We start from the raw sequence: 71466 nt of genomic DNA, 5'->3' as shown, positions 1-71466 counted from the left end.
CCCCTACCACTACAACATTTCTATTTACTCCCCCCTCTTGAATGTCATGAGGGTTCTGGACAGAGTAGATAGAGAGAAACTGTTCCCATTGGCAGAAGGGTCGAGAACCAGAGGAGACAGATTTAAGGTGATTGGCAGAAGAACCAAATGCGACATGAGGGAAAACTTTTTTACACAGCAACGGAAGTGGTGGAAGCGGAGACACTCAATGTTTTCAAGGGGAGACTGGATCAGCACTTGAGGGAAATAAACTTGCAGAGCTATGGGGATAGAGTGGGGAATGGGACTGACTGGATTGCTCTACAGAGAGCTGGCGCAGACTTGATGGGTCGAATGGCCTCCTTCTGTGCCATTATGACTCTGAGTGGTTAGGATCTGGAATGCACTGCCTGAAAGGGTGGTGGAGGCAGATTCAATCGCGGCTTTCAATCAGGAATTGGATAAGTACCTGAAAGAAAAAAATTGCAGTGCTACGGGGAAAGGGCGGGGGAGTGGAACTAGCTGAGGTGTTGTTGCAGAGTGCCGGCATGGGCTCGATGGGCTGAATGGCCTCCTTCTGTGCTGTAACCATTCCATGATTCTATAAAAGTTAGCTTGCAGGTACAGCAAACAATTAGGATGGCAAATGGGATGTTGGCCATTATTGTAAGGTAGTTGGAGTACAAGAGTAAGGAAGTTTTATTACAATTGTACAGGGCTCTGGTGAGACCACACCTGGAGTACTGTGCACAGTTTTGGTTTCCTTATCTGAGAAAGGACATACATGCCTTAGAGCTGGTGCAATGAAGGTTCACTAGATTGATCTCTGGGATGAGAGGGTTGTTATATGAAGAGAGATTGAGTAGATTGGGCTTATACTCTCTGGAGTTTAGAAGAATGAGAGGTGATCACATTGAAATATATAATATTCTGAGGGGGATTGACAGGGTAGATGCTGACAGCTTGTTTCCACTGGCTGGAGAGTCTAGAACTAGGGGGCATAGTCTCAGGATAAGGGGTCGGCCATTTAAGACTGAGATGAGGAGGAATTTCTTTACTCAGAGGGTTGTGAATCTTTGTAATTCTCTATCCCAGAGGGCTGTGGAGGCTGAGTCGTTGAGTATATTCAAGGCTGAGAGAGATAGATCTTTGGACTCTAGGGGAATCAAGGGATATGGGGTTCGGATGAGAAAGTGGAGTTGAGGTTGATGATCAGCCATGATCTTAGTGAATGGTGGAGCAGGCTCGAAGGGCTATATGGCCCACTCCTGCTCCTATTTCTTACGTTTTTGTAACCTCATGGCCCAGCATACCCCTCACTCCTCTATCATCATCAAACCAGAGGACCAACCCTGATTCAAAGAGGAGTGCAGAAGTGCATGCTGGGAACAGCACCAGGTGTACCTGAAAATGAGAAGCCAACTTGGTGAAGCTGAAACACAGGACTACATGCATGCTAAACAGAGGAAGCAGCATGCTATAGACAGAGCCAAGCAATCCCACAATCAAAGCATCAGATCAAAGCTCTGCAGTCCTGCCACATCTAGTCACGAATGGTAGTGGACAATTAAGCAACTAACAGGAGGAGGAGGCTCCATGAACATCCCCATCCTCAATGATGGTGGAGACTGTAATGTATGTAATGTATATATACCTTAAGGGAGAGAACTACTTTTTACAGCTCCTGTATACTGTAGTACCGGCAGTGACCACACCTGTATATAGACCCTGAGTAGTGATCTGTACAGTTAGTTCTAGAGTAACCCTCATTCAGTAAACACCTGTTGATCGTTCCCTGCAGTCTGTTGTCTGATTATTGAAGGACACAACATTAAGATACACGGATATAACAGAGACCATCATATAAGTGCAAAAGACAAAGCCAAATCATTTGTAACTTTCTTCAGTCAGAAGTGTCGAGTGGATGATCCTTCTCTACCTGCTCCTGAGTCAACAACAACCACTTGCATTTATATAGCACCTTTACTGCCTTAAAATGTTCCCAGGCTCTTCACAAGAATGTAATCAGACAAAACGTGTGATGGGCCTTCAATAACCACAAAACTAGAAGTTATAGACTTAAACAAGTTGGCTTTTAATCACTAAGATCAGAGCTAACATCTCAACACGCCGACTGGTTCACAGGAATGAGTCATACAGATCCTGGGATCTTTATGTAAGAGAAGTCAGGGGCGGAGCCAAGAGCCAAGACCTGGAACCTCCCAGGTTAGTCAGGAAAGAGGAAGTGAAACTATACACAGTGGGGGAGGGTAATATACATGAGTGCAAAATGAATACAGGATCAAGACAAACAGATTTCATTACATTCACCCCTTCTATAGATTTAGTCCATCGGGGTGATGTTTCTTAAAAGTTGGTATAAGTGAGTCTGTCAGGAGGTTTTGCAGTTCTCAGTGATCGGCGGAAAGCCGGTTGGGGTGCCTCTAGGGGAGTGGATTCTGGTTCCTCCGCTGTCCAGGCCTCCGCAGTGTCTTTCAGGTTATCTGCAGTGTCCTCCAGGTTAAAGTTGGGTATTGATACCTCTGGGCGTCCCGTCTCTTTTTGGTGTAGGTCTTCCTCGGGTAGTCTCTCATTGTTCTCTCCGCTCCCTGAGGGAGCGAGGTCTTTTATGGAAACAGTGTCCTCTCACCCATCAGAGTATTCGATATAGGCGTACTGAGGGTATGCATGGAGGAGCTGTACCTTTTCCACAAGGGGGTCCGTTTTATGGCCTCTCACGTGCTTCCACAATAGTACTGTCCCCGGAGACGTCAGCCACGCGGGTAGAGATATGCCCGAGGTGGATTTCCGGGGGAAAACGAACATCTTTTCGTGAGGGGTAGCGTTAGTGGCAGTACATAGCAGAGACCTTATGGAATGGAGCATGTCTGGGAGGACTTCCTGCCAGCGGGAGGTCAGAAGGCCTTTTTACTTTAAGGCTAACGTGACAGCCTTCCAAACAGTAGCATTCTCCCTTTCCACTTGCCCATTACCCCGGGGGTTGTAGCTAGTGGTTCTGCTAGTGGCTATCCCCTTTGAGAACAAGAACTGGCGCAGTTCGTCACTCATAAATGACGTCCCCCTATCGCTGTGTATGTAGTTCGGCATGCCAAACATGCAGAATAGATTACAGAGACACTTGATGACCGTGGCACTGGTCATGTCTGGGCAGGGAATGGCGAAGGGGAAGCGGGAATATTCATCGATGATATTGAGGAAGTATACGTTACGGTCGGCAGAGGGAAGGGGTCCCTTGAAGTCCAGACTTAGGCGCTCGAATGGCCGTGTGGCTTTGATAAGGTGTGCACGGTCAGGCCTGTAGAAACGAGGCTTGCATTCCGCACAGATGCGGCAGGCTCTGGTCATTGCCCTGACATCCTTGATGGAGTGGGGCAGATTGCGGGACTTTATAAAATGGTATAGTCGGGTGACCCCTGGGTGACAGAGGTCGTTGTGGAGACCCTGTAATTTGTCCGTATGAATGCTGGCACACATTCCCCGCGATAGGGCGTCTGGGGGTTCATTACGGGCTCCCGGCCTGTACATAATATCATAGTCGAACGTGGATAGTTCGATCCTCCACCTGAGTATTTTGTCATTCTTGATTTTCCCCCTTTGTTATTAAACATGAAAGCCACCGACCGCTGGTCGGCGAGCAGGGTGAAACGTTTGCCGGCTAGGTAGTGTCTCCAGTGCCGCACTGCCTCCACTATAGCCTGTGCCTCCTTCTCGACAGAAGAGTGCCTGATTTCAGGTCCCTGAAGGGTTCGGGAGAAGAAGGCCACAGGTCTCCCAGCCTGATTGAGGGTTGCAGCTAAGGCAAAGTCTGACGCATCGCTTTCGACTTGAAAGGGAATGCTTTCGTCCACTGCACACCGTGCAGCCCTTTCAATGTCCTGTTTAATACTGGTGAAAGCCTCCCGAGCTTCAGCTGATAGTGGGAAGGATGTTGATTTAATGAGGGGTCGGGCCTTATCAGAGTAATTGGGCACCCATTGGGCATAATCCGAAAAAAATCCCAGGCACCTTTTTAAAGCTTTGGGATTGTGTGGCAGGGGCAGTTCCTTTAGGAGGCGTAATCGGTCAGGGTCCGGTCCAATTACCCCATCTTCCACCACACAGCCGAGGATACAGAGACGGGTTGTGTTGAAGACACATTTGTCTTCGTTGTAGGTTAGATTCAGCTTGAGGGCAGTTTTTCAAAATCTCACAAGATTTAGATCGTGGTCTTGCTGGTTGTGCCCGCAGATAGTGACATTGTCCAGATAGGGGTAGGTAGCTTGTAGTTTATTCTCGTCAACCATGCGGTCCATCTCGCGTTGGAAGACCGAGAGCCCATTTGTTACTCCGAAGGGCACTCTGAGAAAATGGTAGAGGCGCCCGTTCGCCTCGAAGGCGGTGTATGGGCGGTCCTCCATTCTAATGGGGAGCTGGTGATATGCGGATTTGAGGTCGATAGTCGAGAAGACTCGGTATTGCACAATCTGGTTGACCATTTCTGATATGCGGGGTAAAGGGTAGGCGTCCAGCTGGGTATAAATATTAACAGTCTGGCTGTAGTCAATTACCATCCGTTTCTTTTCGCTATTTTTAACTATGACTACTTGGGCACGCCACGGGCTGGTACTGCATTCAATAATGCCTTCCCGCAGGAGTCTGTCCACTTCTGCCTTGATAAAGTGTCTGTCTTCCAGACTGTACCGTCTACTTTTGGTCGCTATGGGCCTACAGTTCGGAGCGAGATTAGCGAATAAAGAGGGCGGGCTGATTTTTAAGGTTGATAGGCCACAGACTGTGAGTGGCGGCTGGGACCCGCCATATGCTAGCGTGACACTTTCGTGGTGGCACTGGAAGTCCAGGCTCAAGCTTACATTAACACAGAGTTCTGGCATCACGAGGAGTTTAAAATCCTTGTAGTCCGTGCCTTTTACAGTCAGTGTTACCACACAGTAGCCCAAAATGTCTGAAGTGTGGGGCTTAGCAGCCATAGCAATTCTGCTCCATGTCGGAGTTACCGTTAATGAGTGCCGCCGTACCAGGCTAGGGTGGATAAAACTCTCGGTACTCCCACAGTCAATTAAACATTTCGTTAAATTCCCGTTTACCTGTATGTCCATCATGGATTTTGTCAACGGGTGTGGCCTGGATTGATCCACCATGATCAAAGCCACTGTTGGGCCCTGGGCGGCCGTTGAGTCAGAAAAAGATGGCGGATCCCAAGATGGCAGCCCTCACGACACGCACGAGGCGGTGACAGAGTTGGAAATTGGATTCCCCCTGCAGACTTTGCTAAAATGCCCCTTTTTCTTACATTTGAAGCATGTAGCGTCCTTCGCTGGGCATCGTTGTCTCGGGTGCTTGGCCTGGCCGCAGAAGTAGCATTTCGGGCCTCGAGACATTGCCGCTGTAGTAGGACTCCTGGGTGAACTTCTGTGTGGGGACTCTGGCGGCGTAGAGCTGGTCTGAGACCTGGATGGGGAAGATGGCTGATTCCAAGATGGCGGCCCCCTCGGCGCGCACGAGGCTGTGAGGGCCGCATGGCCGGAAGAATAAGAGTTAGAGTTTTTCTGGGCCACGTCCAGCGATCGCGCAGTGGCCACTGCCTTTTTTAAGTCCAGGACCTCCTTCTCCAGCAGTCTCTGCCGGATATAATTCGATTTGAGGCCCGTGATGAAGGAATCGTGGACCAATTCGTCAGAGTATGCGTTGGCCGTCACGGCCTTGAAGTTACAGTCCTGGACCAGGTCCTTTAGGCCCTGTAAGAAATCGTACATTGATTCCTCAGGTCGCTGCCTGCGTGTAGCCAGCAGATGTCTGGCGTACACTTCGTTTACCGGCCTCTGGTATTGGGCCTTCAGGATAGTGATGGCCTCCGTGTAAGAGGTGGCGTCCCGGATGAACAAATAAATCCGATGACTAACGCGAGTAGTCAGTAGACTCAGTTTATCTACCTCGCTAGCGGATGAGGCCCCCGCGAAGAGTTCGAAGCATTTGAGCCAGTGTCCAAATTGATTTGATGCTTCAGCAGAATGTGGATCCAAGTCCAGACGCTCTGGTTTTAGGAGTCGATCCATCCTAGTATTCTTTAGTGATTAAAATAGATGGGCCTTCAATAACCACAAAACTAGAAGTTATTAACTTAAACAAGTTGGCTTTTAATCACTAAGATCAGAGCTAACATCTCAACACGCCGACTGGTTCACAGGAATGAGTCATACAGATCCTGGGATCTTTATGTAAGAGAAGTCAGGGGCGGAGCCATGAGCCAAGACCTGGAACCTCCCAGGTTAGTTGGGAAAGAGGAAGTGAAACTATACACAGTGGGGGAGGGTAATATACATGAGTGCAAAACGAATACAGGATCAAGACAAACAGATTTCATTACAACGTGACACCAAACCACGTAAGGAGATATTAGGACAGGCAAAAATCTTGGTCAAAGAGATAGTTTTTAAGGATCATCTTAAAGGAGAGGGGCAGGTAGGTTTTCTGAATTCCAGACCTGCGGGCCTCGGCAGCTGAAGGCACGGCCGCCAATAGTGGAGCAATACAAATCGGGGATGCTCAAGAGGTCAGAATTTGAGGAGCACAGATAATTTGGAAGGTTGTAGGGCTGGAGGAGGTTTTAGAGACTAGGGGAGGAGCAAGGCCATGGAGGGAATTGAAAACAAGGATGAATGTTTTAAATTTGAGGTGTTGCCGGACAGGGAGCCAATGTAGGTGGGTGAGCACAGGGGTGATGGGTGAACGAGACTTGGTGTGAGTCAGGAGAGGGGCAGCAGAGTTTTGGAGGAGCTGAAGCTCACGGAGGGCGATAGATGGGAGGCTGACGAGGAGAGCATTGGTATAGTCGATTCTGGAGGCAACAAAGGCAGGGATGAGGGTTTTAGCAGCAGATGGGCGGAGGCAAAGGCAGAGTTAGGTAATGTTATGGAGGTGGAAGGAGGAGGTGTTGGTAACAGAGAGAATATGTGTTCGGCAGCTCAGCTCAGGGTCAAATGGGATGTCGAGGTTGTGAACAGTCTGGTTCAGCCTCAGACAGTCGGCAGGAAAGGGATGGAGGTGGTTGCTCGGGAATGAGAGAGTGGCGGGGGCCTCGTAGGCCCGAGCATTAATCCACCCCCCCAGGGAAAGGGTTCCCTCAGCCCGAGCATTAATCCACTTCCTGGGTAAGGGCTCCCTAGGCCCGAGCATCAACCCACCCCTGGATAAGTGTCTCGGAAGCCCGAGCATATTCCACCCCCTGGGTAAAGGCTCCCTAGGCCCGAGCATTAACCCACTTCCTGGGTAAGGATCCTGTAGTCCCGAGCATTAACTCACTTCCTGGGTAAGGATCCTGTAGCCCCGAGCATTAATCCACTTCCTGGGTAAGGATCCTGTAGTCATGAGCATTAATCCACCCCTGGATAAGTGTCTCGGAGGCCCGAGCATTAATCCACCGCCCCCGGGGAAGAGCTCCCTAGGGCCGAGCATTAATCCACCGCCCCCGGGGAAGAGCTCCCTAGGGCCGAGCATTAATCCACCGCCCCCGGGGAAGAGCTCCCTAGGGCCGAGCATTAATCCACCGCCCCCGGGGAAGAGCTCCCTAGGGCCGAGCATTAATCCACCGCCCCCGGGGAAGAGCTCCCTCGGCCTGAGCATTAATCCACTTCCTGGGAAAGGATCCTGTAGTCCCGAGCATTAATCTACTTCCTGGGTAAGGATCCTGTCATCCCGAACATTAATCCATCCCTGGGGGAAGGCCCCATAGGCCCGAGCATTAACCCACACCCTTAAATCCTACCCTCTGAATTCTGTTTTGTAGCCGTCTTTCCATCCATTCTGTTACCTTACCGTTAACCCCACACAGCCTGACCTTGGTCATCTTGTAGACCGTATATACTGCAGACACAGTGCACCAGTGGTGGAGGGGATAGATATTGTGGCAGATGCGCTGATGAAGTGGATTTCTCTGTCCCGTGTGTTTTGGTGGATCGCTGGTGGTGTTTTTCACCTCTTTCCACCTTGAAAAAAATTGCTGCCAGCTTATTATTATTTTTTTTTATTCATTGATGGGATGTGGGCGTCGCTGGCTAGGCCTGCATTTAGTGCCCATAACCTAATTGCCCTTGAGAAGATGGTGGTGAGCCGCCTTCTTGAACCGCTGCAGTCCATATGGTGTAGGTACACCCACAATGCTGTTAGGAAGGGAGTTCCAGGATTTTGGCCCAGCGACAGTGAAGGAACGGCGATACAGGTCCAAGTCAGGATGGTGTGTGGCTTGGAGGGGAACTTGTAGGTGGTGATGTTCCCATGCGTCTGCTGCCCTTGTCCTTCGAAGTGGTAGAGGTCGCGGGTTTGGAAGGTGCTGTTGAAGGAGCCCTGGCGAGTTGCTGCAGTGCATCTTGTAGATGGTACACACTGCAGCCACAGTGCGCCGGTGGTGGAGGGAGTGAATGTTGAAGGTGGTGGATGGAGTGCCAATCAAGCGGGCTGCTTTATCCTGAATGGTGTTGAGCTTCTTGAGTGTTGTTGGAGCTGCACTCATCCAGGCAAGTGGAGAGTCTTCCATCAAACTCCTGACTTGTGCCTTGTAGATGGTGGAAAGGCTTTGGGGAGTCAGGAGGTGAGACACTCGCTGCAGAATTCCCAGCCTCTGGCCTGCTCTTGTAGCCACAGTATTTATATGGCTGGTCCAGTTCAGTTTCTGATCAATGGTAACCCCCAGGATGTTGATAGTGGGGGATTCAGCGATGGTAATGCCATTGAATGTCAAGGGGAGATGGTTAGAGTCTCGCTTGTTGGAGATGGTCATTGCCTGGCACTTGTGTGGTGCGAATGTTACTTGCCACTTGTCAGCCCAAGTCTGAATATTGTCCAGGTCTTGCTGCATATGGACACGGACTGAGTCAGTATCTGACGAGTCTCGAATGGTGCTGAACAGTGTGCAATCATCAGCGAACATCCCCACTTCTGACCTTATGATGGAGGGAAGGTCATTGATGAAACAGCTGAAGATGGTTGGGCCTAGGACACTGCCCTGAGGAACTCCTGCAGTGATGTCATGTGATTGAGATGAATGATCTCCAACAACCACAGCCAACTTCCTTTGTGCTAGGTATGATTCCAACCAATGGAGAGTTTTCCCCTTGATTCCCATTGACTTCAGTTTTGCTGGGGCTCCTTGATGCCACACTCGATCAAATGCTGCCTTGATGTCAAGGGCAGTCACAATGGCTTATTAAAGCCATTAACAGCTTCTTATGTAGGGCACAAAAAATGGTGCCTATAACAGGTCTGCACTGAACTTAGAAAACACAGTTAGTAAATATTTAGCAATTAAACCAGACTGGGCGGGGCCTGAGGTAGGAGTTGGTAACTGAAAAGTGGCGGCCAGCATACTTCGCACGATGGCGGAGGGCCCGGGCATGTGGGTTTCTGTATAATTTATTAATTGATTTTGTTTATTGCCTCTCCGGCCCCAATCTCGATGGAATGATTTAAAAAAGGTTCGCTCACTAATTGGGGCTTTCAATGGCAGGATGGTTCCCCAGAATCCCCCACACGGCAGAAAATGCCCTGTCAATGGCAACAGGAGCCCAGTGCGCAGGCGCAGGACCAGGCTGTGCTCTGAGCATGCGCAGTGCCAGTGATGGCACAGTTCTGAAACAGAAGATATGGCAGCAGGCGGCGGTAGGAGATTGTGGGCTTGGGGAGGAATTGGACCCACGGGTGGGCTGGGAAGCTTCATAAACACTTGGTGTAGGCCTCAGGCCCCGAATAAGAGCCCACAGGCCCCGTGTTTGTCCCGCGATGACAGGCCCGGCCGCCCGGGTCAGCGGGGTCACTGGCCGCTATCTTGGACAGGGCCGGGTCACGGCGCATGCGCGGTTTATTTGGGTGGGAACAGAGAGTGGGCGGGGCTTCAGGGTCCCAGTGACCAGGAGAAACAATCATTGACTGATTGATTTTATTCTCACTCTGCACACAGCGGGTGTAGAACTGAACCCAACCAGAGTAGAGGGAGGGGGAAAACTGGGAGTGGAGGAAAGAAATGTTGGAGATGGTGCGATGGGTTTGGATTTCAGCACAGGGAGGAGGGATAGTGTGTGGGACGGGGATTTACAGCTTTGGGGGAACAAGAGAGACAAGAATGTTCCATAGAAACTAGAATTGTCTGTTCTGAATTTCTATCCTGCACTTAGTGATGACTTTTGTAAACTCCTTTTTGCAGGGTATTAGATGGGCAGGAATCACAGTCAGGAAACTCAAACCAAACATTACAACAAGATCTGACAGAGTCACTCCATTCATCAAGACCTGAATATCATCAGCCTTTGAATGTGGAAGGAGAAATGTTTGTCTGTTCTGTCTGTGGGAAAAGATTTCAAACATCAGTGTGACTGGAAAAGCACCGAGACACACACATACACCCGAGTGAGAGTGTTCCAGTGCACTGACTGTGGAAAGAGCTTTAACCAGTTACACAGCCTGAAAAAACATCACACCATTCACAGCGGGGAGAAACCGTACACGTGTTTTGTGTGTGGATGATGCTTCAACTGATCATCCAACCTGGAGAGACACAAGGACACCCGCACCACGGAGAAACAGTGGAAATGTGGGGACTGTGGGAAGGGATTCAGTTACCCGTCCCAGCTGAAAACTCATCAATGCAGTCACGCTGGGGAGAGGCCGTTCACCTGTTCCATGTGTGGGAAGGAATTCACTTGGCCATGTCACCTGATAAGACACCAGAGAGTTCACACTGATGAGAAACCTTTTAAATGCTCTGTCTGTGAGAACAACATTAAAAGCTCTGAGGGACTGGTTAGACGCCAGCAAGTTCACACTGAAGTGAAACTATTCAGTTGCTCTCACTGCGACAAGAGATTCAAGCACTCATCGAATCTCACTGAACACCAGCGTGTTCACACTGGGGAGTGGCCTTTTCAATGCTCTGTCTGTGGGAACAGCTTTAAAAGTGCTGGTGAGCTGAGTAAACACCTGCGAGTTCACACTGACGAGAGACCTTTTAGTTGCTCTCACTGTGGGAAGAGGTTCAGGCGCTCATCCAACCTTATGGCACACCAGTGTGTTCACACGAGGGGGAGGCCATTCATCTGCTCCGTGTGCGCGAAGGAATTCTCCCAGTCATCCAACCTGCTAGCACACCAGCGAGTTCATGTGTGACAGCAGGGGTTGGATTCTGCTGTTTTTGCTGCTGTTAATCACATCCAGGACTGAACCATGTTCACTCTGCTGGTGTTAATAACCCTTCTAACTGGGGTGGAATTTAATATTAAAAGAAAGACTTACATTTATACAGCGCTTTTCATGACCACCGGATGTCCCAAAGCGCTTTACAGCCAATTAAATACTTTTCTTTTTGAACTGTAATCACTGTTGTAACCAGGGGTCAGTCTAAGGATAAGGGGTAAGCTATTTAGGACAGAGATGAGGAATTTCTTCACCCAGAGAGTGGTGAACCTGTGGAATTCTCTACCACAGAGGCAGTTGAGGCCAATTCATTAAATATATTCAAGAAGGAGTTAGATATATTTCTTAAGGCTAAAGGGATCAAGGGATATGGGGAGAAGGCAGGGACAGGGTACTGAATTTGGATGATCAGCCATGATCTCATTGAATGGCGGAGCAGGCTCGAGGGGCCGAATGGCCTACTCCTGCTTCTATCTTCTATGTTTCTATGTAATGCAGGAAATGCGACAGCCAATTTGGGCACAGCAAGCTCCCACAAACAGCAATGTGATAATGACCAGATAATCTGTTTCAGTGATGCTGATTCTGGATATATGCCAAATAAATCAACTTTGTTTTAAACAGTGTGTCAATTCCTTGGTTTTTCCATGATAAGAGGAGACTAATGGATTTCCTGCTACTGATTGTTCCATTTTTGGGCCATTTCTCCTGTCTTACTCTAGAATTTTTAAGTTCTCATAAATTTGGTTACCCTCATGGACAAGTCCCAGCTCCCCATATCTTCCAGAGAGCCTCTCCTAGCTTTGGTAGCCTAAGTGTAAGATCCTAACCCGAATCATTAACGTAATCCCTAACCCCAACCTCTGACTGTATCACCCTGACCACAGTCCTCACGTCTATCACTGATCCCTAAAGTGCCCGGTCTCAATAGTAATTGTGATGTCAACGGGGGTGCAGAAGTCAACGACCAGGTTATTTTTTAATATATAACTCACCAAGGCTTCTTCAGCAGAACCTCCCAAACCTGCAACATCTTTCACCTAGAAGGATAAGGGCAGCAGGAGCATGGGAATACCATCCCCTCCAAGTCACACACCATCATGTCTTGGAAATATATCGCTGTTCCTTCATCGTCGCTGGGTCAAAATCCGGGAACTCCCTCCCGAACAGCACTGTGGGAGTACCTTCACCACACAGACTGCAGTGGTTCAAGAAGATGGCTCGCCACCTCCTTCTCAAGGGCAACTAGGGATGGGCAATAAATGCTGGTCTTGCCAGTGATGCCCACATCCCATGAAATAATTTTACTGGAGTGCATAATTGGGCTGGAGAACCAAATTTTAATTTGATTATTAAGGTTTATTTGAAGTTTTATTGGTTTATTTACAGTTTTATTGGTTTATTTACGGTTTTAATGGTTTATTTACAGTTTTTATCTGTCTAAATTTATGGTTTCACCAAAAGAGGATGAAATAATTTTTAAAATGTTTTCCTTGCCTCACTTCCTGGTCCAGATGCACCTCTTCTGTCCCTCAACCATTCCATTCACCCAAGACCCGTCATATTATTTAGAGGATAGGCCGCTGATGCGTAAAAAGGAATCAATTATCAGGAATTGCTACACATCCTCGATGGCGGCTGTGGGTACCCAGAATGCCGCGCGGTTGGGAACACGCCCTATCTGAGTGACGGGGGCCCGGTGCGCAGGCGCAGTAGTGCCGGGTTCCTGGCCCGCCTGAAGGAAGATGGCGGTCGGGACAGAGCGGGCGCGGTAGGAGAGGGCGAGCGGACGCGGTGGGAGAATAAACCACAAGGCCGGCTTTATAATAAAGGGGCTGCGGCTTTAGGCCCGAATAACAGCCCCCGGGTCCGGGGTTCATCCAGCTGCAGGGCGGCGGCTGTGAGGCTTTCTCCCGGGGACAGAAGGAGGAATTGGAGCCGCGGGTGGGCCGGGAAGCTTCACAAACACCCGGTGTAGGCCTCAGGCCCCGAATAAGAGCCCACAGGCCCCGGGTTTACCGGCGGGGACAGGCCCGGCCGCCCGGATCAGAGTGGTCACTGGCCGCCATCTTGGGCAGGGAGGGATTTTTAAAATTTGTTTCTGGGATGTGGCGTCGCTGGCAAGGCCGGCATTTATTGCCCATCACTAGTTGCCGTGGAGAAGGTGGTGGTGAGCCGCCTTCTTAAACCGCAGCAGTCCGAGTGGTGAAGGTCGTTGCGGTTTGTTACAACTGAGTGACTCGCTGGGCCATTTCAGAGGGCGGTTAAGAGTCAACCACATTGCTGTGGGTCTGGAGTCACATATAGGCCAGACCGGGTAAGGACGGCAGATTTCCTTCCCGAAAGGACATTAGCGAACAAGATGGGCTTTTACGACAATCCGATAGTTGAATGGTTACCATTACTGATATTAGCTTTTTGTTCCAGATTTATTGAATTAACTGAATTTAAATTCCCCAGCTGCTGTGGTGGGATTTCAACTCACGCCTCTGGATCATTAGTCCAGGCCTCTGGATTACTAGTCCAGTGACATTACCACGAGGCTATCGTCCCCATACGCGCATGTGCTGCCATCTTGGTACAGGAACAGAGAGTGGGCGGGGCTTCAGGTTCCCAGAGACCAGGAGAGACAATCATTGACTCATTGATTTTATTCTCACTCTGCACACAGCGGGTGTGGAACTGAACCCAACCAGAGTAGAGGGAGGGGGAAAACTGGGAGTGGAGGAAAGAAATGTTGGAGATGGTGCGATGGGTTTGGATTTCAGCACAGGGAGGAGGGAGAGTGTGTGGGATGGGGATTTACAACTTTGGGGTTAAAATGTGTTATTTTGGTCATATTTCTAGATTTGCTATTTTCTGCCCACTGGGCAATCACAGTGCACTGACCAACACCTTAGCTTGTCAGAATAGGGCAGGTGGAACCGAGCTAGAGGCAGCTCTGGGACTTCATCTTCTAAGCATTGGGTTGGGAAACAAGAATTCCATTGTTTATTGGGCCCTGGCGAGCACTGCCCTCCCTCCCACAATTTTAATATTTTGACGCATCTGTCTATTTATATACTAGGAATGTTTTAATTGCTTTCACAGCAAAATGCGTTTATTATTAAACCTTCACAGAAGGCAACTGTGGCAACAATTGAATAAAACTCAGAGAGTTGTCGGGATCGGGAACGCTCTATCTGGAAAGGTCATGAGCTGATTCCATCAATGATTTTAAAAGGGAGTTGGACGGGTACTTGAGGATGAGGATCTTACAGGGTTACGGACAACAAGCAGGGATGTGGGACTAAGCACGAGTGCTCATTCTAAGAGCCAGCACAGGCCCGACGAGCCGAATGGCCTCCTTCGTGCTGTACTTTTCCATGATTCTATGAAAACTAACCGAACCAAACAAAGAAATGATCTTCCTTGGTTATCGATCATTTCACTAAATTTCAACAGAGTACTCTATACACCAACAAGAATTTATATTTATAAAGAGCTTTTAAAACATTTACAGTAGCGTAATAAGACAATAATCGACACACATACATTGTGGTCCAGTGCACTTACTCAAAGTTCCTTCACAACTGTAACAATTCTATTGCGGTTGCTGTGAAGGCTGTGCTCACTCTGCTCGTGCACCTGGTCTCCAAAGGAGGCAAAACAGGACTAATGCTGCCGAGCTCAGCCCTTTTTGATCAGAAAATATCAACTGTTTCGCCTCGTCAGGAAATGCACAAAAGAGGCAGCAGTGCTGATTGGCTGCCCAGGAAAGTCCTATTTAGATTAAACTCCTTCACCCAGAGAGTGCTGAGAATGTGGAACTTGCTGCCACAGGGAGTAGTTGAGGCGAAGAGCATGGATACATTTAAGGGGAAGCTGGATAAACACATGGGAGAAAGGATTAGAAGGAGATGCTGACAGGGTGAGATGAAGAGAGATGGGAGGAGGCTTGTGTGGAGAATAAACACCGCATGGACCAGTTGGGCCGAATGGCCTGTTTCTGTGCTGTACAATCTATGTAATTCTATGTAATAAGAGAGGAAAGAATGTTCCATAGAAACTAGAATTATCTGTTCTGCATTTTAATCCTGAACTTACAGTGATGCCTTTTGTAAACTGCTTTTACAGGGAATATCATCGGTCTTTGAATGTGGAAGGAGAATTGTTTGCCTGTTTTGTCTGTGGGAAAAGATTTCAAAGATCAGTGTGACTGGAAAAGCACCGAGACACACAGACCCGAGTGAGAGTGTTCCAGTGCACTGACTGTGGAAAGAGCTTTAACCAGTTACACAGCCTGAAAAAACATCGCACCATTCACAGCGGGGAGAAACCGTACACGTGTTCTGTGTGTGGACGAGGCTTCAACTGATCATCCAACCTGGAGAGACACAAGGACACCCGCACCACAGAGAAACCGTGGAAATGTGGGGACTGTGGGAAGGGATTCAGCTCCCCATCCCGGCTGGAAACTCATCGACGCAGTCACACCGGGGAGAGGCCGTTCACCTGCTCCGAGTGTGGGAAGGGATTCAGTCAGTCATCCCACCTTCTGACACACCAGCGAGTTCACACAGAGGAGAGACCGTTCAGTTGCTCTCACTGTGGGAAGAGGTTCAGGCACTCATCTCACCTCATTGCACACCAGCGAATTCACACTGGGGAGAGACCGTTCACCTGCTCTGTGTGTGAGAAGGGATTCACTAATTCATCCACTCTGCTGATACACCAGCACATTCATACTGCAGAGAGGCCGTTCACCTGCTCCGTGTGTGAGAAGGGATTCACTAATTCCTCTGACCTTCTGAGACACCAGCGCATTCACACTGGGGAGAGGCCATTCACCTGCCCTGTGTGTGGGAAGGGATTCACTCAGTCATCCAACCTGCTGAAACACCAGCGCATTCACACTGGGGAGAGACCATTCACCTGCCCCGTGTGTGGGAAGGGATTCAATCAGTCATCCAACCTGCTGACACACCAGCGAGTTCACACTGGGGAGATGCCATTCACCAGCTCCGTGTGTGGGAAGGGATTCACTCAGTCATCCAACCTGCTAGCACACCGAGTTCACACTGGGGAGAGGCTGTTCACCTGCTCCGTGTGTGGGAAGGGATTCAATCAGTCATCCAACCTGCTGAGACACCAGCGAGTTCACAAGTGACTGCAGAGTTTGGATTTTGCTGTTATTGCTGCTGTTAATCACATCCAGGACTGAACCTTGTTGATTCTGATAGTTGGGGTTTGTTTCTGCTGATGGTAATAACCCCTATAACTGGGCTGGAGTTTAATATTCTGGATATATAGCTGATTGAGTTGTCGGGGCTGCAGTGTTCGTTTAAGAACCGCTGTCTGATCTTTCCCCTTAATTTCTGATGAGAGTCCCTGAATTATTTTAAAATAAAATTATGAACTTTTACTTCAATCCTAAATTGATATTTGGTACAAAATCTACAATTCAGTGTCTGAAAGGTTTCACTGATTAACATCTCCAATTAGAAAGTGCTGAATAATCCTTGCTGACAATTCTTACTGACTTGCACATTACACACAGTGACACCTCCATTATCCACCAGAAAGAAGGGGAATGGGAATTGGTGGAGAATCGAGAGTCCCCAAATGTTGCCCCTCCCGTCTGGTACAGCAATCTCCTCGGTACGGGAATGGAGACAAGTCCAGTTATAGTAACGGGCTGAGTTAAAGGTATTTACTCAGACGGGTGGAAGGTGGGAAGTGGTGTTCCATGGGGATCGGTGCTGGGACCACTTGTTCATCATTTACATGAATGATTTGGACTTGGGAATCAAGTACAATTTCAAAATTTGCAGATGGCACTAAATTGGGGGTTGTAGTTAATACTGAGGAAGACTGCGATAACATCCTTGTAGAATTATTCAGTTGTGTTCAGTAAATAGCAGCATCTTTTAATTTGCTTTGACTGATCACATCACTATATAGTTATGTGAAAAACAGAAATCATTAACAGCTCCCAATTTCAGAATTGTCAGATTCAAACTCAACTTCTTCCAAGTACAATCTAACATTTCAAAAATTGTAATGGATGTAGGCGAGATATTAGGACTGTTGTCTGACACAATCCAAACACAGTGACACACAGACAGATGGGCAGGTGTAGCTTCACAGTGAATCCTTTCAAGCCTCACTAAAAAGTGGCAGCCTGGCAATCCATTGTTCACTAATGGAGTTGTGATCTTTGTAAATTAAGACAGGAAATGCATGGAAATGTGTCAAAAAGTTGATTAACAGAGTGGGGCATCATCTCCCTTTGATTTCTATTTCTGACACCAGGCAACAGAAAAAGGTCATTACAACATGACATAAACAGACTCTTCAGGTGTGAGACATCAGACTTCAGAACAACACGTCTGCCAGCTCTGGCCACAAACCTCAGTACAGTCAACCTTTCAGCAGCTGCAGCCCTGATTAAATAACTAGTAGTTTAACATGTCTAGTAGAGCTTTTGTATCTCTATTCAAAATAGAAGAAAATCTATTTGTGACACACACAAAGGTCGCCACAAACTTCCCTGAACGCCAACCCTCTGATTTCTGTTTTGGAGCCAGTTTTCCATCCATTCTGCTGCCGGGCCCTTCACTCCAAACGGCCTGACCTTGGTCATCTTGTCGATCTTACAAACTGTTTATGGATAGCAAGCTGGTCACAAAACAGGAAACAGCGTAGGGGTTAGGAGTAGCTATTCAAGACTGGCAAAAGGTGGGAAGTGGTGTTCCACAGGGAGCGGTGCTGGGCTCACTGTTGTTCACCATTTACATAAACGATTTGGACTCAGGAATTGGAAGTACAATTTCAAACTTTGTTTATGACACCAAATTGTGAGGTAAAGTTAATACTGAGAAAGACTGCGACAAAATTCAAGAAGACATTAACAAACTTGCAGAATGGGAGTGTAATTGGAAAATTAATTTCAGTATAGATCCGTGTGAGGTTGTGTGTTTTGGTAGGAAGAATAAGGAGGCCACACACTTGAAAATAAGAGTCCAAATGCGACAGAGGAGCAAAGGGATCTCGGGGTCCAGATTCACAAATCACTAAAAGTAGCGACGCAGGTTAATGAGGCCATAACAGGAGCCAACAATGGACTGGGGTCATTTCTAGAGGGATAGAATTGAAAAGCAGAGAAGTTATTTTAAACTCGTATCGAACCTTGGTTAGACCACACTTGGCGTACAGTGCACAGTTCTGGTCTCCATATTATAAAAAGGATATAGAGGCACTGGAGAAGGTGGAAAAAGGCTTTGCAAGGATGATCCTAGAACTGAGAGGATATATTTATCAGGAAAGTCTGAGCAGGCTGGGGTTCTTTTCTCTAGAATAAAGAGGCCCGATAAAGGTCTTTAAGATGATGAAAAGGTTATAGAGGGTGGACCTGGAAAAAATGTTTCCACTTGTGGGGGAGTCCAAAACTACAGGTCATAAATATAACACAGTCTCTAATAAATCCAATGGGGAATTCAGGGGCAACCTCTTTACCCAAAGAGAGGTCAGAATGTGGAACGTGCTACCACAAGGAGTAGTTGAGTTGAATAGCACAGATACATTCATGGGGAAGGTAGATAAGCACATGAGGGAGAAAGGAATAGAAGGATATGCTAATAGGGTTAGATGAAGAGTGGTGGGAGGAGACTCGTGTGGAGCAGAAACACCGGCATTGACCAGTTGGGCCGAATGGCCTGTTCCTGTGTTGTAGACTCTAATTCTATGTAACTCTGTGTAACTATGTCTTCTGACTCCTGATGTAGCTGGAATAGCTTTTGCTATTATTACCATAATTGTGCACCATCTTCCAAAAGATCTCTGAGCTTCTCTAATGGCTGCTTTTGACTCCCTCAAATTCTGGGTATATTTGCCCCTATTCTCCTGTAAACTGAATTCATCTTGTTACGAACTGGGTTCAATGTAAGACAGTTCGGGGAGTCAGGGATCATTCACCCCGAGATCTACGCTGGCCGGTAAAACCCCAGAGAGTTCCTTAGTAAGGATTCCTCTGGTTCCTCACCATATATTTGTCAGGATACCGAAACCCAGCTTCTTTACCGTCCACTCCTGGAGGCCCCACTCCCTGAGCCTACAACCTTCAGCAGGGTCAGTGGTGGAGTTCCACAGCAGGAGTGATCCAGAGTAACTGTCGAATGTTCCAGGTCGTGTATTTTTAGTTATCCTGGTGTCTAACACACATACATCAATAAAACAGGGAATTCCTGGAAACACACTGCAGGTCCTGCTTTATCTGGAGATCAAATGTCTGTTGTATAATTGTACCAGTAGTTAACAGGCTCCTGTGAACTCCGCCTGTTATTTTAATGCAGACTTTAACCAATTTATTTTAAATGGGTTTATTTCAAATTAGTTAATACCTGCCTTAAAATGGTAGACTCAGGACTGTCACACAAACATGTCCAATGATTACCAGTCATTTTTAGACTGGAAACTTAAATCTGTTTCACGTTCAGTCAGGAACAGATCGCAGTTTGACACCAATCTCTGATTTGACAGCACGTTTCCAGCATTCACCATTGTTCTTCCTGACTCTAAAACACAGTTGTAAAGGAGCCTTCTGTTCCGTGCCTAGGAGTTCTGAACCATGGAAGAGAGCGGTTGAGACACATTTCTTACAGGCCTCGAGATTAACCCACATGACAACTTTGCTGTCAGTGAAGAGCGATGAGAAAGACCAAAGTGCCATTTGCCCCTCTCAGTGTGGCCCTGAAGGACTGTATCCAGGCTGACGTTCTGTTCCCGATGTACGATCCTACCTCAGATTGTCCTTTCTGAGCTCCAGCCAGGTGATACTAAACACTCAGGTGGGAAAGACAATAATCTACAACAATGTGTTTAAATCAAAGCAGATTTTTAAAAATATATATCCAGCATATTAAACTCCAGCCCAGTTATAGGGGTTATTAACATCAGCAACAACAATAACAGCAGGGTCCAACCCCTGCAGTCATTTGTGAACTCGCTGGTGTCTCGGCAGGTTGTTTGAGTGAATCTCTTCCCACACTCAGAGCAGGTGAATGGCCTCTCCCCAGTGTGAACTCGCTGGTGTGTGAACAGATCCTTTCTGTTTTTAAATCTCTTCCCACAGTCAGACCATTTAAAAGGTCTGTCATCAGTGTGAACAAGTTGGTGATCAGTGAGGTGGGATGACTGAGTGAATCCCTTACCCCACACAGAGCAGATGAACGTCTCTCCCCAGTGTGAACTCCCCGGTGTCTCAGCAGGTGGGATGAACGGGTGAATCCTTTCCCACACACAGAGCAGGTGAACGGCCTCTCCCTGGTGTGAGTGCGTTGGTATGTCAGTAACTCCTTTTTACTTTTAAAGCTCTTCTCACAGTTAGAACATTTAAAAGGTCTCTTATCAGTGTGAACTTGCTGGTGTGTCAGAAGGTGAGATGAACAAGTGAATCCCTTCCCACACAAGGAGCAGGTGAATGGCCTCTCCCCAGTGAGTGCGTCGGTGTGTCAGTAATCCCTTTTACTTTTAAAGCTGTTCTCACAGAACACTTAAAAGGTCTGTTATCAGAGTGAACAAGTTGATGTGTCCAAAGGTGGGATGACTGAGTGAATCCCTTCCCACACAAGGAGCAGGTGAACCGCCTCTCCCCAGTGTGAACTTGCTGGTGTGTCAACAGATCCTTTGTGCTTTTAAAGCTCTTCTCACAGAACATTTAAAAGATCGATCCTCAGTGTGAACTCGCTGTGTGTCAGGAGGTTTGATGAAGCATTAAATCCCTTCCCACATTCAATGCAGGTGAACGGTCTCTCTTCAGTGTGAACTCGCTGGTGCGCATGGAGGCTGGATGACTGAGTGAATCCCTTCCCACACACGGGGCAGGTGAACGGCCTCTCTCCAGTGTGACTGCATCGATGAGTTTCCAGCTCAGAAGGGTAATTGAATCCCTTCCCACAGTCCCAACATTTCCATGGTTTCTCCTGGTTAAAGCTCTTTCCACAGTCAGTGCACTGGAACACTCTCACTCGGGTGTGTGTGTCTCGGTGCTTTTCCAGTCACACTGATCTTTGAAATCTTTTCCCACAGACAGAACAGACAAACATTTCTCCTTCCACATTCAAAGGCCGATGATATTCAGGTCCTGATGAATGGAGTGACTCTGTCAGATCTTGACGTGATGTTTGGTTTGAGTTTCCCGTCTGTAAATCCTCCCCTTCTAATACCCTGTAAAAGGAGTTTACAAAAGTCATCACTGTAAGTGCAGGATAGAAATTCAGAACAGACAATTCTAGTTTCTATCAAACATTATTCCTCTCTTGTTCCCCCAAAGCTGTAAATCCCCGTCCCACACACTCTCCCTCCCTGTGCTGAAATCCAAACCCATCGCACCATCTCCAACATTTTGTTCCTCCACTCCCAGTTTTCCCCCTCCCTCTCCTCTGGTTGGGTTCAGTTCCACACCCGCTGTGTGCAGAGTGAGAATAAAATCAATGAGTCAATGATTGTCTCTCCTGGTCACCGCCGCCTGCGCATGCTCAGCTCACCTTCTATTGTTCAGTGTTAAAAGTCAAACCCCGCCCTTCCCACACTCTGATTGGTTGGAGGACCCGCCGCCCGTTTGGTCCTCCTGCCCCGCCCCCTCTTCCGATTGGTCCGGAGCTCCCGTCAATCACATGGCAGTGTGAGCTGAGCATGCGCGGGAGTGACCGGACAGGAGAAACCACAACTGGATCGACACAGCAGAGCCGCCAATCCAGAGCCGGCTTGTATCAGGGCGGTCGCTGGATGCGGAAGTCGGTCCCTGGCCGCCTGTGTAGGTCTTTTTGTTGCTTCAGTTTGAGCTGGAGTGGAGATGGAGGAGAAGCTGCTGGGTTTAACCCCCAGTACTTCTGAGCCCAGGAGGACCCAACAATTTCCAATGTGAGACTGTCAAGGGAGGTGGATTCTGGGGGAGATTAGGTTGTTAAACAGACACTGTCCCTACAATGTAAAAGAGTATTGTTTTAGGAACAAGTATTTCTGTAGAGGCTTTTAATCTATTTTACATCTACAGATTTTTTGAATTCATTCGTGGGGTGTGGGCGTCGTAAGACGTTGTCAATCCCCAGTTGCCCAGTGAGAAGGTGAAGCTGGACGTCCTTCATGAACCGCTGCAGTCCATGTGGTGAAGGTGCTCCCACAGTGCTGCCAGGTAAGGAATTCCAGGATTTTCACCCAGCGACGATGAAGGAATATATGTCCAAGGATGGTGTGTGACTTGGAGGGGAACTTGGAGGTGATGCTGTTCCCATACACCTTGTCCTTCAAGGTGGTAGAGGTCGTGGGTTTGGGAGGTTATGTCAAAGTTCTGGTTGGGTTGCAGATGTATAAAAGCCCTCACCTTCACCCCCGCCCACCTCTCTCTCTCCTCCCATAGAGGCTACTGAAGGACATTTAGTGAACCAGTTGGGTTTTTGTGACAATCTCTTGGAGTCTTAACGGCACAGGAGGCCTTTCGGCCCATCAAGTCCGTGCTGGCTCTCTGTAGAGCAATCCAATCAGTCCCATTCCCCCACTCTATCCCCGTAGCCCTGTAAGTTTATTTCCCCCAAGTGCCTATCCAGTCTCCCCTTGAAAGCATTGAGTGTCTCTGCTTTTATTTGGCACCTTTCATGCTGATGTTTTTCTACTGCCAGCCCCACAAATGACCAGATTCATTGAGCTCAATTTCACAACCTGCCTTTGTGTTTTTGTGGGTTCTCTCTCACGCTCCGTTTTTCCTGTTTTAAACTCATTTTACAGGGTATTAGAAGAATAGGATTTGCAGACGGGGAACTCAAACCAAACATCACTTCAAGATCTGACAGAGTCACTCGATTCATCAGGATCTGAATATCATTACCCTTTGATCATGGAAGCAAAAAGCACCGTTCACAGCGGGGAGAAACCGTACACGTGTTCTGTGTGTGGACAAGGCTTCAGCCAATCATCTGGCCTGTTGAGACACAAGTGCATACACACCAGGGAGAGGCCATTCACCTGCTCCGTTTGCGGGAAAGGATTCACATGGCCATCCCACCTGCTGACACACCAGCGAGTTCACACTGGGGAGAGGCCGTTTACCTGCTCCCTGTGTGGGAAAGGATTCACTAATTCATCCAATCTGCTGCAACACTGGCAAGTTCACACTGATGAGAGACCTTTTAAATGCCCGGACTGTGGGAAGTGCTATAAAAGTTCCGGGAAACTGATGTGCCATCAACGGGTTCACACTGACGAGAGACCATTCAAGTGCTCTCACTGCGGGACTGGGTTCAGGCGATCATCTGACCTCACTGTACACCAGCGCACTCACACTGGGGAGAGGCCGTTCACCTGCTCCGCCTGTGGGAAGCGATTCACTCGCTCATCTCACCTGCTGACACACCAGCTTGTTCACACCGATAAGAGACCTTTTAAATGTTCTGACTGTGAGAAGAGATTTAAAAGAAAAAAGGATCTACTGAGACACCAGCGAGTTCACTCTGGGGAGAGGCCGTTCACCTGCTCCGTGTGTGGGAAGGGATTCATTCAGTCATCTGACCTGTTGAAACACCAGCAAGTTCACTCTGGGGAGAGGCTCTTCACCTGCTCCGTGTGTGGGAAGGGATTCAGTCGTACATCCCACCTGCTGACACACCAGCGAGTTCACACTGGGGATAGACCTTTTAAATGTTCTGACTGTGAGAAGAGATTTAATAGAAATAAGGATCTGCTGAGACACCAGCGAGTTCACACTGGGGAGAGGCCGTTCACCTGCTCTGTGTGTGGGAAGGGATTCACTCAGTCATCCGACCTTCTGAGACACCAGCATGTTCACACTGGGGAGAGGCCGTTCACCTGCTCCATGTGTGGGAAGGGATTCACTTGTTCATCCCACCTACTGAAACACCAGCATGTTCACACTGGGGAGAGGCCGTTCACCTGCTCCGTGTGTGGGAAGGGATTCATTCAGTCATCTGACCTGTTGAAACATCAGCAAGTTCACTCTGGGGAGAGGCTGTTCTCCTGCTCCATGTGTGGGAAGGGATTCACTCGTTCATCTCACCTGGTGACACACCAGCGAATTCACACTGCTGAGAGACCGTTCACCTGCTCTGTGTGTGGGAAGGGATTCACTCAGTCATCCAACCTTCTGAGACACCAGCGAGTTCACAAGTGACTGCAGGGGTTGGATTCTGCTGTTATTGCTGCTGTTAATCACATCCAGGACTGAACCATGTTCATTATGACAGTTTGTTTCTGCTGATGTTAAACTCCAGCCCAGTTATAGGGGTTATTAATATTCTGGATGGATGTCAAATAAATCAGCTTTGTTTTAAACACATTGCTGTAGATTTTTTTCTTTCCCACCCAGTGTTTAGCATCACCTGGCTGGAGCTCCGAAAGGACAATCTGGGGGAAGGATGGTATGGATGGAAAAGAACTTAAGCTGGACACAGTCCCTCAGGGCCACACTGAGAGGGGCAAACAACACTTTGGTCTTTCTCGTCTCTCTTCACTGACAGCAAGGTTGCCGTGTGGGTTAATCTTGAGGCCTGTAAGAGATGTGTCCCAGCCGCTCTCTTCCATGGTTCAGAGCTCCTAGACATGGAACAGAAGGCTCCTTTACAACTGTGTTTAGAGTCAGGAAGAACAACGGTGAATGCTGGAAACGTGCTGTCAAATCAGAGATTGATGTAAAACTGCGATCTGTTCCTAACTGAAAGTGAAACAGCAGGTTTAAGTTTCCAGTCTAAAAATGACTGTGGTAATTATTCTATGTAGATTTAACGCATCTGTGGGACAGTCCTGAGTCTACCATTTTAAGGCAGGCGTTAACCCATTTAAAATAAACCCGTTTAAAATAAATTGGTTAAAGTCTACATTAAAATAGCAGAGGGAGGAGTTCACAGGAGCCTGTTAACTGCTGGGTACAATTATACAACAGACATTTGATCTCCAGATAAAGAAGGACCTGCAGTGTGTTTCCAGGAATTCCCTGTTTTATTGATATGTGTGTTAGACACCAGGATAACTAAAAATACACAACCCGGAACATTCACGGGGGTGCGATCCTGACAGTTACTCTGGGATCACTCCCGCTGTGGAACTCCACCACTGACCCTGCTGAAGGTTGTAGGCTCAGGGAGTGGACGGTAAGAAAGCTGGGCTTCAGTATCCTGACAAATATACACCGAGGAACCAGAGGAAACCTTACTGAGGAACCGTCTGGGGTTTTACCGGCCAGCGTAGGTCTCGAGGTGAATGATGCCTGACTCGCTGAACTGTCTTACATTGAACTCAGTTCAGATCAAGGTGACTTCAGTTTGCAGGAGAATAGAGACAAATATCACCCACAATTGAGGGAGTCAAAAGCAGCCATTAGAGAAGCTCAGAGATCTTTTGGAAGATGGTGTACAATTGTGGTAATAATAGTAAAAGCTTTTCCAGCTACGTCAGGAGTCAGAAGACATAGTTACACAGAGTTACATAGAATTACAGAGTCTACAGCACAGGAACAGGCCATTCGGCCCAACTGGTCAATGCCGGTGTTTCTGCTCCACACGAGTCTCCTCCCACCACTCTTCATCTAACCCTATTAGCATATCCTTCTATTCTTTTCTCCCTCATGTGCTTATCTACCTTCCCCATAATGTATCTGTGTTATTTGCCTCAATCACTCCTTGTGGTAGCATGTTCCACATTCTGACCTCTCTTTGGGTAAAGAAGTTTCCCCTGAATTCCCCATTGGATTTATTAGAGACTGTGTTATATTTATGACCTGTAGTTTTGGACTCCACCACAAGTGGAAACATTTTCTCCATGTCCACCCTCTATAACCTTTTCATAATCTTAAAGACCTCGATCAGGTCACCCATCGGCCTTCTCTTTATTCTAGAGAAAAGAGCCCCAGCCTGTTCAGCCTTTCCTGATAAGTATATCCTCTCAGTTCTAGGATCATCCTTGCAAAGCCTTTTCCCACCTTCTCCAGTGCCTCTATATCCTTTTTATAATATGGTGACCAGAACTGTTCACTGTACTCCAAGTGTGGTCTAACCAAGGTTCGATACAAGTTTAACATAACTTTGCTGCTTTTCAATTCTATCCCTCTAGAAATGATCCCCAGTCCATTGTTTGCTCCTGTTATGGCCTCATTAACCTGCGTCGCTACTTTTAGTGATTTGTGTATCTGGACCCCGAGATCCCTTTGCTCCTCTACCCCATTTAGATTCTTATTTTCTAAGTAGTATGTGGCCTTCTTATTCTTACTACCAAAATGCACCACTTATCTTAAAATTCATTTTCTAATTACCCTCCCATTCTGGAAGCTTATTAATGTCTTCTTGCATTTTTTTTTGTATTCGTTCATCGGATGTGAGTGTCGCTGGCAAGGCTAGCATTTATTGCCCATCCCTCGTTGCCCTTGTGAAGGTGGTGGTGAGCCGCCTTCTTGAACTGCTGCAGTCCGTGTGGTGAAGGTGCTCCCACAGTGCTGTTAGAGAGGGAGTTTAACCCATGATTTTGTCACAGTCTTCCTCAGTATTAACTCTACCTCCCAATTTGGTGTTATCGACAAATTTTGAAATTGGACTTCCAATTCCCGAGTCCAAACCGTTTATGTAAATGGTGAACAACAGTGGTCCCAGCACCGATCCCTGTGGAACACCATTTCCCACCTTTTGCCAGTCTGAGTAGCTACTCCCAACCCCTACTCTCTGTTTTCTGTTTTGTAACCAGCTTGCTATCCATAACAGTTTGTAAGATCGACAAGATGACCCAGGTCAGGCCATGTGGAGTGAAGGGCCAGGCAGCAGAATGGATGGAAAGCTGGCTACAAAACAGAAATCAGAGGGTTGGAGTTAAGGGAAGTTTGTAGCGATCTTTCCATCCATTCTGCTGCCTGGCCCTTGACTCCACACGGCCTGACCGTGGTCATCTTGTAAACTGTACATACTGCAGACACAGTGCACCAGTGGTGGAGGGGGTGGATATTGAGTCCTGTGGCAGGGGCGCTGATGAAGTGGATTTCTCTGTCCGTGAGTTTTGAGGCATCGCTAGTGGCGTTTTACACCACTTTCCACCTTTTAAAACAACCTTGCTGCCAGTTTATTAAAGCCATTAACAGCCGCTCGGGTGGGACACACCAATAACTGAGGCCTTGTTTCCCTCACAATGACAGGCCTGAGCCCGAGTTAGAAAACATTTAGTAATTAAACCAGACTGGGCGGGGCCTGAGGTGTGAGTTAGTAACGGAAAATTGGTGGCCAGCGTACTTCACACCACGGCTGAGGACCCGGGGACTCGGGTTTCTGCATCATTTATTGATTAATTTAGTCTATTGCCCAATCTCAATCAGACGGGCGGGTCATCTTGTTGTCTGGCGGAGGCGAGGTTCCCCAATGGAGGGCTCTCTATGCGGGGGTCCTTCCCTGCACCATTGGGGATCTGGGGTGGAGACTGTTGTAAGGAGCTGTCGTGTTGAACAGTTTTTAAGCTCCTTTCCGGACTCCAAGGCCAGATGTGTTTTCTGTGGCCTAGAGGAGTCCATGGGCCGTGTATATATTCAGTGTGAGAGGTTCCAGCCCCTGTATAGTTACCTGAAGGGGCTGCTCCTCAACTCTTGGTTACACTTTAGCCCCACGCTCCTAATCTTTGGCTGCCCGGTGCGGAAGGGGGTGGGTAAGTCGGAGGATCTTCTCCTGGACCTGCTCTTGGACCTGGTGAAAACAGCAATTTGTAGGCCCAGGATGGACGGGGCCCATGGGGGGTCACTCTGGCTGCCTGCCTCTCTCCCGCGGTCTTGTCCCTGCCCGGGTGGCCCTGGAGAGGGAGCAGGCGGTGTCCACCGGTTCACTTGATACCTTCCTCGAACCGTGGGCACGGAAGGTATCAAGAGGCGATAATCGATCCTCACAATCACATTGTGATGTAATTATTAATTGTGTGTGTGTCACAAATACATTTCTTCTATTTTGATACAAAAGCTCTACTAGACATGTTAAACTACTAGTTATTTAATCAGGGCTGCAGCTGCTGAAAGGTTGACTGTACTGAGCTTTGTGGCCAGAGCTGGCAGACGTGTTGTTCTGAAGCCTGATGTCTCACACCTGAAGATTCTGTTTATGTCGTGTTGTAATGACCTTTTTCTGTTGCCTGGTGTCAGAAATAGAAATCAAAGGGAGATGATGCCCCACTCTGTTAATCAACTCTTTGACACATTTCCATGCATTTCCTTTCTTAATTTGCATAGATCACAACTCCATCAGTGAACAATGGATTGCCAGTCTGCCACTTTTTAGTGAGGCTTGAAAGGATTCACTGTGAAGCTACACCTGGCCATCTGTCTGTGTGTCAGTGTGTTTGGATTGTGTTAGACAACAGTCCTAATATCTCACCTACAACCATTACAACTTTTGAAATGTTAGATTGTACTTGGAAGAAGTTGAGTTTGAATCTGACAATTCTGAAATTGGGAGCTGTTAATGATTTCTGTTTTTCACATAACTATATAGTGATGTGATCAGTCAAAGCAAATTAAAAGATGCTGCTATTTACTGAACACAACTGAGTAATTCTACAAAGATGTTATCGCAGTCTTCCTCAGTATTAACTACATCCCCCAATTTAGTGTCATCAGCAAATTTTGAAATTGTACTTCTGATTCCCAAGTCCCAATCATTCATGTAAATGGTGAACAAGTGGTCCCAGCACCGATCCCCGTGGAGCACCACTTCCCACCTTCCACCCATCTGTGTAAATACCTTTAACTCAGCCCGTTACTATAACTGGATTTGTCTCCATTCCCGTGCCGAGGAGATTGCTGTACCAGACGGGAGGGGCAACATTTGGGGACTCTCGATTCTCCACCAATTCCCATTCCCCTTCTTTCTGGTGGATAATGGAGGTGTCACTGTGTGTAATGTGCAAGTCAGTAAGAATTGTCAGCGAGGATCAATCAGCACTTTCTAATTGGAGATATTAATCAGTGGAACATTTCAGACACTGAATTGTAGATTTTGTACCAAAGATCAATTTAGGATTGAGTTAAAAGTTCATAATTTTATTGTAAAATAATTTCTGATGAGAGTCCCTGAATTAAGGGGAAAGATCACAGACAGCGGTTCTTAAAGGGACACTGCAGCCCCGAGAATACAATCGGCTATATATCCAGAATATTAAACTCCAGCCCAGTTATAGGGGTTATTAATATCATCAGAATCAGAGAAATTTACAGCACAGAAGGTCGTCATTTCAGCCCATCGTGTCTGCACCGGCCGACAAAGAGCTCTCCAGCCTAATCCCACTTTCCAGCTCTTGGTCCGTAGCCCTGTAGGTTACGGCACTTCAAGTGCACATCCAAGCACTTTTTAAATGTGGTGAGGGTTCTGCCTCTACCACCCTTACAGGCAGTGAGTTCCAGACCCCCACCACCCTCTGGGTGAAGAAATTTCCCCTCAAATCCCCTCTAAACCTCCTACCAATTACTTTAAATCTATGCCCCCTTGTTGTTGACCCCTCTGCTAAGGGAATAGGATCTTCCTGTCCACTCTCTCGAGGGGCCAAATGACCTACTCCTGCTCCTACGTCTTATGTCTTATGTCCTTATCTAGGCCCCTCATATTTTTATACACCTCAATAAGGTCTCTCCTCAGCCTCCACTGTTCCAAAGAAAACAACCCCAGCCGATCCAATCTTTCCTCGCAGCTAAAATTCTCCAGTCCAGGCAACATCCTGGTAAATCTCCTCCACCCTCTCGAGCACAACCACATCGTTCCTGTAATGTGGTGACCAGTACTGCACGCAGTATTCTAGAGCTGTGGCCTAACTACTCGCTGTGTAAAAAAAAAATGTTTCCTCAAGTCGCCTCTGTGTTTAATCTGTGTTACAAAAGCAAAATACTGCGGATGCTGGAAATCTGAAATGAAAACAGAAAATGCTGGAAATACTCAGCAGGTCAGACAGCATCTGTGGAGAGAGAAACAGAGTTAACGTTTCAGGTCGATGACCCTTCGTCAGAACTTTAACCTGTGTTCTCTGGTTACCGACCCTTCTGCCACTTGAAGCAGTTTCTCCTTATTTACTCTATTAAAACCGTTCATGATTTTGAACACCTCTATCAAATCTCCTCTTAACCTTCTCTGCTCCAAGGAGAACAACCCCAACTTCTCCAGTCTCCCCACGTAACTGTAATCCCTCAACCCTGGAACCAGTCTAGTAAATCTCTTCTGCACCCTCTCGAAAGCCGTCACATCCTTCATAAAGTGTGGGGCCCAGAATTGGACACACTGCTCCAGCTGAGGCCGAACTAATGTTTTATAAAGGTTTAACATAAACCTCCTGGCTTTTGTACACAATGCCTCTATTTATAAAGCCCAGGATCCCAATTGCTTTATTAACTGCTTTGTTAACCTGTCCTGCCACCTCCAAAGATCTGTGCACAAACACCCCCAGGTCTCTCTGTTCTTGCACCCCCTATAAAATTGCCCATTTAGTGTGTACGGTCTCTCCTCATTCTTCCTACCAAAATGTATCACCTCACACTTTACTGTGTTGAATTTCATGTGCCGTGTGTCCGCCCATCCACCAGCCTGTCTATGTCCTCTTGAAATTTATTACTATTTTCCTCACTGTTTACTACAGTTCCAAGTTTTGTGTCATCTGCAAATTTCAAAATTGTGCCCTCTACCCACAAGTCCAAGTCATTAATGTCTATCAAAAAGCAGTGGTCCTACTACTGAACCCTGGGGGTAATATAGTAACATGGATAGAGGATTGGTTAACGGACAGAAAACAGAGAGTAGGGATAAACGGATCTTTTACAGGTTGGCAGGCTGTAACTAGTGGGGTGCCGCAAGGATCAGTGTTGGGGCCTCAGCTATTTACAATCTATATAAATGACCTAGATGAAGGGACCGAGTGTAATGTCTCCAAGTTTGCTGATGATACAAAGCTAGGTGGGACAGTAAGCTGTGAGGAGAACACAGAGTCTGCAAAGGGATATAGATAGACTAAGTGAGTGGGCAGTAAGGTGGCAGATGGAGTATAATGTAGGGAAATGTGAGGTTATTCACTTTGGTAGGAAGAATAGAAAAACTGAATATTTTTAAATGGTGAGAAACTTTCAAATGTTGGTGTTCAGAGAGATTTGGGTGCCCTTGTGCAAGAAACACAGAAAGCTAGCATGCAGATACAGCAAGCAATGAGGAAGGCAAATGGTATGTTGGCCTTTATTGCAAGGGGGTTGGAGTATAAGAGTAAGGATGTCTTGCTGCAGTTGTACAGGGCCTGGGTGAGACCGCACCTTGAGTATTGTGTGCAGTTTTGGTCTCCTTACCTGAGGAAGGACGTTCTTGCCATGGAGGGAGTGCAGCGAAGATTCACCAGGCTGATACCTGGGATGGCAGGAATGACGTACGAGGAGAGATTGTGTCGATTGGTCTTATACTCGCTGGAGTTTAGAAGATTGAGAGGGGATCTCATTGAAACCTATAAAATTCTGTCAGGCCTGGACAGACTAGATGCAAAAAGGATGTTTCTGATGGCTGGGGAGTCCAGAACCAGGGGCCATAGTCTAAGGATAAGGGGTAAGCCATTTAGGACTGAAATGAGGAGGAATTTCTTCACCCAGAGAGTGGTGAACCTGTGGAATTCTCTGCCACAGAGGGCGGTGGAGGCCAATTCATTAAATATATTCAAGAAAGAGTTGGATATATTTCTTGAGGCTAAGGGGATCAAGGTATATGGGGAGAAGGCAGGGACCGGGTACTGAATTTGAATGATCAGCCATGATCTCATTGAATGGCGGAGCAGGCTTGAGGGGCCGAATGGCCTACTCCTGCTCCTATCTTCTATGTTTCTATGTTAGATTGATTCCTGGGATGAGAGGGCTGTCCTATGATGAGAGATTGTGTAGAATGGGCCTATACTCTCTGGAGTTTAGAAGAATGAGAGGTGATCTCATTGAAACATACAAGATTCTGAGGGGGATTGATAGGGTAGATGCCGAGAGGTTGTTTCCCCTGGCTGGAGTGTCTAGAACTAGGGGGCTTAGGCTCAGGATAAGGGGTCGGCCATTTAAGACCAAGATGAGGAGGAATTTCTTCACTCAAAGGGTTGTGAATCTTTGGAATTCTCTGCCCCAGAGGGCTGTGAATGCTGAGTCTTTGAGTATATTCAAGGCTGAGACAGATAGATTTTTGGACTCTAGGGGAATCGAGGGATATGGAGATTGGGTGGGAAAGTGGAGTTGAGGTCGATGATCAGCCATGATCTTATTGAATGGTGGAGCAGGCACAAGGGGCCGAATGGCCCACTCCTGCTCTTATTTCTTATGTTCTTATGTTCTAACACCACTGTATACCTCCCTCCTGTCTGAAAAACAGCCATTCAACACAACTCTCTGTTTTCTATCCCGTAGCCACCTTTGTATCCATACTGTCACTGCCCCTTTTATCCCATGGGCTTCAGTTTTGCGAACAAGCCCATTATGTGGTACTTTATCAAATGCCTTTTGAAAGTCCATATACACAACATCAATTGCTCCGCCCTCATCCACCCTCTCTGTTACCGCATCAAAAAACTCAATCGAGTTAGTCAAACATGACTTGCCCTTAACAAATCCATACTGGCTCACCTTTTAGTCCATGCTTGTCCAAGTGGCTATTAACTTTCTCCCGGATTATTGCTTCTAAAAGCTTCCCCACTACCGACATTAAACTGACTGGCCTGTAATTGCCAGATTTATCCTTCTCCCCTTTTTTAAACAAGTGTGTAACATTTTCAATCCTCCAGTCCTCTGCCATCACCCCGGTATCTAAGGAGGATTGGAAAATTGTGGCCAGCACCTATGCAATTTCTACCCTTACTTACCTCAGCAACCTAGGATGCCTCCCATCTGGACCGGGTGACTTATCCACTTTAAGTACTGCCAGCCTTTCTCGTACCTCCTCTATATCTACCTTTATATCATCCAGTATCCCAGCAACCTCCTCGTTTACTGTGGCTTTGGCGAAGTCGTCTTTCTTGGTGAACACCTTGGTAAAAGGAACACGAGTTATTAAGATTGTTGGAATAAATTTACCTATCAGACAATCAGCTGTGAGAAAATTGACTGAAATAAATTGGTGTGATGCAACAAACATGGAATACACAAACAATGACCGTTTGTATTACATCACCAGCAGATCTACCAAGACACGGCTCATCCTGGGCCAGAGGATCTGCTGTTTTACAACCATAGGGATGTTACGCGATGTAACGGACCATTTATCAGAGCCATTGATTTAAGTTGGCAAAATATGTGTATTTCCATGTTTATTGCATGGAAATTATAGTAGTGTTTGGGAAACCAAATTCGAGACAGAAGCACAGACATGCCGAGAATCTACAGTGTTAATGTGGGGACTGTTAACGCTCCTGTGAAAGAAAGAAAGGCTTGCATTTATATAGCGCCTTTACCAACCTCAGGATGTCCCAAAGCGCTTTACAGCCAATGAAGTACTTTTGAAGTGTAGTCACTGTTGTAATGTAGGAAACACAACAGTCAAATTGCACACAGCAAACTCGCACAACAGCAATGTGATAATGACCAGATGATCTGTTTTTTGTGATGTTGATTCAGGGATAAATATTGGACAGGACAGTGGGGATCACTCCGAAGGCCGTAGGACGATTTTTCTACATTATAGGCGCTATATAAATGCAAGTTGTTGTTGTTGTTGTTGACAGTGGGGACGGATTCAGTTGCCCGTCTGAGGTGGAAACTCATGGATACAGTCACAGCGGGGAGAGATTGCACACCAGCTGAGCTTAAAAAGAGATTCCCTCGCTCATCTCACCTACTGACACAATAGCATGTTCACACAGGGGGGAGGCCGTTCACCAGCTGTGTGTGTGGAAAGGGATTTATTCGTTCATCCCATTTACTGACACACCAGCACAGTCACACCAGAGAGAGATCGGTTAGATACTTCACGTGCGGGAAGGAATTTACTCAGTTTTCCCACCTATTAACACTCCAGCGTTAAAAGGTCAAAGGATTTGAGACACAATACTGAAGAAAGGCTGTTTAAATGTGTGTGTGTGGGAAGAAATTCACTCGTTTACCCACCTGCTGAAACACCAGCGAGTTCACAAGTGACTGCAGGGGTTGGATTCTGCTGTTGCTGATGTTAATCACATCCAGGACAGAACTATAGCGGATGGCCCGTGCACTTGGGTTTCTGTATAATTTGCTTCCTAATTTTATGGCTTGGCCCTCCGGCTCTAATCTCACGCCTATCACAGATAATAATTTTCTATATGCTAATGTGGTCTTTCAATGGCGATGTTTTTACCCAACATTCCCCGCGAGGGCGAATGTGCCCTGTCCACACTACAGGCGCCTAGTGCGCAGGCGCAGTACCGGACAGCGATGGAGCATGTGCAGTGCGAGTGGTGTAAAAGGACAAAGGCTGGAGAGTCGCATCGGCAGCGGGTAATGGATGGCGGGGCTCGGGGGCGTAATGATCCCGCAATATGGGCGGATAGGCTTCATAAAGACCCGGAGTAGGCCGCAAGCCCCGATTAATAACCTAATGGTCCCGCGATTGCTGCTGCGGGGCTTTTTCCCGGTAATAGGCCCAGGTCAACGGCCGCCATCCTGGAAAAGGAGAGTGGGAAGCTTCACTGTGTGGCCATCTTGGTGCAGGAACAATGAGTGGGCGGGGCATCAGGGCACCTGTTCCCAACCTGACCCAAGTGCCCCGGGGGTGAAAACCATTGGTAGATTGTGTGTCACGTGTGTGTCCAGCTGCGGGTTTGATTGCTCAGTGACTCACCCGGGTTACCCAGGGGTTTAAAGTCACAGCAGGGAGCATGAGCGGCCACCTTAGGACAGGCACCAGGAAGGGAGAATGCTCTCAATTTCTATCCTGGACTCAGTGATGGCTTTTGTAAACTGAGAGTGTACGGCTATTGGGAAAGATTGAACAGGTTGGGGATTTTTTCTTCAGAAAAGGGAAGACTTAGAGGAGACCTGATAGAGGTCTTGAAAATTATAAATGGCTTGGACAGGATAGATGTGGAGAGAACCGAATGGATGAACTACAGAATTTGTTCATCCCAGTTTGGCATAAAAATAAAACAAAAAAGGTGACCCAACCGTGGCTAACAAGGGAAATTAGGGATAGCATAAGGTCCAAGGAGAGGGCATATAAATTGGCCAGAAAAAGCAATAATCCTGAGGATTGGGAGCAGTTTAGGATTCAACAAAGGAGGACAAAGGGATTAATTAAGAAAGGGAAAATAGAATATGAGAGTAAGCTTGCAGAGAACATAAAAACTGACTGTAAAAGCTTTTATAGATATGTGAAGAGAAAAAGATTGGTGAAGTCAAGCATAGGTCCCTTGCAGTCAGAATTGGGGGAATTTATAATGGGGAACAAAGAAATGGCAGACCAACTAAATACATATTTTGGTTCTGTCTTCACAAAGGAGGACACAAATAACCTCCCAGAGATGCCGGGGAACATAGGGTCTGATGAAAGGGTGGAACTGAAAGAAACCAGTATTTGTAGGGAAATGTTGTTAGGAAAATTGATGGGACTGAAGGCCGATAAATCCCCAGGGCCTGATAATCTACATCCCAGGGTACTTAAGGAAGTTGCCCTAGAAATAGTAGATGCATTGCTGGTCATCTTCCAGAACTCGATAGACTCTGGAACGGTACCCATGGATTGGTGGGTAGCTAATGTTACCCCACTATTCAAAAAAGGTGGTAGAGAAAAGGCGGGGAATTATAGACCGGTAAGCTTGACATCGGTAGTGGGGAAAATGCTAGAGTCCATTATAAAAGATGTAATAGCAGAGCACTTGGAAAGCAGTGACTGGATCGGACAAAGTCAACATGAATTTACAAAAGGTAAATCATGCTTGACTAATCTACTGGAATTTTTTGAGGATGTAACTGATAAAATAGATAAGGGAGAACCAGTGGATGTGGTGTATTTGGACTTTCAGAAGGCTTTCGATAAGGTCCCGCATAAGAGATTAGCGTGCAAAATTAAGGCACATGGGATTGGGGGCAAGGTATTGACTTGGATAGAGAACTGGTTGGCGGACAGAAAGCAAAGAGTTGGAATAAATGGGTCGTTTTCCGAGTGGCAGGCAGTGACTAGTGGGGTACCGCAAGGATCGGTCCTAGGACCCCAGCTGTTCACAATATATATTAATGATCTGGACGAGGGAATTGGACATAATATCTCCAAATTTGCAGACGACACAAAGCTGGGGGGGGAGGGTATGCTGTGAGGAGGATGTCGTGAAACTCCAGCACGATTTGGACAGGTTGGGTGATTGGGCAGAAACATGGCAAATGCACTATAATGTGGATAAATGTGAGGTTATCCACTTTGGCAAAAACAGGAAGGCAGATTATTATTTGAATGGTAATAGATTGGGAGAAGGGGAAGTGCAAAGAGACCTGGGTGTTCTTGTACACCAGTCGCTGAAGGTAAGCATGCAGGTGCAGCAGGCAGTTAAGAAGGCAAATGGTATGTTGGCCTTCATAGCAAGAGGGTTCGAGTACAAGAACAAGGATGTCTTGCTGCAGTTGTACAGGGCCTTGGTGAGACCACACCTTGAGTATTGTGTGCAGTTTTGGTCGCCTTACCTGAGGAAGGACGTTCTTGCCATGGAAGGAGTGCAGCGAAGATTCACCAGGCTGATACCTGGGATGGCAGGAATGACGTATGAGGAGAGATTGTGTCGATTGGGCTTATACTCACTGGAGTTTAGAAGATTGAGAGGGGATCTCTTCGAAACCTATAAAATTCTGTCAGGCCTGGACAGACTAGATGCAAAAAGGATGTTTCTGATGGCCGGGGAGTCCAGAACCAGGAGCCATAGTCTAAGGATAAGGGGTAAGCCATTTAGGACTGAAATGAGGAGGAATTTCTTCACCCAGAGAGTGGTGAACCTGTGGAATTCTCTGCCACAGAGGGCGGTGGAGGCCAGTTCATTAAGTATATTCAAGAAAGAGTTGGATATATTTCTTAAGGCTAAAGGGATCAAGGGATTTGAGGAGAAGGCAGGGTACTGAATTTGGATGATCAGCCATGATCTCATTGAATGGCGGAGCAGGCTCGAAGGGCCGAATGGCCTACTCCTGCTCCTATCTTCTATGTATCTATGTAATCGTAAAAATCAACATTTCATTGTGCAGTGCACACGTCTGCTGCATATATGACAAATAAAATTGAATTGAATTGAATTGAGAATCTAAAACTAGGGGCTATAAATACAAGATAGTTACTAATAAATCCAACAGGGAAATGAGGAGAAATGTCTTTACTCAGAGAGTGGTTAGAATGTGGAACTCGCTAATACAGGAATAAAAACAGAAAATGCTGGAAATACTCAGCAGGTCAGGGAGCATCTGTGGAGAGAGAAACAGAGTTAACATTTCAGGTCGATGACCCTTCGTCAGAACTGGAAAAAGTTGGAGATGTAGCAGGTTTTTAAGCAAGTGTAGGGGCAGGAAGAGGGTGGAGGGGAGGAAAGAACAAAAGGGAAGGTCTGTGATAGGATGGAAGGCAGGAGAGATTAAGAGACAAAAGGGATGATGGTGTGAGGCAAAAGGAGATGATAATGGGACAAGTTAAGAAACAAAAGATGACTCTAGATGAAGTGTAAATGGCAATGGCAGGAGGATCAACAGCTGCCATGTGAGAGAGAGAAAAAATGATTGGGGCCGAGGTTATGGCCTGAAATTGTTGAACTCGATGTTGAGTCCAGAAGGCTGTAAAGTGCCTAATCGAAAGATGAGGTGCTGTTCCTCGAGCTTACGTTGAGCTTCATTGGAACAGTGTAAGAGGCCGAGGATGGAGAGATCAGAGTGGAAGTGGAGCGGAGAATTAAAGTGAAAGGCGACCGGAAGCTTGAGGTCACCCTTACGGACTGAACAGAGGTGTTCCACAAAGTGGTCACCCAATCTGCGTTTGATCTCCCCAATGTAGAGGAGACCGCATCATGAGCAGCGAATACAGTATACTAGGTTGCAAGAAGTACAAGTAAATCGCTGTTTCACCTGGAAGGGGTGTTTGGGGCCCTGGACAGTGGGAAGGGTAAAAGGGCAGGTGTTCCACCTCCTGCACTTGCACGGGAAGGTGCCGGGCGAAGGAGAAGGGGTGTTGTGGGTGATAGAGGAGTGAACTAGGGTGATGCAGTGTGAGCGGTCCCTTCGGAATGCTGAAAGGGGAGGTGAGGGGAAGATGTGTTTGGTGGTGGGATCGCTAATACGGGAAGTGGTTGAGGCAAATAGCTTTGGTGCTTTCAAAGGAAACAAGATGAGTACATGAGAGAACGGAATAGAAACATATGCTGAAAGGCTGAGGTGAGGTCGATGGAGTGGGAGGACACTTGTGTGGTGTATGAACACACAGCACAGTCTAGTTGGGCTGAATGGCCTGTGCTGTATATTCTATATAATTCTATATAAACTCCTTTTACAGGGTATTAGAATGGGAGGATTTGCAGGCGGGAAGCTCAAACCAGACATCACATCAAGATCTGACTGGGTCACTTGCTTTATCAGGACCTGAATATCCTCAGCCTTTGAATGTGGAAGGAGCAATGTTTGTCTGTTCTGTCTGTGGAAAAAGATTTCAAACGTCAGTGTGACTGGAAAAGCACCGAGATACACACACCCGAGTGAGAGTGTTCCAGTGCACTGACTGTGGAAAGAGCTTTAACCAGTTACGCAGCCTGAAAAAACATCGCACCATTCACAGTGGGGAGAAACCGGACACATGTTCTGTGTGTGGATGAGGCTTTAACTGATCGTCCAACCTGGAGAGACACAAGGACACCCGCACCATGGAGAAACCCTGGAAATGTGGGGACTGTGGAAAGGGATTCAATTACCCATCCAAGCTGGAAACTCATCGACGCAGTCATACCGGGGAGAGGCCGTTCACCTGCTCCGTGTGTGGGAAGGGATTCACTCTGTCGTCCAACCTCCAGATACACCTGAGAGTTCACACCGGGGAGAGGCCGTTCACCTGCATTGAATGTGGGAAGGGATTCACTACTTTATCCAACCTGCTGAAGCACCAGGGTATTCACACAGATAACAGACCTTTTAAATGTTCTGACTGTGAGAAGAGTTTTAAAAGCAGAAACGAACTGCTGACACACCAACGTATTCACACTGGGGAGAGGCCGTTCACCTGCTCCGTCTGTGAGAAGGGATTCACTCAGTTATCGCACCTTCAGCGACACCAGAGAGCTCACACTGGGGAGAGGCCGTTCACCTGCTCTGAGTGTGGGAAGGGATTCGCTAATTCATCCGAGCTTCTGAGACACCAACGAGTTCACACTGGGGAGAGGCCGTTCACCTGCTCCGTGTGTGGGAAGGGATTCACTCGATCATTCACCCTGCTGAAACACCAGCGAGGTCACAAGTGACTGCAGGGGTTCGATTCTGCTGTTATTGCTACTATTAATCACTTCAAGAACTGAACCATGTTCATTCTGTCAGTTTTAGAGACAGAAGGAGGCCATTTAGCCCCTCGAGTCTGTTCCGCCATTCAATGAGATCACGGCTGATCTGTGAGCGAAATCCTTATAACTGCCTTTGCCCCATATCGGTTATTACCTTTCAGCGAGCCCTGGGATCCAGGGAGGACACAGGCTTTACAAACACCGAGTACGGCCCCAGGCCTGAATCTAAAACAGTCAATATTCAGGAGAGGGAGAAGAACCAGTGAGTGTAGAACTGAACCCAGCCAGAGTCAGCACCTTCAGGGGAGGAGAGGGAGGGGAACCAGTGAGTGTAGAACTCAACCCAGCCAGAGTCAGCACCTTCAGGGGAGGAGAGGGAGAGGAACCAGTGAGTGTAGAACTGAACCCAGCCAGAGTCAGCACTTTCAGGGGAGGAGAGGGAGAGGAACCAGTGAGTGTAGAACTGAACCCAGCCAGAGTCAGCACCTTCAGGGGAGGAGAGAGAGGGGAACCAGTGAGTGTAGAACTGAACCCAGCCAGAGTCAGCACTTTCAGAGGAGGAGAGGGAGAGGAACCAGTGAGTGTAGAACTAAACCCAGCCAGAGTCAGCACCTTCAGGGGAGGAGAGGGAGGGGAACCAGTGAGTGTAGAACGGAATCCAGCCAGATTCAGCACCTTCAGGGGAGGAGAGGGAGGGGAACCAGTGAGTGTGGAACTGAACCCAGCCAGAGTCAGCACCTTCAGGGGAGGAGAGGGAGGGGAACCAGTGAGTGTAAACGGAGCTGTACTCTGTATCTTACGTGTACTTTACCTGCCCCTGGGAGTGCTTGATGGGAAGGTGTAGAGGGAGCTTTACTCTGTATCTAACCCGTGCTGTACCTGCCTTTGGAGTGTTTGATGGGACAGTGTAGAGGGAGCTTTACTCTGTATCTAACCCGTGCTGTACCTGCCTTTGGAGTGTTTGATGGGACAGTGTAGCGGGAGCTTTACTCTGTATCTAACCCGTGCTGTACCTGCCCTGGGAGTGTTTGATGGGACAGTGTAGCGGGAGCTTTACTCTGTATCTAACCCGTGCTGTACCTGCCCTGGGAGTGTTTGATGGGACAGTGTAGCGGGAGCTTTACTCTGTATCTAACCCGTGCTGTACCTGCCCTGGGAGTGTTTGTTGGGACAGTTTAGAGGGAGCTTTACTCTGTATCTAATTGAACCTGTTTCTGCCTTGCAAGTGTTTGATGGGACAGTGTAGAGAGATATTTACCCTGTATCTAACCCATGCTGTACCTGCCCTGGAAGTGTTTGATGGGACAGTGTAGAGGGAGCTTTACTCTGTATCGAAGCCGTGCTGTACCTGCCCTGGGAGTGTTTGATGGGACAGTGTAGAGGGAGCTTTACTCTGTATCTAACCCGTGCTGTACTTGCCCTGGGAGTGTTTGATAGGACAGTGTAGAGGGAGCTTTACTCTGTATCTAACCCGTGCTGTTCCTGCCCTGGGAATGTTTGATGGGACAGTGTAGAGGCAGCTTTACTCTGTATCTAACCCGTGCTGTACCTGCATTGGGAGTGTTTGATGGGACAGTGTAGGGGAGCTTTACTCTGTATCTAACCCGTGCTGTACCTGCATTGGGAGTGTTTGATGGGACAGTGTAGAGGGAGCTTTACTTTGTATCTAACCCATGCTGCACCTGACCTGAGAGTGTTTGATGGGACAGTGTGGAGAGAGCTTTACTCTGTATCTAACCTGTGTTGTACCTGGCCTGGGAGTGTTTGATGGGACAGTAGAGGGATCTTTACTCTGTATCTAACCCACGCTGTACCTTCCCTCGGAATGTTAGATGGGACAGTGTAGAAGGTGCTTTACTCTGTATCTAACCTGTGCTGTACCTGCCCTGGGCGTGTTTGATGGGACAGTGTAAAACTTTACTCTGTATCTAACCCATGCTGTTTCTGCCCTGGCAGTGTTGATGGGACAGTGTAGAGGGAGCTTTACTCTGTATCTAACCTGTGCTGTACCTGTCCTGGGAGTGTTTGATGGGACAGTGTAAAGGGAGCTTTACTCTGTATCTAACCTGTGCTGTACCTGCCCTGGGAGTGTTTGATTGGACAGTGCAGAGGGAGCTTTACTCTGTATCTAACCCGTGCTGTACCTGCCCTGGGAGTGTTTGATGGGACAGTGTAGAGGGTGCTTTACTCTGTATCTTACCTGTGCTGTACCTGCCCTGGGAATGTTGGATGGGACAGTGTAAAGGGAGCTTTACTCTGTATCTAACCTGTGCTGTACCTGCCCTGTGAGTGTTTGATGGGACAGTGTAGAGGGAGCTTTACTCTGTAATTAAACCCGTGCTGTACCTGCCCTGGGAGTGGTTGATGGGACAGTGTAGAGGGATCTTTACTCTGTATCTAACCCGTGCTGTAACTGCCCTGGGAGTGTTTGATGGGACAGTGTAGAGGGAGCTTTACTCTGTATCTAACCCGTGCTGTACCTGTCCTGGGAGTGTTTGATGGGACAGTGTAGAGGGAGCTTTACTCTGTATCTAATCTGTGCTGTACCTGCCCTGGGAGTGTTTGATGGGACAGTGTAGAGGGAGCTTTACTCTGTATCTAACCTGTGCTGTACCTGCACTTGGAGTGTCTGATGGGACAGTGTAGGGGGTGCTTTACTCTGAATCTAACCTGTGCTGTACCTGCCCTGGGAATGTTTGATGGGACAGTGTAGAGGGAGCTTTACTGTATCTAACCTGTGCTTTACCTGCCCTGGGAGTGTTGGATGGGACAGTGTAGAGGGAGCTTTACTCTGTATCTAACCCGTGCTGTACCTGCCCTGGGAGTTTCTGATGGGACAGTGTAGGGGATGCTTTACTCTGTATCAACACGTGCTGCAACTGCCCTGGATGTGTTTGATGGGACAGTGTAGTGGGAGCTTTACTCTGTATCTAACCCGTGCTGTACCTGCCCTGGGAGTGTTTGATGGGACAGTGTAGAGGGAGCTTTACTCTGTATCTAATCTGTGCTGTACCTGCCCTGGGAGTGTTTGATGGGACACTGTAGAGGGAGCTTTACTCTGTATCTAACCTGTGCTGTACCTGCACTGGGAGTGTCTGATGGGACAGTGTAGGGGTGCTTTACTCTGTATCTAACCTGTGCTGTACCTGCCCTGGGAATGTTTGATGGGACAGTGTAAAGGTTGCTTTACTGTATCTAACCTGTGCTGTACCTGCCCTGGGAGTGTTGGATGGGACAGTGTAGAGGGAGCTTTACTCTGTATCTAACCCGTGCTGTACCTGCCCTGGGAGTGTCTGATGGGACAGTGTAGGGGATGCTTTACTCTGTATCTAACCCGTGCTGTACCTGCCCTGGGAGTGTTTGCTGGGACAGTGTAGAGGGAGCTTTACTTTGTATCTAACCCGTGCTGCAACTGCCCTGGATGTGTTTGATGGGACAGTGTAGAGGGAGCTTTACTCTGTATCTAACCCAACCTGTTCCTGCCTTGCGAGTGATGGGACAGTGTAGGGGAGCTTTACTCTGTATCTAACCCGTGCTGCACTTGCCCTGGGAGTGTTTGATGGGACAGCGTAGAGGGATCTTTACTCTGTATGTAACCCATGCTGTACCTGCCGTGGGAGTGTTTGATGGGACAGTGTAGAGGGAGCTTTACTCTGTACCTAACCCGTGCTGTTTCTGCCCTGGCAGTGTTGATGGGACAGTGTAGAGGGAGCTTTGCTCTGTATCTAACCTGTGCTGTACCTGCCCTGGGAGTGTTTGATGGGACAGTGTAGAGGGAGCTTTACTCTGTATCTAACCCGTGCTGTACCTGCCCTGGGAGTGTTTGATGGGACAGTGTAGAGGGTGCTTTACTCTGTATCTTACCTGTGCTGTACCTGCCCTGGGAATGTTTGATGGGACAGTGTAAAGGGAGCTTTACTCTGTATCTAACCTGTGCTGTACCTGCCCTGTGAGTGTTTGATGGGACAGTGTAGAGGGAGCTTTACTCTGTATCTAACCTGTGCTGTACCTGCACTGGGAGTGTCTGATGGGACAGTGCAGGGGGTGCTTTACTTTGTATCTAACCTGTGCTGTACCTGCCCTGGGAATGTTTGATGGGACAGTGTAAAGGGTGCTTTACTCTATCTAACCTGTGCTGTACCTGCCCTGGGAGTGTTGGATCGGACAGTGTAGAGGGAGCTTTACTCTGTATCTAACCCGTGCTGTACCTGCCCTGGGAGTGTCTGATAGGACAGTGTCGAGGGAGCTTTACTCTGTATCTAACCCGTGCTGCAACTGCCCCGGGAGTGTTTGATGGGACAGTGTAGAGGGAGCTTTATTCTGTATCTAACCTGTGTTGTACCTGGCCTGGGAGTGTTTGATGGGACAGCGTAGAGGGATCTTTACTCTGTATGTAACCCATGCTGTACCTGCCGTGGGAGTGTTTGATGGGACAGTGTAGAGGGAGCTTTACTCTGTATCAACACGTGCTGCAACTGCCCTGGATGTGTTTGATGGGACAGTGTAGAGGGATCTTTACTCTGTATCTAACCCAACCTGTTCCTGCCTTGCGAGTGTTTGATGGGACAGCGTAGAGGGAGACTTACTCTGTATCTAACCCGTGCTGTACCTGCCCTGGGAGTGTTTGATGGGACAGTGTAGAGGGATCTTTACTCTGTATGTAACCTATGCTGTACCTGCCGTGGGAGTGTTTGATGGGACAGTGTAGAGGGAGCTTTATTTTGTATCTAACCTGTGTTGTACCTGGCCTGGGAGTGTTTGATGGGACAGCGTAGAGGGACCTTTACTCTGTATGTAACCTATGCTGTACCTGCCGTGGGAGTGTTTGATGGGACAGTGTAGAGGGAGCTTTACTCTGTACCTAACCCGTGCTGTACCTGCCCTGGGAGTGTCTGATGGGACAGTGTAGGGGGTGCTTTACTCTGTATCAACACGTGCTGCAACTGCCCTGGATGTGTTTGATGGGACAATGTAGAGGGAGACTTACTCTGCATCTAAGCCGTGCTGTACCTGCCCTGGGAGTGTTTGATTGGACAATGTAGAGGGAGCTTTACTCTGTATCTAACCCGTGCTGTACCTGCCCTGGGAGTGTTTGATGGGACAGTGTAGAGGGATCTTTACTCTGCTCTAAGATGTGCTGTAGCTGCCCTGGGAGTGTGCGATGGGACAGTGTAGAGGGAGCTTTACTCTGCATCTAACCCGTGCTGCACCTGCCCTGGGAGTGCTTGATGGGACAGTGTAGAGGAGCTTTACTCTGTATCTAACCTGTGCTGTACCTGCCTTTGGAGTGTTTGATGGGACAGTGTAGCGGGAGCTTTACTCTGTATCTAACCCGTGTTGTACCTGATCTGGATGTGTTTTACGGGACAGTGTTGAGGGAGCTTTACTCTGTATCTAACCCGTACTGTACCTGCCCTGGATGTGTTTTACGGGACAGTGTAGAGGGAGCTTTACTCTGTATCTAATCCATGCTGTACCTGCCCTGGGAGTGTTTGATGGGACAGTGTAGCGGGAGCTTTACTCTGTATGTAACCTATGCTGTACCTGCCCTGGGAGTGTTTGATGGGACAGTGTAGAGGGAGCTTTACTTTGTATCTAACCTGTGTTGTACCTGGCCTGCGAGTGTTTGATGGGACAGTGTAGAGGGATCTTTACTCTGCATGTAACCCATGCTGTACCTGCCCTGGGAGTGTTTGATGGGACAGTGTAGAGCGAGCTTTACTTTGTATCTAACCTGTGCTGTACCTGCCCTGGGAGTGTTTGATGGGACAGTGTAGAGGGAGCTTTACTCTGTATCTAACCCGTGCTGTACCTGCCCTGGGAGTGTCTGATGGGACAGTGTAGAGGGAGCTTTACTCTGTATCTAACCCGTGCTGTACCTGCCCTGGGAGTGTCTGATGGGACAGTGTAGAGGGAGCTTTACTCTGTATCCACACGTGCTGCAACTGCCCTGGATGTGTTTGATGGGAGAGTTTCGTGGGAGCTTTACTCTGTATCTAACCCGTGCTGTCCCTGCCCTGGGAGTGTTTGATGGGACAGTGTAGAGGGAGCTTTACTTTGTATCTAACCCGTGCTGTACCTGCATTGGGAGTGTTTGATGGGACAGTGTAGAGGGATCTTTACTCTGCTCTAAGATGTGCTGTAGCTGCCCTGGGAGTGTGCGATGGGACAGTGTAGAGGGAGCTTTACTCTGCATCTAACCCGTGCTGCACCTGCCCTGGGAGTGCTTGATGGGACAGTGTAGAGGAGCTTTACTCTGTATCTAACCTGTGCTGTACCTGCCTTTGGAGTGTTTGATGGGACAGTGTAGCGGGAGCTTTACTCTGTATCTAACCCGTGTTGTACCTGATCTGGATGTGTTTTACGGGACAGTGTTGAGGGAGCTTTACTCTGTATCTAACCCGTACTGTACCTGCCCTGGATGTGTTTTACGGGACAGTGTAGAGGGAGCTTTACTCCGTATCTAATCCATGCTGTACCTGCCCTGGGAGTGTTTGATGGGACAGTGTAGCGGGAGCTTTACTCTGTATGTAACCTATGCTGTACCTGCCCTGGGAGTGTTTGATGGGACAGTGTAGAGGGAGCTTTACTTTGTATCTAACCTGTGTTGTACCTGGCCTGCGAGTGTTTGATGGGACAGTGTAGAGGGATCTTTACTCTGCATGTAACCCATGCTGTACCTGCCCTGGGAGTGTTTGATGGGACAGTGTAGAGGGAGCTTTACTTTGTATCTAACCTGTGCTGTACCTGCCCTGAGCGTTTTTGATGGGACACTGTAGAGGGAGCTTTACTTTGTGTCTAACCTGTGCTGTACCTGCCCTGAGAGTGTTTGATGGGACACTGTAGAGGGAACTTTACTCTGTATCTAACCCGTACTGCACCTTCCCTCGGAATGTTTCATTGGAACAGTGTAGAGGGAGCTTTACTCTGTATCTAACCCGTGCTGTACCTGCCCTCGGAGTGTTTGATGGGACAGTGTAGAGGGAGCTTTACTCTGTATCTTGTCGAAATCTCGACTCTCAATGAGACTCGGAAACGATCAGCTCCGGTCGATGTTCTTTTAATAAACTTTTACTTGCGGCAAGGAGAGCGGCCCGCTCAGTCAAAGGCTAAGCAGAGACTCTCTCCAGAATTACAGATTAGCAACATATTGATACAGTAAAGTAAACAGGTTATGGTTTCATCATGTGTCTTTCAAGTCAGACAAAGGGACAAAGAGTTCTTCAATCCGTAACTAAGTTTTTACATATTTCTAAAGTCTGGCGTAGCGAAAGACTATTGATAATACAATGGGTAGTTATTTATTCTAGACTATTTAATTAAGACTATCAGTACCGTTTGGAATGTAGATACTTCATACAGTATGTTTCTTCTGTTATCTGGTGGCCAAGCCTCTGGCCAGGTGGCTTGCGTAAGTTTCCCTTTACTCATGTAAATGGTCTTTGTTTACAACGCAGATAAGCAACAGTTTACAGTGTTTAGTCAAGGTTAACATGTTTAAGGAAGGAATAGAGGACATTTCTGCAGAGGCTTCTGGGAGGACTGGGACTCCATTTTGTTTTGTCAAAAAGGGGCACATGTAACTATATTCAGTTTTAAAAGGTACATTTCCACATTCCCCCCTTTTGTCCTTCACAAGGACAACTTAATCCATTCCAATCCTGCTTAGTCTTTCTATTTCCATTTCCGCGCAGAATCCTTCAGTAGTTGTTGCTACCATAACCTTAGTAGTGGCTGCTGTTGGTAACACTGTTTTTCCCACTCTGACACAGCAGCACTTGATTGATACAAACAGAAGGTATAGGGAAAAGATTATCAGCAAGTACCAGGGATTTTCCCAGGGATCCTAGCCATCCGGATGCCCAACCCCACAAAGTGGTACCACCTAGGCCAATAATTTGTTTGTACTCTATTACCTTCTCTCTGATAAGTTCTGCCAGACTGCTGATCTTTTCTGAGTGATCCGGGATGTACGTACAGCATTCCTCACCAATCAAAGCGCATGTCCCTCCTTCCTTGGCTAGGAGATAATCTAGGGCCATACGATTTTGGAGAGCCACTGTCCGACTGGCTACCATTTCGTCATTTACCCTTTCAAAGGTTTGTGAGGTTGCGTTGGCTACTGATTCTACTAATTTAGCCAGTTCCCGTATTTCGCACTCGTTTGACATTGTCCCATAGGGTGGTATCATTACCTTGAACATTCCATTCAACCATGTCAAATCCCGTTTAGGTCGATGGCTTTTATAGGCGTCCCTCAGGGTCTTTGTTGTTCTAATTAAGGATATCACATATCCTAAGTAACAGGATCCCATCCATGATTGTGGTAACCAGGGGTAGGCCTTATGACCACAGATAAAATAGGTTCCATTATAAGTGAATTGCAACTTCTTCTTTGTCATCATAGGGTTGGAACCGGTCCAGGTACCCCCACTCGTCTTATTACAGACATTTGTCATGTTAAACTGACCCACATCGCGCCAGTTATGGGGTTGAGTTATGGTAAAATTCTGGGCGCATTTGCTTTTACCCACGTTCTTGCCCCCTGCTATGTTCCTTACTAAACATATTTTACCCATTGGGGCCCCTATACCTGAGGTATTAGTAAGAACTAGGAATGGGGGCTGCCGAGTCTGATTATATTTGGGTTGGTACCACCCCTGGAAGGCAGTGAGATTTTTGCCTGCTGATTCCCATTCCGGCCTCCAATCCTCTACTAGTAGTGCCCCTATAGGATGTGTGCCTTTTCTGGGAAGTATTACCGCGCGTATCGTTCTGACTGATTATCCACTCAGCCATGTCTGATTCGTTAAAGGGAATGGGTCTTAGAGGGATGCCTCCTTTCGAGTGAATGGGCACATGTGCACATACCCAACAGTTGGATAAATCTCTTTCTTGTGCATACTCAGGACTCAGTGCCATGAATACATTTATATGTAGTTCCCTTTGTTCACGTGTCTGTATCTCTGGTGCTGTCAGTAACACAAAGCAAAATCCTGTCAAGCACAGTCCGGTCAGTCCCCATAGTCTGTGGAAATCTCTTTCTCTCCCTCTGGTTCCTTCGCCTTTTCCTCCGGATCGGGTGCTTTTTTGCAATGGGACGTGTGGATCCATGTTGGTCTTTCTTTTATCTTGATTGCAGTATTAGTTGTCAGCAAAACCTGGTATGGTCCTTCAAATCTGGGTTGTAGACCGCTTTTTCGTTTAAAAATCTTGATGTAAACAAATTCTCCGGGCTCCAGGTTATGGTACTTCCCTTCTGCTGGTTCGACTTAAGCTTCTTTTACCGGTGAATGAAAGCTGGAAATACATTTGGTTAGTGCAGTACAATAATTCAACATATTTTCTTCCATTTTATGGATGTCCATTTGTTTTGCAGTAAACGGTGCTGTAAAAGGCAGCTGTTAGGGACGTCCCATAACTATCTCATGCGGTGACAGGCCTGTTCTGTTAGTTGTGGATCGCATTACCATCAAGGCTAAAGGCAGCAGTTTTACCCATTTTAGTCCAGTGTCATTGCCAGTTTCGCCAGTTTGTTTTTAAGCATTCCATTATATCTCTCAACAAGTCCAGCTGATTGTGGATGATAACTGCAATGGAAATGTTGGTTAATCTGTAAGGCTTTACACATTTCTTTTATAACAGTTCCAGTAAAATGAGACCCATTATCACTTGAAAGTTTAACAGGAATTCCGAAGCGCGGCACGATTTCTTTCAACAAATATTTAGCAACAGTAGTGGCATCGGCCTTTTTACAAGGAAAAGCTTCAAACCATCTAGAAAACACATCGACAACAACTAAAACATACTTAAATCCCATACACATAGGTAATTCAATAAAATCCATTTGTAAATGTACAAAAGGTCCCGTTGGGTTTGGGTGGGAGGCAGGTTTTACCTTTTCCGTCTTACCCGGATTCATTGTCGGACAGGTAACACAATTTTCGCAAATTTGTTTTGCAATTGCCGAAATACCTGGTGCATACCAAGTTGCCAAAATATAATCCGCCATCCCCGCTTTGCCCGCATGTGTGAATGTATGAACACATCGGGCAATCCATGGAAGTAAGGATTTGGGTGCCACCGTGCGGCCGTCATGGTAAACCCATATTCCTTCTTGAGTTTTACAACATTGATCCCTTGCCCAGGTTAATACCTCATCCATACTGGCCTGTGACTGAAAGGCCAGCACATCTTTAATAGTGGGCGGTTGATCTGTGGAATTATTTTCCCTTACTGGGATCGCTGATACTTGTTCCCCTTTGTCTGACAGAGCTGCTGCTTTAGCTGCATTGTCAGCTCTGGCATTTCCAAGTGCTGCCTCATCCAAGTGGCCTGTATGTGCTTGGTATTTAATAATGGCAAGTTTTAAAGGACATTGAATGGCTCGCAGAAGATTTTCTACCTGTTCCGCATTCTTAATGGTGGTTCCTGAAGAGGTCAGGTACCCGCAAATTTTCCAAATTTGTCCATAGTCATGAGTTACACCAAAAGCATACCTGGAGTCAGTGTAGAGATTAAGTGTTTGTCCTTGAGCGAGAATGCATGCTCGAGTCAATGCAAATAATTCGGCTTGCTGGGCTGAAAAGGAATCTGGAAGAGAGGCTGTTTCAACGACGTTATATGAGTCACAACTGCATATGCTGCTTTGGGCTGGCCCCTGTCATTTCGTAGGGCTGATCCGTCAACGTCGTACACCAGATCAGGGTTACATATCGGTATATCTGTTAAATCGATACGTGGTTTAGTTACCAGTTCGGTTACCATCTCACATGAACGGGGTTCGCCGTCTTCTTCCGTGGGGAGTAGAGTGGCTGGATTTAAGGTAGTACATCTTTTGATGATAAGGTTCGGATTTGATAACAGTTCAACTTCGTATTTAGTGGCTCTTGCAGAAGTTAGGTGTTGGGTGGCGCATTTGGTAAGTAAAATCTCGACAGAGTGTGGGATATACAAAATAGTCTGATGATTTAGAGTTATTGTCTGAGCCTGTTGTACAGCATAATAAGCTGCTGCCAAAGAAGGAAGACATCCTGGTAGTCCACGTGCCACTGGATCTAGTTGGGTACGCGATCGGTCACTGTCTGTGTCCGTGTAATTGAGTCAAGACAGATTGTGCAAAACCCGACTTGTGGTGAGCGAACAAATGAAATGGCTTAGCACAGTCCGGTAGTCCCAAAGCAGGTGCTGATATGAGGGACCGTTTAAGATTCTGAAAAGCGTTCCGGGATGCTTCATTCCAAACTAAATCTTCTGGTAGTGAGGGCATGGACATGTCCAACAATGGTCTAATTATTTCAGAATAATTCATAATCCATTGTCTGCAATATCCTGACATGCCGATGAAATGTTTCACTTCTCTCTTGGTTATTGGTAGTGGAGCAGAGCAGATTGCTTTTACTGTGTCTTGTGTCAATTGTCTTGTATCTCGTACCAATTCATGTCCTAGATACTGAACCCTTTCTGAGACCAATTGTAACTTCGCCTTTGACACTGTGTCTTTTCGAGGCTAAAGCTTTTAACAGCACAAGAGAATCTGTTTCACAGGCTGATTTGGAGGGTGAGGTGAGTAATAAATCATCAACATACTGTATGAGTGTAGAACTTGCTGGTAAAATCACATCCTCTAGATCCTTCTTTAAACACTGAGAATATAGTAGGACTTTCGGTAAATCCCTGCGGGAGTCTTGTCCACGTATATTGGCGTCCTTTATACGTGAAGGCAAAAAGGAATTGAGACTCTGGGTGAATGGGTATTGAGAAAAATGCTGAATATAGATCGATCACCGTATAATACGTTGAGTTTACTGGAATACTGGTAAGTATAGTCGCAGCATTGGGCACGACCGGATAAGTTGGGAACACAGCTTCATTCACAGCTCGTAGGTCTTGAACAAATCTCCATTTGTCACGATTGGGTTTCTGGACCGGAAAGATTGGTGTGTTACAAGGGCTTTTAGTTGGGACTATTATCCCTTGGGCTAGCAGCGAAGTAATTACTGGCTCGATACCCTGTTCTGCAGCTAGAGACAAGGGATATTGGGGTTTCTTAGGAAGTGGTACGGTTGAATTGATCGCTACCTTATATGGTTGTGCGGTAAGCATTTTCCCTACTTCATTAGGGTGAGTAGACCATAGCTGCTCTGGGACTTTAGCAAGAAGTTCTTCTGTTTCACGTTGCAATAGAAAGCTGGTGACCGAAAGTATCTTTTCTGCTAAGACAGCATCGAAATATATTTCCCTCTCCATTTTGATAGAGAAGCCTCCCTCCCCGTCATATCTAGCCAGAGTTCCACCAGATGTCTGCCATTCCCTTTGCACTAAATATCCTCGCATTCTTTGAACCATTGGGCCTAGATCCTGGGGTTTATATGTGTCTGTAACCACAAGGGTGCAGTGTGGAACACCACTTTTAACCTTAAACAAGGTCTGGCTATGGGAGGATAATTCTACTCCTGCCGCGATTCCTTCAGGTCCGATAAAAATTTGTTCAATCTTCAATCGATATTTCCGGTGCAAGAATGGTTGGTTCATTAGAGTAGGAATGAATGACTGTCTTCATAATCATTGAATTGGACATTAATGGGATTGGAGAAAACCATTTGATGAGCTGTCCCAGATAGTCCAGTTACTGAGGTTTGATTGGTGGAAATAGGAATTCCCTGTGTATCCTGTTTCGTAAGGATCGAAAAGGTGGCACCAGTATCCACTAGAAATGGAATATCCTTTCCCTGTATTCGTATTTTTACTTCAGGCTCGCTTGTGGCATTTAATGAAACAACGGGTAATTGTTTGCTTGCAGCACTTGGATATGGAGCAACTAGTCATTGATTATACCGACAATTGAATCCTTGGCCCAATTGATTTGAATTTTGATTTTGTGGTCCAAATGGATTTTGAACAGAAAATGTAGTTTGAGGTCCAGCATGTACCTGGGCTGGGGTCACATATGGATTGGGTTCTGGAGGTGGAGGAGGAGGGGGTGGAGGAGGTGGAGGAGGGGGCCCGTTACGAGCCGGGTGAGTCCAGTTATAATTTGGTTGCTGCTGTTTTGATGCAATTTTTAGCCCAGTGCCCAGTCTAGCCAGAATTGTAACAGGCGCCGGATTGTCCTCGTCCGACACCTCCACCCCGAAACTGTCCTCTCCCCCAACCCCGTCCTCGTCCGACACCTCCACCGCCTCTACCCCGAAACTGTCCTCTCCCCCAACCCCGTCCTCGTCCGACACCTCCACCGCCTCTACCCCGAAACTGTCCTCTCCCCCCCCCGTCCTCGTCCTACACCTCCACCCCGAAAATTTCCTCTTCCCCCACCCCGTCCTCGTCCTACACCTCCACCGCCTCTACCCCGAAAATTTCCTCTTCCCCCACCCCGTCATCGTCCTACACCTCCACCCCGAAAATTTCCTCTTCCCCCACCTCGTCCTCTTCCCCTACCACGTTGTGGGTAATAGGTGGGTGTTGTTGGGGCTGGTGCCGTTGGAGCTGCTCGCTCCGTGAACACGGTAACCTTGCTTTTAGTTTCTCTATTTTGATCTTGTATGTCTTTTAACATAGAACCTTGGATAGTGTTTCCTGTCACCATCCGAAACAAACTCATTGAAAGGGATCCCTGAGTTCAGGTCGTAGTCCGTTTACAACGGCGCTGAGCATGGGGGAATCGAATTCCTCTGTTTTCATGCCTGAACATTGGCTCATAATTTCTCGCACCCTCTCAACGTAATCCTCAACATCCTCATCCTTTCTTTGTGTAGTTTCCATAATTTTAGACCAATTTGTTTTCTTTGGGAACACCTTGTGTAAGGCTTCCCAGCACCTTCCCCAGAATTCGTCATTGGGCGGTCTGGTGCCGGGAGCGGCACCGACAGTTTCACGATGTGTTTTAAAATCTTGGAATTTCGTCTCGAATTCGGCAAATTTGGTGTCTTTTAACCATGCTTTTAGCAGAATTTGGCCATCTAATATGCTGGGCTCATGGCACATGACGATTACTTTTAATTGGTCTATGGCCTTTTCAAGACTGGTTTTGGGGTCTGCTAATCTTTCCACAATTGTTCTTAACTCACTTGGTGACCATGGTCGATAAACACCAACTGGATCTCCGTTCGGAGTTGGATTGGGAAAAAGTCTCACTGGCATTATAAGAGCGGGTGGAGGATCAGATCCTGTGTTATTTTCACTGCTTTCCCTTTGTTCTATCCGACTCCATGTATACCCTGCTGGACCTTCGTGGAATTGATTTGTATTATCGTTGTCAGGAGTGACAGGTGCTCCTGCTACTGCGCCGTTTTGTGGGCCGTTTTGTGGGGCAGCCGGAGGTGCAAGAGTCTGAAGTACAGGCTCTGCTTGAACTACAGGTGGAACGGCCTGATCACCTTCATTTTGGTCTGGAGCATGCTGATCATATGGTGGTGGCCTGCCGTAGGGAGTCCAATCCTCATCCTCATCTTTTTCCCGATCCTTAGGGGCATTTGGCGGGTGTCCTTTTGTTTCTTTAGCAACCATCATAAATGGGTTTTTACCATGTCTAGAACCATTTACCTGCTCTGTTCGTTTATTTGCTTGCTTTTTCCCTTTAGTACACTGCTTGCTGACCTGTAGGCTTTTCTCATGTCGTTTTTCAGCTTCCCTTTGCCAATCCCCAAATGCCGACCAATTTACTTTCTTTTTACCTCTTCTGCCTGGGTCTCTGTCTATAAGACACTCCTCTAGACATGTTATTCTTTCTAAATTAAAGGAACCATCAGGTGGAAATGGCCTGTTTCCATCCTTAGTCCATTTTGTCCAATTTTGTAAGTGGTCAATTGAAGACTGACCACAATTCCGGAGCATAAAATAGGCTGGCGTGCCCTTTGGTGGTGTTTTACTTGCTCCGGCACCCATTCTGATTGATTGAGAGTTTTTACAGTTTCTGATCTCACAATCCTTTTCGGTCAACTGAGTTCTCTACGCCCACTTTTACTGGCCGTCACGTGGCCTAAAAAGGCTCGTAATTCAGGCTCAGTCTGGGTGTGTGAGATATGTTGACACGAACCAACCATAGTCGATCAATCAGGCACTGTTTCCTTTCTCAATCAAAGAATGTTTTTCCGAATCACAATTTTCCCTAGTGACTTTTCCCGTTTCTTCAATTGCAATGTCGCACAAAAGTATTGAACACAACAGTATAACTAGGACAAACAACATCCACGCGGGTATACAAATTATAGCCTTAAACTCTATCTAAACAAATAGTCAACTCTGAGTCTGCGTTGTACACCACTACAGACCAAGTCCTTAACTTAACTTATCCTAATTTATTAAAAAAATCTTATTCATCTCTATGATCCTATCAAACAAGGATCCTGTCCCTTCACAGACTTGTCTTATCCTATCACACAAGGATAATCAATCGATTTCTATAGCGCTCTTCTTACCTTCTACTAATGAAAATCTCCCCGGGCTATTTTCGGGATCAGATCCCTTCTGCCTATAGGCTGAAAAGGAAATGATTACAAAAATAACTTTAGATCTTAGATTTCGAGTCTCGTAGATCGCAGTACCTCCGCTGTGGACAACAGATTACATATGCGGTTCAACAGTAAAGAGACTCTTTGTGAGCAAAAAGGCTCACCTTATTCTCGCCAGTTAAGCCCTTCACTGAAGAGGCACTATGCCAGCATCTGTTCACTCACAGACTAGAGAGTCAGCGATCTCGGTGGAACCTCCAAGAAGTAACTGTCGAAATCTCGACTCTCAATGAGACTCTGAAACGATCAGCTCCGGTCGATGTTCTTTTATTAAGCTTTTACTTGCGGCAAGGAGAGCGTCTCGCTCAGTCAAAGGCTAAGCAGAGACTCTCTCCAGAATTACAGATTAACAACATATTTATACAGTAAACAGGTTATGGTTTCATCATGTGTCTTTCAAGTCAGAGAAAGGGACAAAGAGTTCTTCAATCCTTAACTAAGTTTCTACATATTTCTAAAGTCTGGCGTAGCGAAAGACTATTGATAATACAATGGGTAGTTATTTATTCTAGACTATTTAATTAAGACAATCAGTACTGTTTGGAATGTAGATACTTCATTCAAACGGCTGTGACGTGCCTGAACGACTATCGACCTGTCGCACTCACACCCATCATAATGAAGTGTTTCGAGAGACTGGTCTTAGCCCACATCAAAGCCAGTGTTCCTGCCTCCCTTGACCAACACCAGTTTGCCTATCGTGCAAACAGATCAACAGAGGATGCAATCACAACTGCTCTACACTCGGCACTGTATCACCTAGATGGTAAGGAGACCTACATCAGAATGCTGTTCATAGACTACAGCTCAGCATTCAACACTATCGTCCCCAACAAGCTGGCCACCAAACTCCAAACTCTTGGCCTGAACACTTCCCTCTGCAACTGGACCCTGGACTTCCTAACAAACAGACCCCAGTCTATCAAATTAGGTAACCACACCTCCCCCCCCCTGACCCTGAACACGGGGGCCCCACAAGGATGTGTGCTGAGCCCCCTCCTCTACTCCCTCTTCACCCACGACTGTGTGGCTGTTAATGGTTCCAACACCATCAAGTTTGCGGATGACACCACGGTAGTAGGCCAGATCACCAACAACGATGAGTCAGCCTACAGGGAGGAGGTCCAGCATCTCGTGAAGTGGTGCGCCGATAACAACCTGGCCCTTAACACCAAGAAAACAAAAGAGATCATTGTGGACTTCAGGAAGTCCAAAGGCGGAAGTCACACCCCCATCCACATCAATGGGGCTGTGGTGGAAAGGGTGGACAGCTTTAAGTTCCTCGGAGTCCACATCACGGAAGACCTCTCCTGGTCCCTCAACACCTCCTCTCTGGTGAAGAAGGCCCAGCAGCGCCTATATTTCCTAAGGAGGCTGAAGGGATGTAATCTGTCACCCCTGATCCTCTCTAACTTTTACCGCTGCACTATAGAGAGCATCCTGATAAACTGTATCACAGTATGGTATGGCAGCTGTAGCTACTATGACCGGAAAGCCCTGCAGCGGGTAGTCAAAACTGCCCAACGCATTACCGGCACCCGGCTACCGACCATAGAGCACATATACCAGAAACGCTGTCTACGGAGGTCACGGTCCATCATCAAAGACCCTACCCACCCCAGCCACAGTCTGTTCGCCCTCCTGCCATCTGGGAGGCGCTACAGATGCATTTGCACCCGTACGACCAGATTTAGGAACAGCTTCTTTCCCAGGGCTGTCATCCTACTGAACTCCACAAATAAACTCTAAAGCCTGCACATCTGCCAATGCACTTTATTATGGTTATATTTATGTTAATATACTACAAGCCAAATGTATGTTGAATGTTTAAATGTACACTCTCGGGAGCCGCAAGCCTACATTTCGTTGTACTGCACTTGTGCACTAACAATGACAATAAAAGTTGATTTGATTTGATTTTTTCATACAGTATGTTTCTTCTGTTATCTGGTGGTCAAGCCTCTGGCCAGGTGGCTTGAGTAAAGTTCCCTTTACTCCTGTAAATGGTCTTTGTTTTCAATGCAGATAAGCAACTGTTTTCAGTGTTTAGTCAAGGTTAATATGTTTAAGGAAGGAATAGAGGACATTTCTGCAGAGGCTTCTGGGAGGATCGGGACTCCATTTTGTTTGTCGAAAAGGGCCACATGTTACTATATTCAGCTTTAAAAGGTACATTTCCACACTACCTTTTCATGGGATATGTGGAACACTCTTTATTCCAGTCCTACTCGGGTCCCCTCCCTCACCTCTTTTTCCGGTACATTGATGACTGTATCGGTGCCGTTTCCTGCTCTCGCCTTGAACTAGACAAATTCATTCACTTTGCCTCCAATTTCCACCCTTCCCTCACCTTCACATGGTCCATCTCCGACTCTTCCCTTCCCTTCCTCGACTTCTCCATCTCCATCTCTGGGAATAGGTTATTGACCCACATTCACTACAAGCCCACTGACTCCCACAGCTACCTGGAGGACTACACTTCCTCCCACCCCGCCTCCTGTAAGGACTCTATTCCATTCTCCCAGTTTCTCCATCTCCGCCGCATCTGCTCCGACGATGCCACCTTCCACACCAGTGCTTCCGACATGTCTTCCTTTTTCCTCAACCAAGGATTCCCCTCTACCGTGGTTGACATGGCCCTCGACCGTGTCCGTTCTATCTCCCGCACTTCTGCCCTCACCCCTACTCCTCCCTCCCGGAACCACGATAGGGTTCCCCTTGTCCTCACCTTTCACCCCACCAGCCTCCACATTCAACGGATCATCCTCCGCCATTTCCGCCACCTCCAACGTGATCCCACCACCAAACGCATCTTCCCCTCCCCTCCCCTTTGAGAAGGGATCGAGCTCAAGTGGACTGGAAACAAAGTTTGTCCAGGAAAACAGTGAATGACCAATGGCAGGCCTTCAAGGCTGAGATAGTTCAGGTAAACATAGAAACATAGAAGATAGGAGCAGGAGTAGGCCATTCGGCCCCTCGAGCCTGCTCCGCCATTCAATGAGATCATGGCTGATCAAATTCAGTACCCTGTCCCTGCCTTCTCCCCATACCCCTTGATCCCTTTAGCCTTAAGAAATATATCCAACTCCTTCTTGAATATATTTAATGAATTGGCCACAAATGCCTTCTGTGGTAAAGAATTCCACAGGTTCACCACTCTGGGTGAAGAAATTCCTCCTCATCTCTGTCCTAAATGGCTTACCCCTTATCCTTAGACTGTGACCCCTGGTTCTGGACTCCCCGACCATCGGGAACATCCGATGGTGTTCAATCCAAGCATATTCCCATAAGGAGGAAAGATGGGGCGTCCAAAGCTAGAGCTCCCTGGATGACAAAGGATATTGAGGTTAGAATCAAAGAGAAAAAGGAGGTTTACGACAAATGTCAGGTACAGAATACAGTCAAAAACCAGGCAGAATACAGAGAGTGCGGGGGAAATGAAACAGGATATAAGAAGGGCAAAGAGACAATATGAGAAAAGATTAGGGGGTAACATAAAAGAGAACCCAAAAATCTTTTATAAACATATGAAAAGTAAAAGGATAGTTAAAGGAATGGTGGGGCCGATTAGGGACCAAATAGGAGCTCATCATACGGAGGCAGGGGGCGTGGCTGAAGTACTGAATGAGTACTTAGCATCTGTCTCCACAAAAGAAGAGGATGAAGTTAATGTCACAGTAGGGGAGGGGGAGTAGAGAAATTGGATAAAAATGGATAGAAAGGAGGTGCTAAATAGGTTGTCATCACTCAAAGTTAACAAGGCACCCGGTCCAGATGCAATGCATCCTAGATTGCTGAGGGAAGCTAGGGTGGAGATAGCAGAAGCTCCGACCACAATCTTTCAATCTCCCTCAGATATATGGGAGTGGTGCCAGAAGACTGGAGGATTACAAATGTTACACCCTGTTTAAAAAAGGGGAGAGGGATAAACCTGGTAACTACAGGCCAATCAGTCTAATGTCAGTGGTGGGTGAACGACTAGAGACCATTGTCAAGGACAAAATTAATTCTCACTTGGAGAAGCATGGGTTAATAAGGGGCAGCCAGTATGGATTTGTTAAAGGTAAATCGTGTCTGACTAAACTGATTGAGTTCTTTGATGAAGTAACAGAGGGTTGATGAAGGTAGTGCAGTAGATGTATATATGGACTTTCAAAAGGCATTTGATAAAGTACCACATAAGAGACTTACTCGGAAAATAGAAGCACAGGGAATTAAAGGGCTGATGGTAATTTGGGTATAATTGGCTAAGGGAGAGGAGGCAGTGAGCAGTGCTGAGGGATGTTTTTCTGACTGGAGGGAAGTATGCAGTGGGTTCCCCCAGGGGTCGGGATTAGGACCACTGCTTTTCTTGTTATATATAACTGACCTGGACCTGGGTATAGGTGTACAAGTTTGAAGTTTACGGATGATACAAAACTTGGCAACGTAGTAAATAGTGAGCATAGTAGTAGCAGACTTCAGGAGGACAGAGACAGACTGTGAAATGAGCAGACACAAGGCAGATGAAATTAAATGAGGATAAGTGTGAAGTGATGCACTGTGGGAGAAACAACAGGGAGAGGCCGTATAATCTAAATGGGACTATTTTGAGGGGGTGCAAGAGCAGAGGGACCTGGGGGTCCATATTCACAAATCTTTGAAAGTGCCGCGGCAAGTTGGTGAGGCGGTTCAGAAAGCGTATGGGATACTTGGCTTTGTAAATAGGGCCATTGAATACAAAAACAAGGAAGTTACACTAAACCTTTACAAATCACTAGGAACATAGGACAGGAGGAGGCCATTCAGCCCCTCGAGCCTGTTCTGCCATTCAACGAGATCATGGCTGATCTGTGACCTAACTCCATACTCGCGCCTTTGGCCCATATCCCTTAATACCTTTGGTAAACAAAAACCTATCAATCTCAGATTTAAAATTAACAATTGATCTCGCATCAATTGCCATTTGCGGAAGAGAGTTCCAAACTTCTGCCACCCTTTGTGTGTAGAAGTGTTTCCTAATTTCACTCCTGAAAGGTCTGGCTCTAATTTTTAGATTATGACACCAGTCCTAGAATCCCCAACCAGCGGAAATAGTTTCTCTCTATCTACCCTATCTGTTCCCCTTAATATCTGAAAACTTGATCAGATCACACCTAAACCTTCTAAATTCTAGGGAATACGACCCTAATTTGTGTAATCTCTCCTCGTAACTTAACCTTGAAGTCCGGGTATCATTCTGGTAAACCTACGCTGCACTCCCTCCAAGGCCAATATATCCTTCCTAAGGTGTGGTGCCCAGAACTGCTCACAGTGCTCCAGGTGTGGTCTAACCAGGGTTTTGTACAGCTGCAGGGTTTTGGCCTCAGCTGGAGTCTTGTGTACAGTTCTGGGCACCACACTTTAGGAAGGATGTCAAGGCCTTGGAGAGGGTACAGAGGAGGTTGACCAGGATGGTACCAGGGATGAGGGACTTCAGTTATGTGGAGAGATTGGAGAAGCTGGGATTGTTCCTCTTAGAGCAGAGAAGGTTAAGAGGAGACCTAATAGAGGTGTTCAAAATGATGAGGGGTTTTGATCGAGCAAGTAGGGAGAATCTGTTCACTCTGGCAAGTGGGTTGGTAACCAAAGGTCACAGATTTAAAATAGTTGCTAAAAGAACTAGAGGGGAAATGAGGAGAATTGTTTTCACACAGAGGGTTGTTAAGATCTGGAACGCACCATCTGAAAGGATGCTGGAATCAGGTTCCACAGGAACTTTCAAACAGTAATTGGACGTGTACTTGAAGAGGACTAGTTTGCAGAGTTCTGGGGATAAAGCTGGGGTTTGGGACTAAATTGGACAGCTCTTTCAAAGAGCCAGCACAGACATGATGGCCGAATCACCTCCTGTGCTGTTAGATTCGATGATCAGTGTGAAGACGCTGGTGTCCCTTAAGGTTCTTAGAGCTTTTAAAGCTCTTCCCACAGTCAGAACATTTAAAGGGTCTCTCGTCAGTGTGAACAAGCTGGTGTGACAGGAGGGTGGATGACCGAGCGAATCCCTTCCCACACACTGAGCAGGTGAACGGTCTCTCTCCAGTGTGGAGGAGCCGATGTCTCTTCAGCTTCCCGGAGCTTTTAAATCTCTTCCCACAGTCAAAACATTTAAAGGGGTTCTCTCCAGTGTGAACAAGCTGGTGTGCCAGCAGGTTGGAGGACCGAGCGAATCCCTTCCCACACACGAAGCAGGTGAACGGCCTCTCCCCAGTGTGTAGGTGTTGGTGTCGCTTCAGCTCCCCAGAGCTTTTAAAGCTCTTCCCACAGTCAGAACATTTAAAGGGTCTCTCGTCAGTGTGAACAAGCTGGTGTGACAGTAGGTTGGATGACTGAGTGAATCCCTTCCCACACACGGAGCAGGTGAATGGTCTCTCTCCAGTGTGAACTCGCTGATGTACCAGCAGGTTGGATGACTCAGTGAATCCCTTCCCACATTCGGAACAGGTGAACACCCTCTCCCCAGTGTGAACTTGCTGGTGTTGCTTGAGCTCCCGGCGGCTTTTAAAACTCTTCCCACACTCAGAACATTTAAAGGGTCTCTCGTCAGTGTGAACTCGCTGGTGTCTCTGCAGGTTGGAGGGCTGAGCAAATCCCTTCCCGCACACGGAGCAGGTGAACGTCCTCTCCCCAGTGTGTAGGTGCTGGTGTCTCTTCAGCGCCCCGGATCTTTGAAAGCTCTTCCCACAGTCAGAACATTTAAAAGGTCGCTCGTCAGTGTGAACTCGCTGGTGTACCAGCAGGTGGGATGACAGAGTAAATCCCTTCCCACACACGGAGCAGGTGAATGATCGCTCTCCAGTGTGAACTCGCTGATGTCCCTTCAGATCCCCGGAGCTTTTAAAGCTCTTCCCACAGTCAGAACATTTAAATGGCCTCTCATCAGTGTGAACAAGCTGGTGTTGCTTCAGCTCCCCAGGGCTTTTAAAGCTCTTCCCACAGTCAGGACATTTAAATGGTCTCTCATCAGTGTGAACAAGCTGGTGTCGCACCAGATCCCCAGGGCTTTTAAAGCTCTTCCCACAGTCAGGACAGTTAAATGGTCTCTCATCAGTGTGAGCTCGCTGGTGTCCCTTCAGTTCCCCGGGGCTTTTAAAGCTCTTCCCACAGTCAGAACATTGAAATGGTCTCTCATCAGTGTGAACAAGCTGGTGTCTCAGCAGGTGGGATGAACAAACAAATCCCTTTCCACACACGGAGCAGGTGAATGGACTGTCCCTGGTGTGACTGCGCCGTTGAACTGCCAATGCAGACGGGGAACTGAATCCCTTCCCACCGTCCCCACCTTTACCCGGTTTCTCCCCGGTGTGATGGTGCACGTGTCTCACCAGGTCAGGCGATCGGCTGAATCTGCGTCCATACACCGAACACGTGTGCGGTTTGTCATCGCTGCGATCGTTGCTTTCTCCTTCCATGTGCAAAGGCTGATGATATTCAGGTCCTGATGAATCGAGCGACTCTGTCAGATCTTGACGTGATGTTTGGTCTGAGCTTCCCGCCTGTAACTGATCCACTTCTATAACCCTGTAAATTGAGATCAGAAAAGGATCAGAGGCAAACTGTTGTTTAATTTTCCCCTTTCCGAAACCAGGGGCAGTGAAGCTGATTTTAAGGCTCCAGTTGCTGCACAGGTTGGTTGAAAGGATCAACAGAAATGGCGGCTGTAATACCCACAAGCCCCCGCGCTCCAGAAAGCGCTCTGTTGACGCTGAGTCCTGCGCCTGTGCTCATGGCCCCCACGCTCTTCCCTCCTGCTCCACAATCGCCCGTCCTGATCGGTCCGCAACGTGCATGCTCAGCACACAAAACCCCGCGGTTGGAACATCGGGCGCGCATGCAGAGCCGCAACATCTGGTACACGTGCGCGGCTCAGGTGGGGGCGAGTCGGTGTTTCGCCTCAGCCGTCAGGGAGGTGCGCATGCGCAGGACGACCCAACATTCTTCCTGTCAGCAATCACTCCCTCGTTTCTTTAATAAAAACAGAAAATGCTGGAAATACTCAGCAGGTCAGGCAGCATCTGTGGAGAGAGAAACAGAGTTAACGTTTCAGGTCGATGACCCTTCGTCAGAACTGCTTGTTCTTTAGTGTCAGCCAGTGGCTCAGTTGGTAGCACTCTCGCCTCTGAGTCAGAAAGTTGTGGGTTCAAGTCCCAGCCCAGAGACTTGAGCACAAAAATCTAGGCTGACGCTCCCGTGCAGTGCTGAGGGGGTGCTGCATTGTCGGAGGTGCCGTCTTTCGGATGAGACGTTAAACTGAGGCCCCGTCTGCTCTCTCAGGTGGATGTAAAAGATCCCATGGCACTATTTCAAGAAAGAAAGACTTGCATTTATACAGTGCTTTCATGACCAGCAGATGTCTTGAAGTGCTTTACAGCCAATGAAGTACTACAATGAAGTAGTCACTGTTGTAATGTGGGAAAGAGCAGGGCAGTTAGCCCCAGTCTCCTAGCCAATGTTTATCTCTCAATCAACATAAAAAGATAGATTATCTGGTCATTATCACATTGCTGTTTGTGGGAGCTTGCTGCGCGCTAATTGACTGCTGTGTTTCTTACATTACAACAGTGACTACACTTCAAAAGTACTTCATTGGCTGTAAAACACTTTGGGATGTCCGGTGGTGGTGAAAGGCGCTATAGAAATGCAAGTCTTTCTTTCTTCACTGGCCTCACCAGCGACCGCTGATGGTTGATTGACATTACAAGAGGATTTGAGTACAGGACTAAAGAAGTCTTACTCCAATTATATAGGGCCTTGGTGAGACCACAGCTGGAGTACTGTGTACAATTTTGGTCTCCTTACCTAAGGAAGGATATACTTGCCATAGAGGGAGTGCAACAAAGGTTCAATGAGATCGATTCCTGGGATGGCGGGACTGTCAGGTGGTAGAGAGAAAACGGGGAATTATAGACCGGTAAGCCTGACATCGGTAGTGGGGAAAATGCTAGAGTCCATTATAAAAGATGTAATAGCAGAACACTTGGAAAACAGTGACAGGATCGGACAAAGTCAATATGGATTTACAAAAGGTAAATTGTGCTTGACTAATCTACTGGAATTTTTTGAGGATGTAACTGGTAGAATAGATAAGGGAGAACCAGCGGATGTGATGTATTTGGACTTTCAGAAGGCTTGCGATAAGGTCCCGCATAAGAGATTAGCATGTAAAGTTAAGGCACATGGGATTGGGGCAAGGTACTGACTTGGATAGAGAACTGGTTGGCAGACAGGAAGCAAAGAGTTGGAATAAACGGGTCTTTTTCCGAGTGGCAGGCAGTGACTAGTGGGATCAGTCCTAGGACCCCAGCTATTCACAATACAGGAAACTTCGCGATATCCGGCACCGACGGGACCGGCGTGTTGCCGATGTATAAAAACTGCCGGACATACAAAGTTAACGTTGAAGCATACGGAGGTTTTCATCTCCGTATCTGACAACAAACGCTGTTGCTTAGCAACAGCTTGTAAACACTCGGCCCATACCTTGGAAGCGTCTCTGAAGCTGTTGCTAAGCTACAGAGACGCTTTCCAGAGCCTGACTGTTAAAAAAATGCTAGAAGAAAAAAAACCTGACCAAAACGGCTGCTGATTTCTGCCGTTAGATCGAGGTTTCCGGACATACAACCTCCGGATAAACCAATGTTTCCTGTATATATAAATGATCTAGACGAGGGAACTAGATGTAATATCTCCAAGTTTGCAGATGACACAAAGCTGGGTGGGCGTGTGTGCTGTGAGGAGGATGCCGAGAAACTCCAGTATGATTTGGACAGGTTGGGTGATTGGGCAGATGCATGGCAGATGCAGTATAATGTGGATAAATGCGAGGTTATCCACTTTGGTGGCAAAAACAGGAAGGCAGATTTTCTGAATGGCAATAGATTGGGAGAAGGGGAAGTGCAACGAGACCTGGGTGTCCTTGTGCACCAGTCGCTGAAGGTAAGCATGCAGGTGCAGCAGGTGGTTAAGAAGGCAAATGGTATGTTGGCCTTCGTAGCAAGAGGTTTCGAGTACAGGAACAAGGACGTCTTGCTGCAGTTGTACAGGGCGTTGGTAGGACCACACCTTGAGTATTGTGTGCAGTTTTGTTTGCCTTAACTGAGGAAGGATGTTCTTGCCATGGAGGGAATGCAGCGAAGATTCACCAGACTGGTACCTGGGATGGCAGGAATGATGTATGAGGAGCGATTGCGTCAACTGGGCTTATACTCGCTGGAGTTTGAAAGAATGAGAGGGGATCTCATTGAAACTTATAAAATTCTAACAGGACTGGACAGACTAGATGCAGGAAGGATGTTCCCGATGGTCGGGGAGTCCAGAACCAGGGGTCACAGTCGAAGGATAAGGGGTAAGCCATTTAGGACAGAGATGAGGAGGAATTTCTTCACCCAGAGAGTGGTGAACCTGTGGAATTCTCTACCACAGAAGGCAGTAGAGGCCAATTCATTAAATATATTCAAGAAGGAATTAGATATATTTCTTGAGGCTAAAGGGATCAAGGGATATGGGGAGAAGGCACGGACAGGGTACTGAGATTGGATGATCAGCCATGATCTCATTGAATGGCGGAGCAGGCTCGAGGGGCCGAATGGCCACTCCTGCTCCTACTGGAGACAGCGAGAGTCCACGCTTGCTCACACGGGCCGAGTCCGGCACAGCGACCCCTCCCGGTCACCAAGGGTAATAACCGCGCATGCCCAGAGGACACCAACCCCCTCCCCCACTCGGAGCTGCGCCTGCACACTCGGATCCTGTCGGATGGAGTCGGCGCGGGGCATTCCGGGAAAGGCCTTGGTGTCGGTTACAGAGTCGCGATCGGTGACGCAAAGTGAGTTTTCTCCGCTCCGATTGGGTGGAGAATCGCGCGGGGTCGGGGGGGGGGGGAGGGGTGGATCGGGAGAGAATAAAGAGAAATAGAAAAACCCGCGAGTCCGCGAGGCCCCAGACCGAGCGGCGTCAGTTGGACCGAGCACGTGATCTCCTCGAGGACACGTGACCCGGGCCCACGGCCTGATCGATGGGAGCTTCTGACCATATATGAGCGAGCGGGGCGGGGCTGGAGGAGCGAGCCGGCGGCGGGTCCTCCAACCAATCGGGGAGCCCGAGGGGCGGGACTAGCGCCGGCTGATTGTCTGATCCGCAGGGCAGCGAGTTTCTCCAGTCCCTTGTTCAGGGCCCGGGGCCAGGGGAGGCTGTGGGCCTTTATTCCCCTTATTGGACACAAGGCTCTTTGTCTCACAACACACTGGCTCAGATTTAAAAAATGTTTTATTCACCAGAAAATGACGAAGTACAACATTAAATAAATCTGGAATGAAAAGTTTGTATCAGTGATGATGACCATGAAACTATCGGATTGTGTAAAATCCCATCTGGTTCACTAATGTCCTTTAGGGAAGGAAATCTGCCGTCCTTACCCGGTCTGGTCTATTGGTGACTCCAGACCCACAGCAATGTGGTTGACTCTTAACTGCCCTCTGAAATGGCCCAGCGAGTCACTCAGTTGTATTCAGAAGGCGGCTCACCACCACCTTCGAGGGCAATTAGAGATGGGCAATAAATACTGGCCTTGCTGGTGATGCCCACATCCTGTGAATGAATTAAAAAACACACAGTGGTCACCTTGAGAACATAAGAATTAGGAGCAGGAGTGGGCCATTCAGCCCCTCGAGCCTGCTCCACCATTCAATAAGATCATGGCTGATCTTCGACCTCAACTCCACTTTCCCACCTGATCCACATATCCCTTGACTCCCCTAGAGTCCGAAAATCTATCTCAGCCGTGAATATACTCAATGACTGAGCATCCACAGCCCTTTGGGGCAGAGAATTCCAAAGATTCACAACCCTCTGAGTGAAGAAATTCCTCCTCATCTCTGTCTTCAATGGTCGACCTCTTATCCTGAGACTATGCCCCCTATTTCTAGACTCTCCAGCCAGGGGAAACAACCTCTTAGCATCTACCCTGTCAATTCCCCTCAGAATCTTATGTTTCAATGAGATCACCTCTCATTCCTCCAGGTCCCAGCAAACACTCGCAGGGCAGGTACAACACATGTTAGATACAGAGTAAATCTCCCTCTACACTGTCCCATCAAACACTCCCAGGGCAGGTACAGCTTGGGATAGATACAGAGTAAAGCTCCCTCTACACTGTCCGATCAAACACTCCCAGGGCAGGTACAGCACGGGTTAGATACAGAGTAAAGCTCCCTCTACACTGTCCCATCAAACACTCCCAGGGCAGGTACAGCACGGGTTAGATACAGAGTAAAGCTCCCTCTACACTGTCCCATCAAACACTCCCAGGGCAGGTACATCACAGGTTAGATACAGAGTAAAGCTGCCTCTACACTGTCCCATCAAACACTCCCAGGGCAGGTACAGCACGGGGTAGATACAGAGTAAAACTCCCTCTACACTGTCCTATCAAACACTCCCAGGGCAGGTACAGCACAGGTTAGATACAGAGTAAAGCTCCCTCTACACTGTCCCATCAAACACTCCCAGGGCAGGTACAGCACAGGTTAGATACAGAATAAAGCTCCCTCTACACTTTAGCCAATGTCCCATATTCCTCCATCACCATCTCTGGGTATGTTCTGTCCCACCGGCAGGACAGACCCACCAGGGGTGGTGGCACAGTGATGTCCAGTCCGGAAAGGAGTGGCCGTGGGAGTCCTCAACATTGATTCGGGAGCCCATGCGGGCTGCTGCTGATGGCCCACAGTGCCTCAGATGCCTAACTTTGAGCTGCTAGATCTGTTCTGAAACCACTATCTAAATGGCAATAGATTGGGAGAAGGGGAAGTGCAACGAGACCTGGGTGTCCTGGTGCACCAGTCGCTGAAGGTAAGCGTGCAGATGCAGCAGGCGGTTAAGAAGGCAATTGGTATGTTGGCCTTCATAGCGAGAGGGTTCGAGTACAGGAGCAAGGATGTCTTGCTGCAGTTGTACAGGGCCTTGGTGAGACCGCACCTTGAGTATTGTGTGCAGTTTTGGTCACCTTATCTGAGGAAGGATGTTCTTGCCATGGAGGGAGTGCAGCGAAGATTCACCAGACTGATACCTGGGATGGCAGGAATGACGTATGAGGAGAGATTGGGTCGATTGGGCTTATACTCGCTGGAGTTTAGAAGAATGAGAGGGGATCTCATTGAAACTTATAAAATTCTATCAGGACTAGACAGACTAGATGCAGGAAGGATGTTCCCATTGGCGGGGGAGTCCAGAACCAGGGGTCACAGTCTAAGGATAAAGGGTAAGCAATTTAGGACAGAGATGAGGAGGAATTTCTTCACCCAGAGAGTGGTGAACCTGTGGAATTCTCTACCACAGAAGGCAGTTGAGGCCAATTTATTTAAATATATTCAAGAAGGAGTTAGATATATTTCTTAAGGCTAAAGGGATCAAGCGATATGGGGAGAAGGCAGGGACAGGGTACTGAATTTGGATGATCAGCCATGATTGCATTGAATGGCGGAGCAGGCTCGAGGGGCCGAATGGCCTACCCCTGCTCCTATCTTCTATGTTTCAATCGTTACCCCGCAATTAACATAACAAAATGATAGATTATCAGATTGCTGTTTGTGGGAGCTTGCTGTGTGCTAATTGGCTGCTGCGTTTCTTACATTACAACAGTGACGACACTTCAAATGGTACTTCATTGGCTGTAAAGCGCTTTGCGACGTCCGGTGGTGGTGAAAGGCGCTATAGAAATGCAAGTCTTTCTTTCTTCACTGGTCTCACCAGCGACCTCTTCTGGCTGACGGTTGATTGACAGCCGAGAGTCCGCGCATGCGCAGGCGGGTCGGCGGTTTGGGCAGAGTCCGGCACAGCGACCCCTCCCGGTCACCAAGGGTATTAACCGCGCATGCCCAGAGGACACCAACCCCCCTCCCCCACTTGGAGCTGCGCCTGCGCACATGGATCCTGTCGGACGGAGTCGGCGCAGGGCATTCTGGGGAAAGGCCTTGGTGTCGGTTAGAGTCGCGATCGGTGACGCAAAGTGAGTTTTCTCCGCTCCGATTGGGTGGAGAATCGCACGGGGTGGGGGGGAAGGGGTGGATCGGGAGAGAATAAAGAGAAATAGAAAAACCTGAGAGTCGCGAGGCCCCGGACCGAGTGCAGTCAATTGGACGGAGCACGTGATCTCCTCGGGGACACGTGACCCAGGCCCGCGGCCTGATTGACGGGAGCTTCCGACCAATAGGGAGTGAGCGGGGCGGGGCTGGTGGAGTGAGCCGGCGGCGGGTCCTCCAACCAATCGGAGTGCCCGAGGGGCGGGACTAGCGCCGGCTGATTGTCTGATCCGCAGGGCAGCGAGTTTCTCCAGTCCCGTGTTCAGGGCCCGGGGCCAGGGGAGGCTGTGGGCCTTTAGTCCCCTTATTGGACACAAGGCTCTTTGTCTCACAACACACTGGTTCAGGTTTTAATAGAGACTTTTTAAATTCATGAGTAAAATCAGATAAACCTCGTGCTTCTGTAGAACAAACTTTTTAATATTTTATAGAATCATAAAATGGTTACAGCACAGAAGGAGGCCATTCGGCCCGTTGAGCCCGTGCTGGCTCTCTGCAAGACCACTTCAGCTCGTCCCACTCCCCGCCCTTTCCCCGTAGCCCTGCAAATTTCTTTACTTCAGGTACTTATCCAATTCCCTTTTGAAAGCCGTGATTGAATCTGCCTCCACCACCCTTTCAGGCAGTGCATTCCAGATCCTAACCACTCACTGCATAAAAAAGTTTTTCCTCATGTCGCCTTTGGTTCTCCTGCCAATCACCTTAAATCTGTGTCCTCTGGTTCTCGACCCTTCCGCCAATGGGAACAGTTTCTCTCTATCTACTCTGTCCAGACACCTCATGATTTTGAACATCGCTATCAAATCTCATCTCAACTTTCTCTGCTCTAAGGTTTCTCCAGTCTATCCACATAACTGAAGTCCCTCATCCCTGGAACCATTCTTGTCAATCTTTACTGCACCCTCTCTAAGGCCTTCACATCCTTCATAAAGTGCAGTGCCCAGAATTGGGCACAATACTCCAGTTGAGGCCGAATCAGGTAGTGCAGGGGTCCCCTGTGGCCATCCCCCTCTCAAACAGATATACCAATTTGGATATTGTTGAGGGAGATGGCTTATCAGGGGAAGGCAGCAGCAGCCAACTTCCTGGCACCGTGGGTGGTTCTGCTGCACAGGACGGGAGGAAAAAGAGCGGGAGAGCTATAGTGATAGGGGATTCTATTGTAAGGGGAATAGATAGGCATTTCTGCGGCCGCAGACGAGACTCCAGGATGGTATGTTGCCTCCCTGGTGCAAGGGTCAAGGATGTCTCGGAGCGGCTGCAGAGCATTCTGGAGGGGGAGGGTGAACAGCCAGTTGTTGTGGTGCATATAGGTACCAAAGATATAGGTAAAAACCAGGATGAGGTCCTAAAAGCTGAATATACGGAGTTAGGAGGTAAATTAAAAAATAGGACCTCAAAGGTAGTAATCTCAGGATTGCTACCAGTGCCACGTGCTAGTCAGAGTAGAAATAGAAGGATATTTCAGATGAATACATGGCTAGAGGAATGGTGCAAGGGGGAGGGATTCAAATTCCTGGGACATTGGAACCGGTTCTGGGGGAGGTGGGACCAGTACAAACTGGACGGTTTGCACCTGGGCAGGACTGGGACTGATGTCCTAGGGGGAGTGTTTGCTAGTGCTGTTGGGGAGGGTTTAAACTAAAATGGCAGGGGGTTGGGAACCTGTGCAGCGAGACAGCAGAAAGGGAAACAAGGATAGAAGCAAAAGACAGGAAGGAGAAAAGCAAAAGTGGCAGTCAGAGAAATCAAGGGTTTAAATCAAATATGGCTACAGTAAATAATAATTCTAAAAGGTCTGAGTGTTTAAAAAAAACAATCCTGAAGGCTTTGTGTCTTAATGCGAGGAGCATTCGTAATAAGGTGGATGAATTAGCTGTACAAATAGAGGTAAACGGATATGATATGATTGGGTTTACGGAAACATGGCTCCAGGATGGCCAAGGCTGGGAACTCAACATCCAGGGGTATTCAATATTCAGGAAAGACAGGCAAAAACGAAAAGGAGGTGGGGTAGCATTGCTGGTTAAAGAGATTAACAGAATAGTAAGGAAGGATATTAGCTCTGATGATGTGGAATCTATATGGGTAGAGCTGAGAAATACCAAGGGACAGAAAACGTTAGTGGGAGTTGTATACAGACCCCCAAACAGTAATGCCGAGGTTGGGGATGGCATTAAACGGGAAATTAGAGACGCGTGCAATAAGGGCACAGCAGT

At 47.6% G+C, this 71466-nt stretch overlaps 2 protein-coding genes, 1 long non-coding RNA gene and 1 pseudogene across 6 annotated transcripts; 2 read left to right on the top strand and 2 right to left on the bottom strand.

Moving 5' to 3' along the window:
• Positions 1-12868: 12868 nt before the first annotated feature.
• Positions 12869-24503, top strand: LOC147124675 (uncharacterized). 3 transcript variants are annotated; one of them, XM_085991153.1, is made up of 3 exons: positions 12869-12949; positions 22214-22351; positions 22942-24503. In XM_085991153.1, exon 3 carries the CDS (start codon positions 23051-23053, stop codon positions 24338-24340), a length of 1290 nt encoding a protein of 429 aa, XP_085847279.1. In that variant the 5' UTR covers positions 12869-12949; positions 22214-22351; positions 22942-23050; the 3' UTR covers positions 24341-24503. The 3 variants fall into 3 exon arrangements, with proteins under 3 accessions (XP_085847279.1, XP_085847288.1, XP_085847271.1); XM_085991162.1 differs by lacking the exon at positions 12869-12949 and adding an exon at positions 21419-22080; XM_085991145.1 differs by lacking the exon at positions 12869-12949 and having other exon boundaries at positions 22104-22351.
• On the top strand, positions 15536-17137 carry LOC147124676 (uncharacterized; the record flags this gene model as incomplete). Its single annotated transcript, XM_085983868.1, has 1 exon — positions 15536-17137. A coding segment is annotated over one exon (792 nt), but the record flags the coding sequence as incomplete, so codon positions are not given.
• Positions 24504-46686: 22183 nt separating the features above from the next.
• On the bottom strand, positions 46687-48280 carry LOC147124674 (endogenous retrovirus group PABLB member 1 Env polyprotein-like; annotated as a pseudogene).
• A 471-nt stretch (positions 48281-48751) lies between these two features.
• On the bottom strand, positions 48752-67041 carry LOC147124673 (uncharacterized). Of its 2 annotated transcripts, XR_015078801.1 has the most exons (4): positions 66584-67041; positions 62495-62690; positions 58354-58475; positions 48752-49232 (listed from the first exon to the last, which is right to left on the bottom strand). It is a non-coding gene; the product is annotated as an uncharacterized LOC147124673 (long non-coding RNA). The 2 variants fall into 2 exon arrangements; XR_015078802.1 differs by lacking the exon at positions 58354-58475.
• Between the last annotated feature and the right edge of the window lie 4425 nt (positions 67042-71466).

This window comes from Somniosus microcephalus, chromosome 1, assembly GCF_052327205.1.
Source record: "Somniosus microcephalus isolate GS21.2 chromosome 1, FLI_Smic_1.0, whole genome shotgun sequence".
NCBI classification, from domain to species: Eukaryota; Metazoa; Chordata; class Chondrichthyes; order Squaliformes; family Somniosidae; genus Somniosus; species Somniosus microcephalus.
This window is presented reverse-complemented; position numbering and strand designations above follow the sequence as displayed.

Coding starts and splice junctions, on each gene's coding strand:
- LOC147124675 (XM_085991153.1), top strand. CDS start 23,051: ATGGAAGCAAAAAGCACCGTTCACAGCGGGGAGAAACCGTACACGTGT.